Source organism: Syngnathus typhle, linkage group LG22 (assembly GCF_033458585.1).
Source record: "Syngnathus typhle isolate RoL2023-S1 ecotype Sweden linkage group LG22, RoL_Styp_1.0, whole genome shotgun sequence".
NCBI classification, from domain to species: domain Eukaryota; kingdom Metazoa; phylum Chordata; class Actinopteri; order Syngnathiformes; family Syngnathidae; genus Syngnathus; species Syngnathus typhle.
In genome coordinates, this window is record NC_083759.1 from 5,123,385 (window position 1) to 5,179,498 (window position 56,114).

At 37.2% G+C, this 56,114-nt stretch overlaps 1 protein-coding gene across 2 annotated transcripts; it reads left to right on the forward strand.

Annotated features, from left to right (window-relative positions):
* Positions 1 to 8,004: 8,004 nt before the first annotated feature.
* On the forward strand, positions 8,005 to 40,128 carry cnih3 (cornichon family AMPA receptor auxiliary protein 3). 2 transcript variants are annotated; one of them, XM_061271013.1, is made up of 7 exons: positions 8,005 to 8,579; positions 21,682 to 21,750; positions 23,559 to 23,606; positions 32,237 to 32,348; positions 34,155 to 34,302; positions 34,690 to 34,747; positions 38,904 to 40,128. In XM_061271013.1, exons 1-6 carry the CDS (start codon positions 8,502 to 8,504, stop codon positions 34,715 to 34,717), a joined length of 483 nt encoding a protein of 160 aa, XP_061126997.1. In that variant the 5' UTR covers positions 8,005 to 8,501; the 3' UTR covers positions 34,718 to 34,747; positions 38,904 to 40,128. The 2 variants fall into 2 exon arrangements, with proteins under 2 accessions (XP_061126997.1, XP_061126998.1); XM_061271014.1 differs by lacking the exon at positions 34,690 to 34,747.
* The last annotated feature ends 15,986 nt before the right edge of the window (positions 40,129 to 56,114 follow it).

Genomic DNA, 56,114 nt, shown 5'->3' on the forward strand with positions numbered 1-56,114 from the left:
GAAAAGCCGGCACACCGGATAACAATGCATACTGTTGATTTTTGAGGAAATTAAAAGGAATTCAAGTGTTCCTAATAGTCAATACTATATACCGAAAATAGTAGTAGAAGGAAAAAAAAAAACATAATTTCACATTCCTTCAGAGTTTTCCTATTTTAATTACAGAACTCTGCCCTGGAACTGCTTGTATTTCATCTATAACAGGAGTGTCAAATTATTTTTTGTCGCGGGCCACATCATAGTCATAGTTTGTTTCAAAGGGTCCTTAAAATTGTCAACCCAAATAAATGTATGAAAGTCTCATATTGTATATATAGTATAGGCTACACAACAAACTGATGAACTAGTTTTCAAAACAGAGACTAATAAAAAGTGTTCACATATTTCCAAATGAAATATTGAAATCAAATCAAATGTTTAAAAACTATTAAAAAAAAATTAATGGTAATCAAAATTGCTAACAATATCTCTATTTTTTTTAAAACAATTTGAAATGAATTAGATGCACAATTTGTCTTCAGCGGCCACCTAAAATGATGTGGTGGGCCGTATCTAGCCCCCGAGCCTTGACTTTGACACCTGTGATCTAAAAGGTGTCAATGCAAACCGTGATAAATCAACAATTCTTTTTTACAATCATCCAATCTTATACAATTCTCTGTTGTGTGACCAGCGTAATAATACATCACGTTTCTGGACTGAGGAGTTGTCTGGTCTGGCTGCACAGGAATTAAGAGCATGTTTTAAAACAGACAGTTGAGCTGTAGAAACAATACTGCTAATGAGTAGTTTCGCAGAGAAAACTGCCTGTGGCCACCGTGCCTAGAATCGCTAATGAGCTTGCTGTTTACTCTGCAGTGTCTTCAGAGAGGAACAGTTTAACAGCATGCCGTTGATGTACCGGAGGATTTGATTTCGGACGCAGCTTTTTGCCACGCTTGCTTTGTTCCGTACATTATATCATTGTAAATAGCTCGCGTAAGACAATGAAGTTAAAAAATAGTCTGATGCGAATGTAGCAAACAAGCACGGCAGGTTGAAGAGATTGACAAAGCCTTGAAACATGTCAAAGTCACCAAAGGAAATATTGTGACAAGGAGACCGTGATCGTTCGTTTTTTTCTCTCGTTCTATTTCAGGGATTCGAGGCACGTCTTTTGTGATCCATTTTTATCCTTATAACTCTTTTATCTACGCATAGCTATTTTTACTTCACCTCAGCATGCAGACTTGCAAGCTGATGCAAAGATAGTCTTGACAGTAAGATAAGATAATAATGAAAGGATTTTCTTTTTTTTTTTTTTTAAACAGAGCCTCAATCATTTTTACTTCCACTGGTTACTCAACATTTGAGATATGTCTGATTAACAATTACCAAGCAGCAAGGTTGTTAAATATTTGAGTATTACAACCTGACCTCTGATCACTCTGCTGCATAAATTGACCACAAAAAGAGAAGAAAGCCTTTTTACATGAACATTTCACTCGCATTCTGTTGTGCTATTTAAGTACTGTGTTTTCCGCACTATAAGGCGCACTGAATTATCAGGCGCACCTTCAATGAATGGCCCATTTTAAAACTTTGTCCACATATAAGACGCACCGGACTATAAAGCGCACCATTAATGCAATGTCAGATTTTTAATCAAATCATTCTTCATTTTATAGAATAAATAACTCAACGTTGCTCAAACGTTAATGCAATCACAATATAGAAACACTTGAAATAGTGAAAACAATAACAATATATCAATAACTCAACGTTGCTCAAAGGTTAATATCACACAACACACAAAATAAACACGTAAGGCTTACTTTAATAAACTAGTCCTCATCCACGAATCCATATTGGTCCATATATAAGGCGCATCGGATTATAAGACGCACTGTCGGCTTTTGAGAAAATTGGAGGTTTTTAGGTAGCCTTATAATGCGGAAAATACGGTCGGTCAGTACACTGAAGTGTATTGTGGCTAAAATAAATATTGGACGAAAACAAGGTAAAATGGTAAAACAAACACATATGAATGAAAGATAGGCCACAGAATTTTTTAACAAAGTCACGACTATAAGTGCATGCATGGCTTGGCACCAAGTCTTTTATGATTGAGGCCAACCTTGTACCTCGAGGTGCCTTTTACACAAATTACAAATCAATATATACAGTACAGTATATTAAACATACGCCTTACTAAAATTCCCTTGCTGGCTCATCACAATGTCTATTTCAGTAAGGAAAGCAATGAGGGTAATAGAAATCAAAACAATGCACGATCATTAGAATTATGAGATTAGTTGGTCTTCCTGAGAAATTGAATTTCTCATTAATATTCGGTAATAATGGACACCAACTGATGGATGTAGAAAGGATAAAGGTAAACCAAAATCAGTAGTCAAAAAAAGAAGTGGACAATGAAATCAAACTATTAATGTTTGGTTTCTGCTTTTAAAGGGAAGTAGCTTGAGAGTTCAAATAGTTTTATAATGAGGCTTTTGTACCCACACATGTAGGTGCTGTGTTTATGTACACATAAAAAGTATGTGCAGTCAGCAGAGTGGGTGGGACGTCTTGTAAAAACTTCACGTTGAATAATTGATCATGTACAATGTACAATGTGAGAAGAAGGTGGGAGAGCCTGAAACAGCAAAAAAAAAAAGAGATGTGCATTGAGAGAAAACGGAAAAAATATTCTAAACCTAGATTTGGGAAAAAAAAAGTTTGACCTCACTTTTATTTATTTATTTACTTTTATTTAATTAAGTCAATCTAAATCCAAAGTGAATAAATCATAAATAAAATAAACTACACATTTCTCCATTTAAAGAAAAAAAATTAAATATTAAATGTATTTATTTATTTATTTATTTATTTATTTATTTAAGTCAATCTAAATTCAACATTAATAAATCATCAATAAAATAAATAATCTTTAAACTACGCGTTTCTCCACTTAAATAATTTACCAAACATTGAAAAAAAAAAATATGTAAATATTAAATGGCATCCCTGCATGAATGTTTACAATTGACTGAAATTGACAAGACATTCACTTTCATTTCTCTAAAACGCCATGTTGTTTGTGCCCGATAAAAGTCACTTAGGGCTACACTCACCTGTTAGGTGTAACATAAAACAAATCAGACCATAAATACAGTACAGGATGACGCTAAGCAAAGAGCCTCTGCAGCTAACTAATGGCCTTCTGTTAGGGGATTATCCAAGATCTTTCCCTTGAGAGGGAAACAGCAAGGCACCATCTATCATTACTCTGAGGAAGCAGGGCTGCAAATCTAAAGAAAAATAAACATCACTTAAAAGTAGCACATGTGACGCACACATTTTTATTATCCTTATTCTCAGAAGCTGATGTAACGCAGGAGAAGCACACAATTCTTTCTGCAAAAACACTACCACCATAAATGCACTTAGAATTTTTTTATTGTGGTCAAATGATTGCTTTTTTTTTAATGGCAATATGTCTGATAGGTCTCAATATTCTTGTTGGAGAATATTTTAATCAACATTATTAAAAGTGTATTTCTGGGATTGTTTTATTTAATAAGTGAAATGCAATGCAGACAATAACTGTGAACACACGCACACACTAGTCCACTCGTGTGCCATTTTTCAAAATTATCGACCCATGTGCCAGAGCCATTCTTGAGCCATGGGCCTGGACAAACATGCAGACAAGGGAACGTGCATAGCAATTTACTGCTTCATTGTGATGGGTAAATGCATTAGGAAACCAATATGGAAGGCTGAGCAATTTTCATTGAGTGCACTTGAAATTATAGCTTTGACATTGATAAATTTAAATGTATTTAGTAACGCGAGACAAAGATTGATTGGATTCCTTTCGTTAGCCTCACAGAATGTGTACATGCGAGAAGGCAGAACTGCCAACATTTAATGCCCTCACAAGGGCGGGGAAAATGTTAGGTGTTGATATATGATGCTTAATAATTAATTGCATGAAATTCTAGCACAAAATCATCCTTAACATCCTAAATTAAACACTTTTCTAATACGTAGTTTTGCAAATTGTTAACAATGGAAAAAATAGCCACATTTTGTCCTTTACAAAAAGCATTAGTTATTGTCATGTGGGTATTCATTTTTCGCAAGATGCAGCTCGGTTTTACGTGCTTCGATTCTACGTGACTTTGTCTAATGCGGGTTTTTTTTTGTCATAAATACATTTCCAAGTAGTATTTTAAATGAACGTTATAAAGGCCATACAAAGCTAAATGCGCATATTTCAACCATGTTGCTTTTATTTATTTATTTATTTATTTATTGCTCTTATTTATTTATTTATTTATTGCTCTTATTTATTTATTTATTTATTGCTCTTATTTATTGCTCTTATTTATTCATTGTATGTGCCTTCTTGTTTTTACCTTTTTACATATATATAATAATAAAAATAACTGGGATTTATATAGCGCTTTTCTAGGTACCCAAAGTCGCTTAAATATATATATGATATATAAATGTCTTGTCACCGTGGGATAGTAGGAAACGCAATTTCGATCTCTTTGTGTGGCTTGACATGTGAAGAAATTGACAATAAAGCAGACTTTGACTTTGATAAACCTTAGTCCATTTAATTCCTGTGACTAATTTAAGGGTGTTTGATAAGAAGTAGTCGGTATAGGAAAGCTGCAACTCCTTAGCTGCCTAAGAACATGCCTTTCCAAAAAAAAACCAAGACTTTCTATATAACACGCTTCAATCAAGCTTTTGCTGTACCTCGATTGAGGTTTGTATGAATGCAGTCAAGAACGTTTTTCAGTCCCGATAGCTGACTACACCTTTTTTTCGTATTTACAATACACAGGGTGTGAAAGAGGGATCACTCATGCGCCACTTTGCTTTACGCACCAGTGAAGCTGAGGTCCCAGGACGACTGATGTCACACAATTTCTTGTCTATTTCAGTCCCTAAAGGTACCCTTGTCATTCACCTTACATTTACCTTTTTTTTTAATTGCTTGTATGTGTGTTCATGCATACTTCTCTGTGTGTAATTGTGTGTTGTTCCTTGACTAATCTGTCTTCATTAGCGGAATGGACCTTGAGTGTCTAACGTCCTTTCTGCCCTTTAGATCAGTAATGAGAATAAACACCCCTGATACACAAAATAATCCATGTCAAAATAGAAATACACTTGCGGGCCTCATTTTCAATGAGTTAAAAATAGCAGCAAGCTAATGGGACAAGTTAGCGTGCGATGAGGGAGGGTGTGTAATTAACAATGGAAAAGTGAAGACAAAAAAAACAGTTTTTCTGCTTGGTCAAACTTTTTGCTGCAAATTAGCTCCCATAAATGAACCAAATTCCCTGCTGTGCCTTTAGGAAGACAGGATTTATTGTTTCCACTGGATACTGATACACATTTAAGTCAAGGCCATCTCTTGGAGGGACTATTAAATCGCAAGCCCTCCTCAGGCTCAAAATGCCACCGTGACTAGTCTCTAAATGTAAGAATAAAAAAAGCAACAATGCTTCAATTTTATGGTGGAGTGGGATACTGCTACTTTGCAGAAAAGATTTCTCAGCAGTTCACAATTGTCGCTCTTCCAGGAACCTAATTGAGGTCTCTGTTGTCTGTCACTTAGCGTACAACAGTGCTACAGGAAGTACACACAAATTAGGTGCATTTGTACAACCATATATTTTATGGTAATGAAATACAGCAAAAGCTCGGAAGGATATCGTAGCTCTAATTTGGTAAATCATTAATTCAGGTCATTTTGTGCAAATGTGGTCAGCAAACTAACGTAATTTCCTTTAAAGTCAGAATTCTGGGAAAAATAAGTAAAAATCCTGTCACCAACCCCCCCCCCCCCCTTTTGTTTTTCTTCACTGGCCTTATTCCTCTTCCGTAGTGATAAATACTATCAGCGTAATTAATTATTATTATTTTTTTTAATCCTTAATTAGTGATTGAACTCGCTATTGGGAATAACTCATTTGAGAACTGAAGTGTACAACTTATTTAAGCAAGAAATGGCGCTATCTAGTGGCAAAAGAGAAACACACAACACACAGTAGCCACTCATGGAGCTCATAACTCCTCCTACACCAAACTTACCTCAAAGTCTTTATGGCATGTTCCAAAATGTTCCTAGGATATGTGTTTGCAGTAAAAAATAATTAAAAGTTGTGTCAGGCAGGCAGTTGTCATCAGTTGAAACCGTCAAGAATTCTGACACGATGCAGAAAATAGTGTTTATTTTATTGCACATATGGAACAAAAAAAAACTTGACATTGAAGGTAATGATTTGCAAATCTCTTCCAACATACACTACAAAGACAAAATATTGGATGTTAGAACTGTGGCTGTGTTCACACCCACAACGCAGCAAAAAGCCTTTTTTTTAACCGCATCAAAATGCTGCATGTGGGGAAAAAAAATGTGTCCAGCCCATCTCAATTCAGCTTTTGCTTTTATCTTACTGTCCCATATTATTATCCTTGAAGACTCCTGTCAGTATCAATCCACTAATAAATCCACGTCTCTTCTCCAATATGAGAGTATATGCAAAACTGTGTTTAAGAGGATTTTAGCTGCTGTGGAATTAAAAGCAGCATTCTTAATTTAACATCACAGGAAAGCTTGAGTGACAGGCTTAGGACAAAGAGGCTTTGAATTAAGGAAAATGTTTGTCTCTTTTTTTAGTCCAAAGCAAAGAAAGATGTGTTTATATAACATGTTCTGTCCAAGTAATTAAATTCTATATATTAATTGTGGTTAATCAAGTTTATTGTTGTTTGACATTTCAAACATTAATTATGACTGGACTTTGCTCATGTCCTTTATGTGTGTAGATAGAACACTAAGCTATACCTCCAGGTCGCCATGGAGATGATGGCTGAGACAGTCGAGCTGGAGCATACCTGGAAGTTGCTCAGATTTTTTCCACATTTTCATACGTTATTGTTAGCGTAGCCTTTGGTCAACATTTGGTCCTTCTACTTTTATGTTTTGTCTGTCACAACATTATTACCTGATAGCGGTGGTGGGAAGTCACTATTGCAAATACTTTATGGTACTTTTCAGGTATCTGTACTTTTTGCTTTTGCTCTTTACATTTGAAAATGTACTGTAAATCTGTACTTCCTATTCCTTTCTCGTAATATTCTGATTCATTTACTCAACCTTGCTGAATGACAACAGATACAGGAAATAAAACAATGTGCATGAGCATGATTCTCAAACATGGGTTCATAATAACATGTGATTAATAAAATGCATAGTTGGAATACCTAAATAAATATAATCACAGAGAACTACGCTAGTATTAGCACTGGAAACATGACGTTCATCATGGCTATGTTGGTAGAATGAAAATTGTAATGGAGTTATTTGTTTGTTTCCATAGACTGCATGGTAGTGCTGTGTGTATTTAGTAAAAAAGTAAGCAGAATGGATAGATAGCGTTTCAAATTTAAAAAGTGATTTTGTATGTGAATAAACTGAGAAAAAGTTTAACTCGTGTGTCAAAGCATCATCCATGGGAACCACATGGAAAAGCCATGTTATACACAATAATAACCCGTAGAGGACGCCAGTCACCAAGACAAATATTTTGTACCTACGGTAGCTTGATCGTGTTTTCATTTATAGCAGTATTTTAGTTAATGTGCCATTTTTATCATCAAAATGACATAATGTGCACCTGATTAATCCCCTACTTTCTTGCAATGTGTGATTATCTTACCTAAACATTGATCATCATCGACGGCCGTGTCTAATAATAATAATAATAATAGTGATGATAATGATAATATTGCTAATAATGATACATATTATTATTACGATAATATAAGAATGATCATCATCATTATTATGGGAAATTGTCACATGCAAATGTAAAATAGAAATGCATCCAAAAGCTTATTGCAATATACCAAAAATAAAATAAAATTTAAAAATAACATGGTGGAATTCAATGCATTTGCACTGCGCGTGCACAAGACACACGTGCACACGCCCTGGGTGTTGCTCGCATCAATCCACCTGTTCGCGCGTTTGTATATGATGTGCTCCCTTCTCTCCTCTCAAACGAATGGAGCAACCACCAGTTCGCCTCCTCTGGGTGGTTTTGCACGTCGGCATTTTATTTTGATTGCTTTTTCCACAAACAATGTTTTTCTGAAGACACCAGCCTTGCAGTCAAGACGGCGAACGCAGCGGCTTCTCGTTGCGTGGACTGATTTCGAACCAGTTTGGAATTCTGACTCACAACACCACTGCGTGAAAGACGCAGTGGACGCGCCACTGTGAGGCTTTTCTTTTCTTTTTCCATTTTTATTTCTTTTTCTGCCTTTTATTCCTTGACATGGGCGAAGTCGTGGTACCGGTGCCACCTCGCCTTCTCGTGGCAGTGTGACAACTTTATTGTTCATCATTGCCCTCTTTTTTTTTTTTTTCTCCTCTTAATGGGATCGCGCTTTTTCCGGGGAATTACCCGTCGTTTCCTTCCCCAATTATGTTCACTTTTGCTGCCTTCTGCTATATGCTGTCTCTGGTTCTCTGCGTGTCCCTCATCTTCTTCGCAATATGGCATGTAAGTACTTAATTTATTTTTCCAGTCATCTGTGATATAATTTGAGAAACATTTATCCTAATTTTTGTCTGAATGAATGGTGCACACCTGTATCTGATCTCATTGTCGCATAAATATCACAATTGAGCTTCTAATTTTGCTTTCTTAACACGATCGCAATCCGGTTTAACGCAACCTACAACACGGTGTAATATCCCTTATCAATAAATCAGTAATCTTCCCTGATCTTTTTGGGAGTCCTGCAGCTTTCCCAGTACACGGACACGCACGTACACACGTAATCAGATCCATCCTCAGATGTTCTAGTCGACCATGCAGTGCAGAAAAATTTGAAAAATATGACAGGTGGCCTACACCTTTATAGCTAAATATGCATGGATCAGAATTCTAAACAACAAATAGAAATGATGCATTTGGAATGGCTGCATAAAGTATGAATAGACTTCAATGTATGGATATGTTTATTGAAAAATAGTATTTTGATCTCCATATTCTTAATATATGCTAATAGTATAATTGTCATGTCCAACCCTAAGTAGAAAGTGATTCACTTTTATTTGTAATATTTTATTTATTACCTATCTAGACTAGCTAAGATGATTTCGGTTTTGATGGGACTTTTAGGACAATGCAGCTTTGCGGAACATTAAGAATGCAAAATTCATAGAATTTTAATTATGATCTCAATTATCGGTGCCATGATTAAGTTAACCTGGTACGGAGCAAAAGTTTTATTCAAAATGTGGGCTATGCTCTGGGGCGTGGTGGCCACGGGGAACATTGGGAAAATTTGGGGATTTTCACAAATGGCTGGTCTGTATTGAGGCACAATTGATGATTATCTTTCCCAGCGTCATGTCTAACGTCAGCGATTGCATTTTGGCGCCAGATGACCAACTCAGTTGTCCAAAGATCAGGTAACGACCAATTATGGCCTGTTTTCTGGGTTTGGTCATGTGACATTGGTAAACTGAGCCATGACTGGTTGTTACTGGAGCCCCGATCACATGATGTCGTTTTCAATCAACAGCAAATCGCTAAATGCCTTTTTAAAGGTATTAATTGTACATGAAAAATAATCAAGTTCTGAAATTCAGTCAGCGATATTTATATCATTTGTTTGATGTAGTTATATTTATCGGCGTGTATGGCCGACATGCACGTAATCCACTATTGATTTTGCAGTTTTAATCCATTTTTTAATCAAAAGTCATTATTATGGTTTGTTATTTTTTTTAATTAAATGTTATCAGATGATTTCCATTCTAATCGGTAAAATCCTATTTTCTTGCTGTTTTATAAATAAGTGACGGAAAGCAAATGTATATATTATTTTATTGAAACCTACATGTATTTGAAAGATACAAGACATTGTGAAGCTGCTGTGTTGTTTTCTGCTTAAGGCAGCAGAAAGAGTGGTGACGCCTTCTCCACAGATTCCTGACATATAGACACACAGCATAATAAGATCAGGCTGCACACTGAGAGGAAACATAATTAGGTAGAGCTTGTGCATTGGGAATATGATGCTGTGGAAGCATGCTGCAGAGCCAAGCTTTGCACATTTAAACTAGACACCTGCCGAAAGCTGGGAATGTTGGCTCACTTACTCACTCCTCCTACCAACTGTTTTTTTTTTGTGTACTTTTAACTCCTATGCATTCAAAGTACTTTCAGTTGCTGGCGGGGGTAGTCAATAACTAAGACTTTATAGCCTGCAGGTAATTGCTTCCATTGGAAAAACAGTAGGCTTTAGCAAAACTAAGCTATAAATTATAACACAATAGACACAATGCAATGAAAAAACTAACTGCAAAAAATGAGTAATGTGAACTTTGGCGACCTAAAACAAGTCTGTTATTTTTGCACATGTGCTGGACCCTTTTGGCCTAATTTCATACACTTTACAAAGGCAAGAGCATGCATAATTAATCACTCAAAGAAAAGTGAGAAACGTTAAATTGGAGAGTTGTTAGGATTATTTTTTTTTAATTTAGTTTTAAGTGATGAGAGACGTGACACTGTGTAGCACATTCAATTCAGTGGATAAAAATAATCTTAATTACTATACGAGCAAATTAAGTAGGTCCTGACCTATACATTGTTGTGTATTTGCTTTACAAACAAATTCAGACTGTGGAGACACATGAGAGGTGTTAAAAGTAAGTCAAAAATAAATCTATTTGTGTTATTTCTACAAGCAGGAACACTGCCAGGCAATTTAGTCAGTCAGTATATTGCTGCATGGTTAAGTGGTTAGCTGATTAGCATCCCAGTGGAGAAGTTCTGGACTTGAATCCGATCTCGGTGTGCTTTGCATGTTCGGGGAATAATTATGTTACGATCAATGAACATAAAGGAGAAGTCATGTCCTATATTTAGAATATAACTACCGTATTTTCCGGACTACATGGCGCACCTAAAAACCTAAAATTTGAAAATTAAAAGGTGCGCCTTATAGTCCGGTGCGCCTTATAGTCCGGAAAATACAGTATGTTAATCAATAATGTTTGAAAGGAGAGCGATTAGCTGTGTTTGTTTGTTGTTTGTGAGAAGTAGGACTTCAATTCCAGACAAATGCCATATATGACCTTTCATACCTGAACTGGTGTCCACTTCATTGCCTGCTATTGAGTTGGAATCAATCTGACATTAGTTGCATAAATGTCAACAATGTGTTTTTTCTTCAGGTGTCTATGGTGACAAATCCAAACCATAGAGCAGCGAAAACAAAACATCAAACCCGCCTACGTGCATAAACAGTCAAATGACCTCTATGTAAGAGAGCCTTTTTAGTAACGGAAGCAAGGGACTTCCCCTTCAATAGAAAGAAATTGAACCGAACAATTTGCGGCTGTCTCCCGGAGTAGATGGAGAAGCCAGACAATAACAATACCCAGGAAGACCATGATAAGCAAAAGTGATGGATAGCTATTTTCATCACAAATATGGTATTAATATCACTAACAGAGTTACAGCCGAGATAATACGATCAATCATGATTGATCCCCGGAGAGGAATCTCAGCTGTCCTGGTTAAAGCGGCACAACAGATTGTTAAAAAAATATATTAATACAATACAAGACGCAGTAATTGGAAGACTGTCTGTTCATTGCAGAAGAAACAAGAGCAGTTGCCCATAGGGGAGCTCATAGGAATGATTATGAAGCCATTGTAATTAACATACAAGGTGAACTGCAACCTCCCTTGAGCTCTAACGCTCAACGCTTCACTAGGCCAACTTCACTTGAGTAATTTCTTTCCCATGTAACACCAGTCTCTAATGTCCTCCATGTATCATTAAAGCCAGAAGTGTGCCAAATGATCTTCTGGAACACCTCGGAGAGATTGGGGAAGTCCTCTGGTGCAGACATGATGTACAGTCTAGCCAGTGTTGCGCAAGGCACATTGGGAGAATAACTCTTTCTGTCAGCAGAAGGCCACAACCTATTGGGTCCATGTGTGCAGCACATCACATTTCATTCTAAATTTCCATCCCTGTATTATGTAAAAACTGAACATTATTGCTCTGTTACGTAGTGACGGCTTCTTCAATGATGACGGAGGCTCTGATAAACTTTTGTGTTCGTTTTACTCTTCTTTTTATTGTATGGAACGAAAAGGAAGACACACTGTTCTCAGATAACAATAGACAAGTTGGAATGCAAACCATTTCCGCAAAAACACCTTCGAAATAAAACACTTCCGGTGTGTCAAAATAAAATCACATAAATTCCAATCCTGCAAATCAATAAATGTATGATGAGCAACTTGAAGTTACAACATCCTCCCGCCCGATGAACAAATGTTCATAAATTTGGGCTAATCTTTAACACACTTCTAAGGGATACAATAACTGAACAGGTCTTCTTAATAAACTGCCTGTTGAAGTGCGAACATTGCATGAACGTACAAGACCATCTCTGCCTGGAAAAACATCAACAATTCTTCCCATTTTCCAAATCTGTCTGGGTATTTTATCCTCTCCAATCAAAACCACATCTCCTACTTTAAGGGTTGTTGGGGTAGGAGTGTCCACCTTGTGAGCTGATCTTAAGTTCATCAAATAGTCCCTGCGCCAGCTGTTCCAAAAGCTGGTCAAAAGTCTCTGCCGATATTTCCACCTTTTACCGAGCTCCTCTCGATTGGCAGTACTCACATGGGCTGGTACAGAAACAGTCTTTGGTGGCAAGGAAGTCAGGCGATTACCAACCAGGAAGTGTGAAGGAGTAAGTGGCTGGGGTTCGAAAGCATCACTATGTACATAGGACAGAGGCCTAGAATTCAACACTGCTTCAACCTCAGAAAGTACAGTTGTGAGCTCTTCAAAGTTCAGGGATGCTTTCCCTAGTACCCTCTTTAAGCAAGTTTTCGTAGATCTCACTAGCCTTTCCCAAAAGCCCCCCCACCAAGCAGCTCGCTCCGCTATGAACTTCCAAGTGATCCCTTTGTTCGCAAAGAAATCTCTGAGCTCTGACTCCTTTATAGTGTTCCATAACTCTTTCAAATCTTTGTCCGCTCTTTTGAATGTTTTAGCATTATCAGAATAAATGATCCTGCATAGCCCTCGTCTTGCTATGAATCGTTTTAAAGCTAATAGGAAATTTTCTGTGGTCTGATCTGAAACTAACTCCAAATGTACTGCCCTTGTTACTGCACATGTAAATAGTGCAGTGTATGCCTTGGCAGGCTGATGCCCTTTAATTTTTACATACAAAGGTCCTGCAAAATCTACACCAGTGACTTCAAAAGGAGGTGACTCAGTAACTCTGTCTCGCGGCAAAGGAGCAGCGATCTGTTGTGCTGCTGTAACCTTTAGTTTTCGGCAAATGCAACAGCCTGAAATGAGACGTTTAACCAGCTGCCTTCCTCTCAAAATCCAGTAATGTTCTCTTAGTTGAATCAATGTGTCTCGGACACCAGAATGCATCACTCTTTCATGGCATGATAGAACCAACAACTCTGAAAACTTGTGATTTGTTGGGAGTATCCAGGGATGCTGCTCTCTGAAACTAATATCAGAGTTCTGTAGTCTACCTCCAACACTAAGTAGACCGTTTTCATCTAAGAATGGTCTCAAGTCTCTGAGTTTAGATTCTCCCTTCACATTCTGTTTTAACCTTAGCTGGGATATTTCAGAGCTAAAACATCTCTCTTGTGTAACTTTTACCCAGTGGGTTTCAGCTGCGATTAGTTCTTCTGCAGTTAATGCTCCCTGAACCTTCTGACTGGACCTTAGGTTGGTAACAAATCGTTTTACCCATGCAGTGATTCTTAACACAGTCTTGAGCCTGCTGTACTTCTCTAAGTTTAACAAAGTTTCAGTCTGTTCAGCACTGGTGAGTTGGACAACAGCTTGATGCTTAGATTTCAGTTCAGTGTTCACCTCATTTACCACGTGGTCATTGTCAATGTCCTGGGCTGTGTCAGCTGCATGCAGTGAAGTGGGTCCACTCCACCACAGCTGGCTCTCAATGAGGCTCTTCGCATGCTGACCTCGTGTTGGCAAGTCAGCTGGATTCATTTTGCCAGCACAGTGGGACCACGACTCCGGGTTAGTGAGCTCTTGTATTTCAGTCACTCTGTTGGCGACAAACGGCTTCCATCGCTGAGCTGGGCTGCGGATCCAGTGAAGAGCGATCATTGAGTCAGTCTTCATGTTGAGCTGGTTCTTCTCCATGTTCAGCGGATTGAGAAGACTGTGTCCCAGTCTTGCTCCAATAAGTGCACCCATCAGCTCCAAACGAGGCAGTGTCATTTTCTTCAGTGGTGCAACTCGTGACTTAGAAGCCACAAAACTGGTAACAGTTTCTCCTTGCTTGGTTCGTCCATGTAGATATGCCACGGCACTGTAAGCCTTTTCACTTGCATCACAATAAACGTACAGCTTTACAGTGTGTGACTCTTGGTGTTTCTCAATATGGTACCACCTGGGAACAGCCAACAGGTGGAGAAGTGGTAGCTCTGAACACCACTGTTCCCATTTCTCAGTAAGATCATTAGGCAATGGTTCATCCCAACTGAGCCCTCTCTCCCACATTTCTTGAAAAAGGCACTTAACTCTGACAGTAAATGGAGTGAGAAACCCGATGGGGTCAAATATACGGGCTGATGTCTGTAGGACGCTTCTCTTTGTGTCTTGCCTGTTTTTCAAAATGTCCATTAGTCCTCTTTGATCAAAAACAAAATCATCATTCTCAGGTCTCCAAACAAGACCTAGTACTTTGAGCACATTTCCACAGGACTCTGCATCTCCAGTGAACTCTGCTCCAGTCTCCTTCCACATAGCACTCAAATCAGGTGAGTTGGTGACCCATTTGCAAAGATTCATGCCTGCCTGAGAAAGAATGTCCTTTGCTGCAGTTGTCACATATAGAGCTTCCTGTACAGTGGGTGCGCTTGAAATAAAATCATCCACATACAGACAGTCACTGATTGTTTGTACTGCCTTTGGTTGCTCTGCTTCAAACGCTTGGAGATGTTTTCTAATGGTGGCAGCAAGCAGGAATGGGCTGGGAGACACGCCAAAAACAACTCTGTTCATTCTCAGGATGCGAACTTCGTCTTTGCAGTCCTTGGTTGGAGGTCCGTGCATCCACAGGAACCTAACAGCATCCTTATCCTTTTCCGCAAGAGAAATCTGAAGAAAAGCCTTGGTTATGTCTGCAGTGAAGGCTATCTCATATAATCTGAACTTGATGAGCACATCCAGCAGGTTTGGGTTTAGGTTAGGCCCAGTGTGCAAACAGTCATTAAGAGAAGGGCTGTCTTTGTCATGTGAGGAAGCATCAAATACCACTCTAAGTTTTGTCGTGGACTTGTCCTCTCGCAAAACAGCGTGATGTGGCATGTAATATTTTACAGTCTCTTTGTTATCTACCTTCTCCTTGTCAACCTCTTCACAGATCCCTTGCTCTAGATAGTCTTGTATTACATTGTTGTACCTAGAATACAAGGTTGCATCCATTTTCAGTTTTCTCTTAAGACTCTCAAAGCGTCTCGTAGCTACCCTGAAGTTATCTGGAAGTCGGTCTTTGTCAGATCGCCACGGTAACTCAACCTGGTAGCGTCCATTGTCAAATGTTGTTGTCTGTTCAAAGTTTTGTCGGACATCTGTGTCCTCTGGGCTTTCTGCAGGTTTGTCTATAATGCCCAAGGACTCCACTTCCCAGAATGCATGCAACTGCGTTGAGATCTGGGTGTCTTCAGACAAACTAATGTGCATGCAAGTGGCATCTGTAACACTGGAGGTAGTCACTGGTCCCTGTAAAGCCCATCCAAAAATGCTTTCAACCGCCACCAGTTTATTTGTGACTCTTTGGACTTTACCAGTAACTGCTTGCCAGTAGTAGTCTGCTCCTATTAACACTTGCAACTCTTGGTCGTTTGCGCCCTCTAGAAGGAAGTCTGCAAATTGCAATCCTCTTTTCTTTATTTCTTCTTGAATGGGCTCACTCGGAACCTTTATCACCGCAGTACACACCTGAGCAGTCTCTACCGCTTCAATCTCAAGTCTCCGTTCAGTGTTCCACATATTCTCTAGCTCAACCTTTACAACATTACGTTTCTCCGTTACTGGAGTAGTGGAACCGAAGACATGGAGGGTTAGTGTCTCTTGTCTTATAACTGGCAGTCCCAGAGCTCTGACGACACTTCTGTGAATGAAACTACGCTGACTGCCTCCATCTAACAGACAACGAGTTATCTTTCTCTCTTTTGGCCCTACAGTCCATGTTTTAACAGTCTGAAGCAGTACAGTATTTTGAGTATTTGTCTTGACCTTTACAGGACTTGCCACTGAAGACAACACAGCTTCTGTATTTTCATTACCTTTGGTAGTATCAATATCGGTCTTGGATTCAGTCTGCTCACACACTGACAAGTGGTGTTTACGGTTGCATAGGCTACACAAAACTTTCACTCTGCAGTATTTTGCGATGTGTTTTGGGCCTAAACAGACATAACACCGTCCAAGTTTTTTCAGCTTATCCTTACGTGCACTTACAGTATATTCAGGACAGTTCTCTGGCTTGTGTTCGCTACTGTCACAATACATGCAGGTCCGGGGCACGGTGTTGGCTGTATGCAAAGCGGTTGCTGACGGAATGCTCCACTTTCTGGGTTTGTCGGCGTAGGATGACTTGCCAACATGTTTGTGTTGTGGGCTAGAGTCTTTGGAGCTTTGGCCAGGTCTTGTCAGCTGAAGCGCCCGTTCTCTGCTTTGCACCTCATTTTGCAGAAACTGAATCAACTCTTGTACCTTCCAGTCGTTGGTGGAGTTTGGTTGGCGAGTGTAGGCAAGTGCAATGTCCTCTGGTACAAGCTGTAAAAGCACTGGACAAAGCAAGCAGCCGTAGGTGTCACTCTGCACTCCCAGAGACTCCAAGCTGCGTATCTGGATCTCACATTCATCATATAAATGTCTCAGAGCAGCAACATCAGAGGATTTTCTAACAGGTGTCAAGTTCAGTAATTTGGACATGTGGGCACTTATAACAATGTCCTTTCTCCCAAAACGGCTTTGGAGTAGCTCTATTGCAGCATCATAGTTAGCTTCTGTTATTGTGAGCCCTGCAATAGTTCTTGCAGCTGCTCCAGTCAGGTAGGATCTGAGATAGGTAAATTTCTCTGTCTTACATAGTGCATCATTCTTGTGAATAGCTGTTTCATACTGTGACCAAAATTCCTGCCATTGGCTTATTTCACCATCGTACTTGTCTATCATGAGCTTCGGAAGTTTAACAGTCTGTCTGGAGTGTGACGCAAATGAGCCCGTGCTTACATCGCTAACACGCATCCTCGGGACATCTCTGCTGTTCTCCTGCGACCCGATGAAGGAGGTGCCGCGGACTTTCCACGTGAGAACCCGGTCCATGTAATCCATCGTGTTTGCAATCTCAGTGTCCAGATCGTCTGTGGGCGTTTCATTTTCTATGCCCTTGTCCAAGTCCAGTAAACATTCCTCTTTCGATGATAAAACTGCCAGTAGCTCACGCAGCTTGTTAGTATCTGGTATTTCCTTTCCCATCTCCTCTTCGAGACGGGTAAACAGCTTCGTTGTAGCGGCGCGGATAGTCGCTCGCTTCCTCTTCAATCGCTCCATTCCCTCCGTCATCACGGCTACTACTCTACAGAGCCGTTAGCTGTTCACTTCGTTCGACGCACAGGTTAATTCCTTACTTCCCGGGTTTCGGCACCAAAATGTTACGTAGTGACGGCTTCTTCAATGATGACGGAGGCTCTGATAAACTTTTGTGTTCGTTTTACTCTTCTTTTTATTGTATGGAACGAAAAGGAAGACACACTGTTCTCAGATAACAATAGACAAGTTGGAATGCAAACCATTTCCGCAAAAACACCTTCGAAATAAAACACTTCCGGTGTGTCAAAATAAAATCACATAAATTCCAATCCTGCAAATCAATAAATGTATGATGAGCAACTTGAAGTTACAACATGCTCTTTATTTGCCAGATCTTGCTTTGGTCTAACCCATTGGGTCCATCTCAATGTTACTGATATGGGCAAAATTTCTTAACTGTGTTTAACTTCTAATTATAGGGCAAATGCTGTCTACCCTTTTTTTGGAATTGGAATAACAGATAAATATAGTAAAAGGCAACAAAACAATGTTTGTGACGTTGCAAATCACATTTTGCTGTGCACGAAGCAGAGAAGATTGCTCGGCTTGGCTTAAATGTTGAGGAAGAGGTCACACTTTTCAGAAGATATCATGTCTCTTAACCAAATGACCCAAGTCGAGCAACAAAACAGAACTGAGCCAAAGACACAAACATCAAATGCTAGAGTGGAAACAATTTAAAGTTCAAAAGCAATAGAAGAGCAAGACAATACTTAAAGGTACCATATTTTCCGCACTATAAGGCGCACCGGATTATAAGGCGCACCTTCAATGAATGGCCCATTTTAAAACCTTGTCCATATATAAGGCGCACCGGATTATAAGGCGCACCTTCAATGAATAGCCCATTTTAAATGTTTGTCCATATATAAGATATATACATTCGGTCCGCTGGCCGGACTTTGGACACGCCTGCTGTAGTGGCTCAATATTGGTCCATATATAAGGCGCACCTGATTATAAGGCACACTGTCGGCTTTTGAGAAAATTGGAGGTTTTTAGGTGCGCCTTATAGAGCAGAAAATACGGTAGTTTGTCATTGTTGTAGGATCCTCTAATATCCAAAGATTCTTTCTCTGATCATGAATTCTGGTAACATCTAGAATGCAAAAATGGCCGAGTCAAGCTACAGTAGTCTGGTGCTGACAAGAACACAGGAGAATAGATAAAAGAGCTGAAGGATATGAGGCCAACATAACCTTTAGCTATCACCTCTGGAATGATGCTAGGCAAAGGAAGAGAAGCCATTGAGACTACAAAGTTCGCTCACTGGGGCGTATCTGGCTTCATGATAGATAAGAATTCAAAATGATCAAATGTAAACAAAAGACCAAACTGATTGAGAGGGAGAGTTTCAGACAGCTATTGAAGAACCTGTAACGTTGAATCTAATAGTAATGAGCATGACAGTTCTTTTGAGTGTCCTGAATCATTAGAATCAGATGATTTAAAAGAGGAGTCAAAGGAGTCATTCACCGAATCATTAATCCCCCCTTCAGAATATAAAAAAAAAAAATCTCTTGATGGAGATGTCGTCGGCGTCCTTGGTGAATGATGAACCAATTATTCACTTCCTGAACTCGCCATTGAGAACAGAACGAATGTATGAATTTAGAAGATATTTTAATGCGAGAAGCTTTTTGTTTTTTATGCTGGGGAAGCCCTGGCATGGAAAACAGATCGCCTCTTATGAAAGATGAAAAATAATTCAGACGGCAGTACATCAGTGCAGACCGGCAACAGAAAAGAAAGTAGTTGCGGTTAGTGCACTCAGTCTGCACCGTCTTCATCTGGATTATTCATGTCTTTATATCATTAATGAAATAAAGATGAAGTATAATTGATTATTTTCCTCATATTGTCCTACTTACATTTTTTTTTGCCTTTATTTCATTCGCTACAAGTAGCAGGGATAATTTCGTGTCTGTCTACAATGCACCACATTGTACAAGCGGAGGAAACATGTTTATAAATTACGCAAGAAGAAACACAGTGAACTAAAGGCAAGTGTTGATAGATCTTTCCTCACACGCATGGTGGGAGTTTCCGCCATGTGCACTGAGCTGTGGATGAGTGAGACATCAAATGGGAAGAAATTCATTGGTGCTACAATTGATTGTAATCTCCATGAAGCAAACAGTCAACAGAGTTTTTGGCATGAAGAAATGCAGGTTAATGGAGGTTTGACGGAAAACTGGCCTGGCTCAGCATTGATCCACGTGTTCATTAACCCCCACTGGCTCCTCATCCATCATCCTGACTGCACGGTTTCTATTGTTTCATTGCACAATGCACATGCTGGAGGATTATTTGGCAGTTGCTTATCCTGCTTTCATTTTTCACTTCTTTTTTTTTACCAAACACTCAAGCCGGAAATATCGTAGGGCGGTTGCAGGAGACAAACTTAGTCATTCATCAAAAAGTACAAAGAAAAATCTTTTTTTTATTCTTGGTTTTTCATCTCATTGCGGTGGAAAGTTAGACCCTGTGTTGGTAATCCCACAGTTGAGTGAAGTGAGAAGAGGGGCTGCGCCGTTGAGGGAGTGATCACAATCAATTTTAATCATAGACATTTTTTTGAATGTGGCATGCTTGTGGTGCACTCGTGTTTGTCCCTACGTGGTCCCTAAGTGGGCATTTGGAGACCCCCACCCCAAACGGCATGATTTTAAAATTATATTTTTATTTATTGAGGAATGAAATAAATCGTGTTAGACGATCTGTCTACCGTGTTTCAGCCACGTAGTTTTAAATCAACTTTCTCCCATCAAATTGTCACTCGGGCTGGCACATCTCTTAGACACTCCTTCCCTAAATATTCAGAAAAGCAACCCAAGCTATAATATAAAATATTTCAATAATTCATATAGCATATATACTATTTATTAGATCTGTCTGCAGATTAATTTTCACTAAACAGATTACAAAATGAACTAATTTAATAAAATATGTACTTTTATATCTTACATATGCTTCCAATTTTCCCTATATAGCGTATATACTATTTATTAGATCTCTCTGTAGATTAAATTTGACTAAAGAGATTTACAAAATGCACTAATTTAATTGAATAAAATATGTATTTTTATATCTTACATATGCTTCCAATTTTCCCTTCATGCCTCGCAGAAAGCCTAACAGCAGCATACAGAAAGCTCATCGGAGATGTCTGTGAGGAAACGATTAGTTCCATTTGATTTCCTCAGAGTGGAGTAAAGGGTTAACCGTGCCAACGCTGTTTATCAACATCAGGGAAACTGGCTTCTCCAGCTGTCTCCCTCTGCCAAGGTGTTCTGCACAGATACAGGCCCTGTAGGAAACATGAAAGTGATTAAAGCAGAAGCCAACTCACGGTTTATGCATTACCTTTGACCTCTGGGAAGTCCGCGGCGATGATTCTGATATTCCTTCCGAAGTCCGAGGATTAGTTGTCACATGGGAACTAAAAATCTTTTGTTTTCCGAGCACTGAACACTTCCTGTTTAAAAATGTAAATTACTGTATTTTCAGTGGGTCATTTGAAACAAATAAAATAATCTCCCTTAATTTTTTCAATATGGTTGATCCGCATACACGATAACACTGCAATCTCATCAGACATGAGGATAGTCGAGGGGTAGCTAACGCTAACAGAGGGGCAATGAACCAGGATCGTGCTTGGGATCCATTGGGTAATAACATGTATAAAAAGCTGCCTGTCAGTTCTGGAGTCAAGGGAAATAATCAGGATCAGAGCAAACCTCTGCCGTGTCTTTGAAGGTAATACATTGATGTGAAAAAAAATATAAAAGGCGTGGCCCTTCTGTTTCTGCGCATCTTGTGTGATTTTTTTTTTTCCCCCATCAGGTGTGCACATACCAACAATGATGTGTTCTCGGATTCCGAATTGACATAAACCGCATTTTGATCAATATATCATAGTCAGTCATAATATTTTTTTATTTTTTTTTGAATTTTCAGATAACAGCTTTCGATGAGCTCCAGGCGGACTTTAAGGTGCCCATCGATCAAGGCAATCCACTCCATGCGGTAGGTGTGCTCTTTTTTTTTTTTTTTTATATATAAATACATTGTTCTTGTGTAGCCACAATTACCAGAACTACATTATTAGCTTTAGTTTGTGACATTTTTTTAATTATTAATGTTCCTGGTTAGCTAAAACTCAGTGGTGATATTTCAAATGCACAGGCCTGTTTCAAAATAAATGCTTACATGTTAGGAAGCATTAAAAAGACTTTTAAAGCCTATATGAGTATCTTTTTTTTTTAGTGATGTAATTGTTGCCTAAAATAACACATATTTCAATCATTTGCATTTCAACCATTTTGTCTGTCTCTGAAGCTGTAACATTTGACTGCCACCTATTCCATGACTGTCATTAAATAATCTTATAATCTGTTATTGTAAATCTCAAAACATGCATAGAGAACATGTTAAATTCTTCTTAGTTTGCAACAGTTCATAAATCAATATTTAAAGGTTTATTTTTTTCAAGAAGACTGCTAGCAGAGCCCAACTTCTCAGAACTTCCTTCCCTACCAGAAAAAAAAAGACACTTCACTTTCTAAGAGCCACCGGGTTCTATCGCTGGGTATTGGCGGTGAGCTCATGGGAAATGGGTTTCCTGCAATAAACGAGATTGGGTGAATTAATTTCAATGCTGGTTTCCATAGCAACTCACTACTAACCATTTCAGTTTTATCATAATTGTGTTATGTAAAGTGAGTGCTCTGCATAATTTGCCACTGTTGCCTCATTATATTCATGGATACCTTTTACGTTGGTGCTAGTGTAGCGTATTATGTTCAATAACTTCTCATCTTTGGCATTTGTTAGCATGTCATTCATGCACAAGGCGCTCTGAAATAAATTTAAATGACTGTGATCCAATCCAACCTGTTGTTTATTTTCGCGTCTCTTGCTCATGTCACTAAGTACAAGTTACTTTTGCACCAAATTTACCTCCACTGCCTTCAGTCTAATTGCCTGCTAATTAGTAGGTAGTCTAGCTTGTTGCTAGTTTGATTGTTTGTTATTAGTACTTCCGAATTTTACAATAGACTTTGATTACTGTTGGGATAATAATATTCAAAATACCGTGTTTCCGCACTATAAGGCGCACCTAAAAACTTCCAATTTTCTGAAAAGCCGACTTGAGAATTGAAGACACGATTGTCCTGTAGACACACACACACACAGATACAATGTTGGGAGATGAAAAATATTTATAATTCATAATAACAGCAGCCAATCATTTCCAATCAAATGAATTAAAAAACACTAAATACACACAGATGGGGAATGAATCAGGGGCATCTTTGAAAAATTTAACTCAAAGGCAGAATCTGTACATATATTGATAAACATAAATAAAGTAATATTATTTATATAGAACTTCATTACAGGTAACTTGCTTTTCTGACAGCAGTCAGCTAACAAGTGATTGTTATAATTATTCTGACACTGATAGAAATACTTAATAAATAGAAGCCAAAGTTATACACAACACATTTTTTAGAACTTGCAACACTGCGGGGAAAACCCAGAATGTGATGCTCTGGGAGTTTATTTAATATTTGTTGATGACGTTAAAAGCTTAAGTGAAATAGTGACTGCTCCGGTCAGCACTTTAGCGAGTGCTGATTTGTGCTTCAGAGGCTTTTTCCACATTATTACACAAGCTGAAAACATATTGTTAATACATTCACAGAATGTTTTTCTTAAATCTGTCTGCCTACGACTCAATCAAATCCAGTAAAATGTGAGAATCTGAAATTGTGTCTACTTTTGTCACCCAAAAATTCAATTTTTTTTTAAAATACTTTATTATCTCACAGAGAGAGAGACTGCGAAACATCGAAAGGATCTGCAACCTGCTGAGGAAGGTGAGCAGCTTACAGCCTACCTATTTGTTGTCATTATTAATAATATTTGTTGTTTTTATAATTTGGAAATTTGGAGTCAGTCGTGGAGCGGTTTATAATAACACACTGATGCCTCGTGTGTCTTCTTGCTTCATGTTGGATTGGCAATAAGGCAATACAAATTGAAAGGTGATATGCCCTGCAGAGCTATTGAGTGTGTGTGTTTGTGTGTGTGTCTGTTGACATTTTGCCTTGAGGATGCAGTTTGATGAAGAAATGAGGCCTCCTCCTTCCTCACAGTTTTAACGTGACATTATTCCCTCTGATTATCTGAAATGGTCTCTGGATCCATCCATCCATCCATCCATCCATCAAGTTATGTTCAATTACAGTGTTTACCCCAAGTATGATCAGAAGAAAAAAAAGCATGCATATATTCACAGCAGAAATTAATGAGCCGGTGTAAATTGCGAGCACTGAACAGAAGAAAATCTGAAAATCTGAAATACAGTAAAGTGTGCATAATTACGTGCAGAATTAGGTTAGCAGCAGATTGGAAGCAGTGGGAGGAAACATGAGAACGAAGGCTTATGGACTTTGTGGGCACTGGGGAGTGATAAGACATCATCTTTCTTAATATTGTTATTTTTCTTTCTGTTGGTTGGGGTGATGTTGATGTAGAATTATCATTAACCGCATAATGTTAAAAATTAATGATAAATAATGTAACAATATCCTTCAAGCAATATTTTAGCAAATATTTACAAATAGTATTATGAATAACTAAGTTTGAAACTGGAAACTAGTAAAAACTCTTCAATGGTAACAAAAATTGCTGTATTTTTTTAAAAGTGAAGACAATTTATAACTTTAGTATTAAGAGATGAAGTTGATGCACAATTTGTCTTCAGGGGCCACATAAAATGATTTGCCGGGCCATTTCTGGCCCCCGGGCCTTGACTTTGACACATATGATTGACAGTATAATAATGAAAATAAGGATAAGCATTCTACAGGCTTCCAAAAGACCCAAGGCGCCAGTCTTACGGTTCAACTGGCACCTAATGAACCGTTTTTCCGATTCCTTGACAAAACAACAAAAAAGACATTTCCATCGCAGGGGAGACTTCAATGTCTCACATATGCAAAGTTTCCCCCAATGCATGAGGTGACTGAAGTGCCCTCAAGTGACTATTTTCCTATTCCCGCATTAAACAGAGAGTTCACAGAGTACGTTTTTCTTCTGTTTTGCGGATGCCTGCAGCTGCGAAACAGGAGGTTGCCGCCTGTTTCTCCCCTCCTCTTTTATCCAGAGCTCATCTTCCCACTTGTGAACTATTCAGCTCACTCCAACTGGCACAATCACAGCATGGTGGTCCTGATTGGTTTGGGTAAAAGCTTTGGCTAATGTTTTTTCTTTCCTGCTGGCAAACTCACAGTTCCATTTAAAAACGAGCAGAAATTAGAACATGTGCCATTTTTTGGCTTCCCTGATAGTGAGTGGAGTTGGATTTTTTTTTCTTGTAAAGCAGCAGGGGTTTGGATGACAACATTTAGATGTTGAGCTCTTTTGGTACAAATGTTATTCAGCAATGAGCCGGCACGTTGTCACAGCAACTGGACTCATTAAAACTCGTATTTTTAAGTTTTCTTGTTTTTTTTTTTCCCCCACTTCTCTAGTTTAATGCACTCTCTGGTTCTTAGATGATCAAACCAGTGACTTTCATAAGATGGATGATGGGTTGTCCTGGTTAGACACCCAATCACCAATCAATGTTCCCCGCAAGTAGATGGTTGTTAGAATCAGCTCCAACATGTATCGATTCACCAAGATCAAAAAGTCAGACAAGTCCGACCAGGGGGAAAGACATGACCGCTTCAGAAAAGGCTTCAATGCTGATGTTACGAAAATCCCGCTGGTGGTTGAGATACTGCTGATCCTCAGAATCAATCAATCCACACAGTCATACTTTTGACTGCACTGTGCTGGAAGGTCGAAGTCTGCAGGGATGCTTTTTGTCTGAACAAAGCCCCCTTGGGTGCTTTGTTGCAGGGATGAAATAACTAATTAAAGAAAGTGGCTTATTTAAAGGATAATTACAATGATTGAATCTGACCTTGAACAAGAGTAAAATGTTAATAAAACACTGAGTAAAAACCAAATAAAATATTTTTTTATTTCACAATTGATCCACAAAAATCTCTCTAACCTGTTTTCAGGTATTTCTATTCATATTTAAAATTTGGGATTTGATTGCAATCGGTGTAACCCAAAGTTACTTATAAAGCCAAGTAGTAAATAACTTGGAAAAGTAAAATGAAAGATCAAATAAAACACCACATAATCACTCTTAGGAAATTCCATATTTCTATTGAGACAACAAAAGTGATTCCCAGTGTAGCTTATAAAAGCACGATGTGTGAGTGAATGAGATCCCTCACGTGGGAACGGTGTAAATCGGTCATTCCGAATAATGAGCTTATGCGCAAACCACAGCGCTACGTTGCTCCCACGCAGTGTTAAGCAGGCAGGAAGTCCTCAGATGTGGAGAACACTGTGGAGGAATAGTGTCAAGATCGGAGAAAGGGAAGAGAAAGCACCAGGCAGCAAAGAGGATAATAATAATCGGAGAGGCGAAATGGGGGAAGGGAACCCCGTCTTTGATAAGAAAATAGCTGCCACTAGGAGATGTGTAAGAAATTAATATTAATAATGCCATGACTCATGCTAGAGACGGCATACATTTACAGGATTACCACTGTTTCTCTGAAATATAATTATAATGAATTAATAATTAATTTGATACATATATATATATATATTTATTGCGGATAATTGGTTCCAAAAACCACCTAGTGATGACTAATGGTGGTGGGTTGAAGTTCAACACGAGATATCCATGAAGCTCTGTGATGTTTCACTAGAAAGGTTCTTGATGCCGCCGCCTCACTCTCATTCATTTTTGCTGTGTCCGTCATGCATCACATCCATCTCATAGTCTGTTCCTCATGTCTTCTCTCTTCCAACTATGTCCACCCACCCCATACACACACACACTCGCACACCATTTATCGACATTGGCCATAGAATGAACGACAGCTTGGCTAGCTGTTGCTTTAATCAGTGAGATTGTCTGAGATGGTGCCACTGAGGACCTGTCCTGCATACTTTGATAAAGTTTGCCAAGACACATTGAAGGAAAGATATACAGATGGTGTCTTTATCTGTTTGTGAGAGAGTGAGAAAGACATTTCAAATTAAGTTTAACTGGGCTAGAAATATACTACAAAGGATTACCCAAGTTTGGATTCTTAACTGATCTTAAAACTCTGAGATGATTAAAGAACCCAATTGATTTGGATATGTTTATAGAATATGATTATCGTAAAAAAAATGTCCTTTGTTTGACCATAGAAGACAACATTTGCAGGATACACATCAAATTCCTCAGTCCTCTCACATTTATTTTCGAACAAATTTTCTTCAAAAATTCAAGAAACCCACTTAACTACATTTAGTAAAATAACGACTTACATCTAGCATAAAACCCTTTCAAGGGGAAAACTCCAGATACATATATTTACAAATAGATACGATTTAAACATACAGTTTTTTTTTATTCCCTTCTACATTTCCCAGTTGACGGTGATGTTGCATCTGCTCCTCGTCTCACATCTCCACCCAAGTGTACGAAGGCGTTTAGAATGTAGCAAAGCCCAAAGCAGCTGTCCTGACAACTCATGCACAGAGGGAATATCATCAACTCAATTGCAAAAAAAGAAACTTCAATTTCATGCCTATCAACGCTGCCCTAGGGTTCAAAGGGCATCAAGTACTGCTGACAACTGCAGTTAGATGTTTCAGCAGATTTTTTGTATATATATAAACTGTTATACATGCAGCTCATACAATATTTAGGAAAAATTGTTTGTGGAGTTTCTTTTAACATTTAGTGAAGCTCTGTAAAGTTGAGGGTAGCAGTAGAATTGAAATTTTCTAGGTCATCACACAACACACATTCAAAGTTGTCATTAAAAGTCTGAGCTTCACAAAATCTTTGGTAAGAACTCGAGCTGTGCTTCAACATATTCAACAAAAAAGATTTGTGTGAACATTTCTTTCCCATACTGTCAATACTACCATAACATTGGTTATAATGCATCAATTTATCAATGGACATCTTTATGGCCAGTGAAGTGGTCCATAATAGACCCATGATAACCACATCAGGCATAGTGACTAAATCACAATGACACTATCATGCTAATTCTCCTTGAGGGCTGACTATGAAGTAACGCTTGTGTTACAGTAATGAAGTATAGCAGTGTGGCCCTGCCAAGCTATTAAAAGCAGAGTAACAAACGTGTGTGTGAAGGTCGTCTTAACGCAGCACATTAGCGTGTGCTAGTGAATAAACAAGTCAAAGTTATTTATTTATTCTATTTACAAGATATACATACATACATATATACATACGTACATAAGTCATTGTGTTTGAAAAATCAGTCATCTTTACGGGATCACATCATCTAACTTTTATGTTTAATACCTCTCTGAGTGTAACCTAAACCCAAATTTTATTCTTCATGAGATAAAATGTAAGACAGCGCTCTTATATTTCTCCAAATTGAATAGCACGGGGGTCCATATAATTATTATTGTCTGTGTGAGAGCAGTCACATTTGAAAAGCTCTCTAGTCCTTTTTTTGTCAGCTGTGAGTGTTGCACTCGCCCAAGCGGGTGGCGGCCTGGTTAATTGGAGTTGGAGAGGCTGAGGGTAAGATGAGGCAACCCCGTGAGGAAGTGGATGAAACGTGGGCAGGCGTTCTCATTTAGCATGTTGCAGTAGGAGGCCTCGGAGGTAATGAGAGGAAACACTTATGCTCTGATTTACTGAGATCCCAAATGACAAATTGTGATTTTTGCATCAAATCTACCATTGGCAAGCATCTGTTGTTGTTTTTTTTGTATACAAGCTGATACTGACCCTATAAATAACATGCCAGAGCGATCACCGACACAGCTCATTAGTACCGCAGGCAAGAACTAGATCTGGTATAGCCGTGAAGGGAATCATGATGCAATGTCATTCATATTCAGTGGATGTACTGTACCTGCTTTGGAGCTGCGCATCACAAGAGATGCTGAGGGTGAAAGAGAGGTTGGATGTGTCACTCATCATCTGCCATAGATATCGAAATTGAAGCAGATGATGATGCGCGTTAAATATGGGCATGGGGGATTGTACAATTTTTTTTGATTAGATGTTATACACTTAAAAAAACAATAACAATTGCACGTGATTAAAATCTGTTAAAATAATATATATTATTTGAATATTTTTGAGGAAAACAAAGTTATTGACATCATTTCTCTAAAAGTAAATAACTTCTTTTTTTTTTATCCTTGTATAAGAATAGACTTTGATGAAATAAAAAGCATTTAGACTACCGTATTTTCCGGACTATAATGCACGCCTAAAAACAGTAAAAACAGTGCGCCATATAGTCCGGTGCGCCTTTCTATGGACCAAATTCCTAAATTGAAACTGGCCTGAAGCATTGTGTCATAAAAACAATCATAAGTGGCCCGCTGAAGACTATGAATCATGACCAAAAAGACTATGGATCATTATTTTGTGATTATAAAGTAATTTGTTGCCTCTGAAGTTGAAATAAAAAAAGTATGTGAAAAAATGGAGAATATGATTTGGATTAAAAATCTGACATGATGCATTAATGATGCGCCTTATAGTCCGGTGCGCCTTAGATAAGACAAAGTTTTAAAATGGGCCCTTCATTGAAGATGTGCCTTATAGTCTCCGGTGCGCCTTATAGTCCGGAAAATACGGTACTAGAAATGCTCACTTTCAGATTTAAATTTTAAATTTTCAAGATTTACTAGACAGGCAGGAACACTGTATATTTACTGTGAATATTTGGCCATGAAGCAAGTTCCTCACAAAACTGGCTAATGTGATTTTCCACTGATAATATTTCATTTACAGTGATGCTAAAAACGACAGCTGATTTCCCAGGGTGCATATTTTTTCTGCCATCAAACATCAGGGTTATAGCTTTGCGAATTACCGTATGTCCAAGTATAGTAATGCTGTCTATCATGAGACACCTCCCAGGAGTAAAATTACATTTCGGATTACTGCATGACTGAAACTTCGCCAGTGATACGGCTCAGTAGTGGATCAGATGGATTCTAGGACAGCCTCCGGGCACTCTAACACTGCAGCGAGGGACACAGAGCTACAGTCCCAGATGGACACGGTCCCAGATGGGCACCTCTGTCAACACACTCACTCACTCATTTCAAATAGTCGCCAAGCAATTAAATTTAATGTGTATGCTTCTGTACACTTTCACACTCACGATATTCAGTATCATTTCTCCACTCCTCATAGTTTGCAAAACTAAACTAGTACAGAAGGGCGTCAAGTTTATTATATTATATTATATTATATTATATTATATTATATTATATTATATTATATTATATTATATTATATTATATTATATTATATTATATTATATTATATTATATTATATTATATTATATTATATTATATTATATTATATTATATTATATTATATTATATTATATATTTTGATGTCAGTGCCGATAAAAAGCTTTTTCAGGGGATGTTTGAGAATAATTGTCTTTTTTTGTCTTGTTTGGGATTTTATATAAATAAACGTGACTATTATTATATTATATTATATTATATTATATTATATATATTCTATTCTATTCTATTCTATTCTATTCTATTCTATTCTATTCTATTCTATTCTATTCTATTCTATTCTATTCTATTATATTATATTATATTATATTATATTATATTATATTATATTATATTATATTATATTATATTATATTATATTATATTATATTATATTATAATGTCAGTGCAGATAAAAAACTTTTGAAAAAGCATTGTGCTCTTGCTGGGAGTTTAAGATCAGGAGATGTTTAAGAATAATTGGCATTTTTTTGTATATGGGAAGCCCTTTGTGTCTTGTTTGTGATTTATTGCTATATAAATAAACTTGACTTGACGACTTGACTTGACTTCAAGAACAGGTAAACCCTCGGCAAACGTTTGTGGTACTTTATATTGGATGATGATAATCAAACAGCTGTTCATGCAGATAAACAACACACACGCTCAAACATGAATGGATTTTCATGACACATACGGGGACTTCTCATTTGGATTCTGTTTGTTGTATGTCCTTCCAAAGTATTTATAAAGTTGGTTTTTACACCTGGCCAAAACCAGATTTGAGGAATATAGGTCAAAAGTACTTTATCAGACTTTGCACTTTAGTTTGACTGTTGCTACTCAACGTGTTGGGGACAGAGGAGGAAAATGTGAAGCATATTGTGCTTGTTTTTTAATGAGCTTTTTGTTCATACGAGGAGTGGGCAAGTGTTTTTGCACTCATCCATGCATACTGTATTCCAAGGGAGGAGGGGGGTAATGGATAAATTTAGCTTTGGTTTTAACAGCTTTTTTTTTTTCCATGTCTGCTGCTGATGGGGAGCTTTTCTCAGGAAATGTGCCCTTGTGCTTTTATAAAGGTGTGCAGCCATTTGAATAATGCATCCAGAACACACTTTACAACAAGGGACATGTTGAAAGTCTAACTATATTATTGCAAGCACTTGCATAAATAAGTGAAGAAATATTTGTGTATTTGCCATAAAGCAAGAGGACAATGCTTTTTCAAAAGCTTTTTATCTGCACTGACAGAATAGAATAGGAATAGAATAGAATAGAATAGAATAGAATAGAATAGAATAGAATAGAATAGAATAGAATAGAATAGAATAGAGTGCACATTGCATTCAGTAAAACTAATATGAAAGAAAGTAAGCAGCTTTCACGCGTGGATCTGGTGAGGTAGTGCATATAAATAAAATTTATTTGGGGCCACAGCCTTCATGGACAACAATAATATTTGGATGACTGAATAATTTTTGTCATTACATTTGACATTTGGTAAATCTTCAGCCATGATTCGAATGTTCAATGCCGGGTGAATGATAAATTGGAAAACTGTGAATGTCATCTTTGAATCTTACTTTGTGAATTCCTGGCTAAGACTTATATAATTATGCAAGGAACGGCATGTTTCTTTTATAGCACTCACATGTGTTTATGTGCTTTTACAACCAGAACAAATAAAAAAATGTCGTTAAGCTTGGAAGGACTTTTCATATGACTGAACTGAAGCGGGTCACTAACGGTGAAAACGACCTTAAGCATCACGTGGAGGACTACTAGTTTGACCTGAATAATTATAATTATTTGGATTAAAAAAAAAAAGTATTAACATGTTAACACATTCTCCCAGGGCTTGCATTGTTGTTTTTTGTTTTTCCTCGTACTCCGTTGCCCTCCAAAATTGCTCATAGTGAAGTAAGCATGAGTCATTTGCTTATCTATATGGATCCCATGATTAGTTGGTGACCAAAAGCTTTAAGTGGAAGATTACGAAGCTCGACAACCTGGCTGAAGCGTTAGCCATTAGGTCTCTCAAATTGTGGACAGAAAAAAAGAAATCTTGACCTCTGTGACTTATTGTCCTTTTTTTTCTCTCTCTCTATCTCTGGCCGTCTTATCTTTTAGTTGGTGCTTCCAGAGTACTCAATCCATGTACTCTTCTGTATCATGTTCCTGTGTGCTCAAGAATGGCTGACTGTGGGCCTCAACATCCCTTTGCTCTTCTACAACACATGGAGGTGAATATTGTAGTCGTAAATATTGTCCTTTTGAATTTGGATTCGCTGATTTGAATTATTGACTAAATTTAAAAATACTGACTACAATTATTTAATATAAGGGTCAGTTTCTCAAAATGGGGACATGTCTTTTAGCTAGTTAAAAAAAAGTCATCATCTATCATTTTTGAATGATATAAATTATATAAATTCATGCAAAAACTGGTTTAAACACCAAAACAAAGGGTGCCTTATTAATTTAGGCTTTAACCCCCAAGGGTGTATATATTCTACGTTGAAAGAAAAAAACAGCAATCTTGCTCCTATAAATGCGCAGAAACTAAAGTATTCAGTTTCAGATAGATATTACATTTCCAGAGCCACCCCCGAGGCATCAAGTGGAAATTGGGTCACCATTAATTCTTCTTTCGCTGTCATCATGACTGTTCTTCCCGTCAGTGTTATATCAATGCAGGGCGCCAGCAACCTGATGGCTCTGAGCTCAGCTGGTTGTTGTTGCAAAGGAGAGGAGAGTCTCGGAGAGAAAACACGTCTTGCTGTTTCATTAATTGGAGACTGTGCCAGATGCCTTCTGGCTACAGATGTTGCTTCCCATGCAGCTAAGAGATGAGAAGACAGGGGGAGGGAGAGCAAGGCAAGGATGGAGAGGAGAAGGAGGAGCAGCTGGAGGCTTGGATGATGAGGCAGAAGAGAAAACATGGGAGTGATAGCACATCTAGACAAGGTGATTTGGTGGAGAGTGCCATTGATGGAGAGCCAAATACACACATCTCCTCTACATGGGAGTGTACTGCATTGGCATGTGAGTGATACTCAAGTGATACTCAAATGCCTCCCGGGTGGACGGAGAATGCCAACGTTGAATTGTAGTTATTAAAGGGACCAGGAGCCAATCAAAGTTTTTAGCTCCTGAAATGTAATAGTATGATATCACTTTTTTTTTTTTTTTGGTATTCTTTGGTTCCCTGCTTTATCAATGCTGTGTTTACTACGTTCGGACCATTATGGCCAGATTTCAGCATGTCGAGTTAGAACTGCATAGTCAATTGCATAACAGTATGTGATCAATCATACACTTTTAAAACTAACATATAATATTCACATGAGTGCCAATGTGGGTTGTTTTTTTTTTTTTCGGAAATTACAAATTTACTCGTTATGCCAGTAAAACTCATTGTTACAAATCCTGTTTTGTTAATAGAATAAAATAAAATAAAATAAAATAAAATAAAATAAAATAAAATAAAATAAAATAAAATGAGATGAGATGAGATGAGATGAGATGAGATGAGATGAGATGAAATGAAATAAAAAAAAGAATGCCCTTTATTGTCATTTTACAACTTAGTTGTACAACACAATTTGGAGAGCTACTATTTTTCTACATTACAAAAATTTAAAAAAGTATAAAAGAAGTCTAAGAATAAAAGTGGAAGATCTAATCAACTCGGGTCTATGTGTTGATACACACATGTTCTGTATCTCATCACTTGGGGTCCATTAAAAAATACATTTGCGCTCTGTGTAATGAAACAGGAAGAAAACATCTCTTTATACAGTTCTTGGAATTTCTAGGTCTTAATTACATCTCGCTGGAATGGAGAATCTCCAGGATACCTCCCGAGATGCCCCCAAAATAATTCAGCTATTAATATTACATTTGTTAGAGTCCAAAATTTCATTCCTTATGGACGTGAGCAAGCTTATCTTTATTTTTTACTATTTCCTTGGCAGCATATTGCATTTTATCACATCTGAAGTGTGGAACAGGTCAACTACCCGTGTCGTGTTCTTTCCCCTCTGCGGTAGGTACTTCCATTCCCCAACGGATACCAAGGAGTTGATCTACGATCCGGCTTCAGTAATGAACGGCGACACCCTCAAGTTCTGCCTGAAGGAGGCCTGGTGCAAGCTGTCCTTCTTTGTCCTGTCCTTCTTCTACTATCTCTATTGGTGAGCATCCAGAAAAACGTGCGGGAGCTGTATCAAAGAGTCGATAAAGAGCGGCTGCAGGTAATGCAAGGATTCAAAACAGAACTAGACCGAGGGTACTGAATTTTACTCGAACATTACAAGGTCTGGCTAAGTGCAACTCACTGAATAAAGTAACCATTTCTCTAGCAGTCACATGCAAGTTCAGGTGTGCTAAGATAGTTAGGGTGTACTTTTCGGTTTATGCTCGCTAATGCATGTGATGTTGAGAGAATTTGATTCTTTACTTCATTGACAAGCACTTGAAGAACTGTCACGTTTATTGAAATGTCATTTTCTTGCTCTTGTCTGATGCTGCTGATAATAATCACTACGGATTTTGTTCCATGTGTCATGTGGGGGCTGCAGTGTGTGGAACCTGGAAATATCCCTCTAATAGCTCTTACAAATGGGAACACTTAAAAAGGTACCATCCTTACATTTTTAACCTTATATTCATTTCTTTATTTGTTTTCTTTTTATAATAATGCAGTTGCGTTATTCGCCATACTTGTAAATGTCTCATTTACGTGCCAATAAATACTTCTGGTGTAATCAACAGTATTTTTATTAGCCACAGTATTAGGTACACCATCTATTTAATGAGAACTACCCAAATATATGTATAAAAAAATATTTAGTGTCAGCTGCCGACACATCAGACTATACATATTCATAGCCAAATTGTGTATAAGTATTTCTTTTATTGGTTCACATTTTATTACCTAAGTGTACCTAATTTTGTGACCAGTAAGTGAATATGTGTGGCTTCTAGCTGGAGTGTTCATGTGATTTGTGTTTTGTGACAGCGCCATGTCCAAGTGTAGTTTGCTTTACTTAGTAGAATTTACTACTTACAGCTCTCTGCTAAATAGATTATTTATTTTTATTTTTTTATTATTTTACGCATTGATTTGCTCTTGTAAGTGTGTGATAATAATATCGCTACTTTAAAATAATATTTTGGTTAAGAGAAAAAATTATGCAGCGATTGTGCTTGAAGCCCCCAATGAACGATGATGTCACAATTTTGATCTTTGAATCTTGACCAAAACTGTGAATGAGGACGATTATAAATTGAGTTACCGCGTCAAATATCATCAACGTCCAAATTAATGGGATTTCTTTTTGAATGAAGATTTCAAAAGTTGTTTCCCCCCCCCCCCTCTATAAACCAAAAGAAAATTGGCCACATGACATCTAACTTAACTTTATTGCTTTCAGAATTTCTAATATTGTTCAGATTTATTTCAGCACATTAAATCCAGTCATAAAAATTGATTGATCTAGATATGAAAGCTGCACTTTGTGGCCCATTTTCTTGTTACACTAACACACTCTGTAATTTCTGCATTTGTGTTCTATTCACGATCTGGCTGTGATATTTGCACGGGATGATGAATTCAGAGGATTCACTTACTTTCACAATTCACTTTTTTTTTTTTTTCACCATCTACACGACGCCTTTTGCTTTTTAGCCGACTGAGAAAGAGGCACAATCCACCCTGGGCTGGTCACTAGCCAGGAAGATTGTCATGTTGGTGTCACAATGGCTGCACAATAACTGCATTCACAAGTATCTTGTTTAGTTTGATGAAAAATGAATTGGAGTGGGCCCGCTCTGCTAGTCTTGAATGTTATCATCCCAACCGTGGTGCAGACAAAAGATGCTTTTTCAAGTAGCACCTATCGTTTTTAGTTTTTGCTTAGACTTTTGAACGCAGATTTGAGATACGCAGACTTTATGGTGGTAATGAATCTAATCACCTCACAACAAGAAGTAGTTTAGCAGATACCATTTGTACTAGCTTCAAGCGGTTTAGTGCTAGTCCCAGTTGCATTTCAAACTATAAATAGAATAAAGAGAGTTGTTGTGTAGTCAAAGCTACTACTTTAAGCAGTAGATTGAACACAGACAATATAAGAGTAGTCACGGTCAGATGTTCTTTATCCTCTGCAAAGAATGGCCAATATTAGTGCTGTACTGATGAGACATTATCTGACTGTCTGCACACCAGAAAGAGCAGCAAAATCATGCAATATAACAAAAACTGTTTTTTTCTTGTCATTACTGTAACTTTTTAAAATGTACAATATTATAAGGGCTTATTTCTCCTCTTTAAAATATATATATATAGCTTGACAATGTCATTTGTTTTATTGGGGGAAGGCTAAAATTGATTAACGACAAGATGATTTGAGATATGAGCGTTTTGAGTTGTGATTACGCATGAAATCAAACTCGTATATTGGGCGTAATGTTATTTAACATTAAAAATCACGTCTGACTGACGTTTCTGCATAGTGAAAGGCGCACACGTTTAAAAAGCATTGTGTGACATTGCAACTGGGAAAGATAGTCAAGTCAACAATCTGGCCGGCATTTTTTTTTTTAGGGGAAAATAGAATGGTCGCACAATACACAACAAAATGGTGCAACCAGGTAGTCTACTGATAAAAATGTGTTCTTTCTGTCACAGGAATGTGTCACTCTCCTCTCACTAATTTACTTCCCTTCAACATCATTTCTCTGTCTGATTTAAATATTATGTTGGATGCTGTTCCAATGGGTTTTGTAAATATAGGTTGTTTATTTTTAATACACTTGCTTTTTTCTGTGCTGTTAAAATCTGTTTTATAGATTCACCAGACTCACACGAATCTTTGGCTCATTTACTTGACAGATGTGTAAAGCTAATGAGACACGAAATGAACGACATCTGTCACTTTATCGTGGAGCAGCCAAGAAATTAGCTCACAAAACGGAATTGTATTTTAGTCTAGTTATTAGTCGTTTTGTATGAATTTATTATTTTCCCTGAGAAGGGATTGGTTTGGACTACTAAATCAAACAAGCCAGAATCCATTTACGCTCTTCTAATCATGCTAGTCTTGACTTAATCAATAATTACGATTTTCAAAACAGATGCTTATTCATCTCAAAATTCACACAACTCAAAGCAGAACTGAGCCGTCTCAGTTTTCAGGTTCCAGTCTCCTTCACTTCTGATGAATGTTCTTTTTTATAAACCATTTTCAAGCTGCAAAATCTTATTTACGTCCTTCTGCATTTTCAATCTTATATTCATGAGTGGACATTTAACAAAAATGTCGCAGGCGGGAGCACTGAGGATGAGTACAGAGTCATTAGTCAACTCTGCTGATCTGTTCTTGTCAATTCACAGCTCAAGTGTTAAATCCGCAATCTGTCATTTTATTGTACATCGTATTGCGGGAGGAACGCACATCACTTTGCAGCTTATTGTTTTGTACCTTCTCGATGGTATTATTTTGCTTTTTAATTGGAACTTTGTGACTTGCTTTCTTTAAAACCCTCCCCCTAATTGAAATGCTACTGTTCTCGAAGATTTGTTAGGTAGGCCTCCAGATAAAATTGATAAATGTGAGGACCTAGTTCGGCCATTCCAGCAACATAACGATAACAATGCTAAAGGATCATTCATCAATAACTGTGGCAAGAAAAACATACCACCTAAAGTCCCGAAGACCTCTCAGCTCAAGTCAAGTCAAGTTTATTTATATATCCCTAAATCACAAGCAGTCTTGAATTCTTAGCTTTTGTAGCAAAGTATTACATGATGGAGATAAACTTTCCCAATTCCTGAAGATCTGAACCAGCGTGATAACCACAAAGGCATTAGCCTCAGCTCAATTGGGCCAGCAATGTTAACAGAATAAGATCGAAGCTTGATAACATTGAAAGGAATGTCCAAATGGATTTAGGGCTGAATGAACTCAGTCTTGTTCTTAGAAAGATAGAACAAATAAAGACCTGCAATCTCACTGTAATGATCACTTTTATTGATCTAAAATAAAATAAAAAATCCATCCCATACGAAAGATGGAAAATGCTATAAAAATCTTGAGAGCAATGCTGAGAAACACTATGGGCCCTATTTTTGTTTTGTACAGCACTTTTCTGTGTTGATTTGTGATTGATTTGATCAATATACTACCATATTTATAACACTATATGGATATGTAGTGTTGTAAATATGGTAGTATATTGGTTATTGAATATGGATATGTGGTGTTATAAATATGGTAATATTGCTGAGTACAGCTGATTTATGGCAAATTGAATATTGGAAATGTATATACAATATGATTATATATATATATATATATATATATATATATATATATATATATATATATATATATATATATATATATATATATATATATATATATATATATATATATATATAATATTTGTATTATGAATGGATAAAAGAGATAGGGGGGTAGGATTGGAAAAGTTCCTTTACTTCTTCCCACTCCTTTTCGAGCTGTCCTAATCGTCCTAAACGACTTGCTTGGGACATTTTGTTATTGTCCTGTTTTCTTTTTTTCCTTTTATATTTTACTGATATCTTTTCCAGCTTATAAACTCGAAATAAAATTGATAATAATAATAAAAAAATCATTTCAAATAATGTCAGAAAACAACATTTCTTCTGCACTTTTAGTACAGTATAAATATCGTATCTTAATCATACTTGAACAATCAACAACAAAAATATCCACTCAATTTCTTTTCCCTTGTTCTTGTGTTTCAGTATGGTCTACTCCCTGGTTACCTCATAACTGACCGAAGAGACAAAAAAAAAGCCTCTGGATACACAAACTGCCATTTTTACAAGAGTGTTTTTTTTTTTTCTTTTTTGCCAGAGACATAAACGCTTCCCTTTCAACACGGGATTCATGCTCTATACATACAAAACTACCATTCACAGTTTGATTGGTCAGAACGAGTTGATGTGAACTCTTGCATATAAACATTCACGTGAACAGCATCCTCTAGATTGGTGCAATTAATTTACTGTTTGGTAGCAGTGATGGTAGCGCACAGGATGAAAAGCACAGTAGCATTTGCACAGTTTGTCTCAGGCACAGCAGATCCAGCACGCTCATCCCGCTTCGGAACCTCAACAACCGTAGCAAGAGTGAGTCAGAAACGGAGGATGCGTGGATGAACTGGATCACACTACGAAAGAAAAAATAGTTTCGGGGAGGCACATAAATACATTATGACGGCGTGGTGGGCATTTTGATGTACTCTTTGTCCAAAGGCATTTCCAGTGGAAACATATAGAGCAAATGCCTTCATGTTGTTTTCGTGTTGTTCTATGAGAAACATTTCTAAAACTCCCAAATAAATGATCGGAAGTCTACACACACATTTGCACAAATCGTGTATTTAATCTTGCACAATGTTTGCGATATTGGGCTGTGTGTTCATGATCATGTATGATGAAGTCAGACACACCGATGAAGGTCTTCCATTATGTAAAATTTCAAACAGGGAAGCTACTGTATGTTACAATTTTCTAGTTCTATTTCAACAAGGGACCAAAATTCTCTTTGGATACTAATTTATTACGTCAAATGTGAGATTTTATTGCATTCACGTTTAGCTGAATGATTATTTCTTCCAGTGTTAAGAATGATGAATGTGGTAGAAATTGACATTTTGGAATGGAATCAGTCACACATTTTGAATCTAATAAAAGCAACTGTAGCAGCTGATGTAGGCCACACCTCCACTGACACAAATCACACCACCTATGCTTGCTATAACACACGATTCCCTTAAAGTAAGATTAATAGGTTACATAACAAATATGTAATTTTGTCAATGCAGAGCGGATGTTTCCCCAAATATAGTTTGCATCCTCTGTCCTACTACTATTTTGTCCTATTCCAATTCTGGCATTTTCTATCCTGACTGTGTATGTGACTTTAGATATTGTTTATGAAATAAACATATTTTAAAATCAAAAATTTATGTTGTTTTGTGCATTATATTGTAGATGTAAAAATGTATTCATTAATTGTATATATATATATATATATATATAATTGTAGATATAAAAAAATATATATTATATATATATATTTAGTAATAAAAAATTATTCAGTAATTGTTTTTTTTTCTTTAAAAAAAAAACATATATATATATATATATATATATGTTGATGCTGATATTGATATTAATAACTGATTGAAGATTGGTTCAAGCAGGTGTGACTGAAACCAAGAGATGAACTGATGTACGCCTGTGTGTGTGTGTGTGTGTGTGTGTGTGTGTGTGTGTGTGTGTGTGCGCTTGTGTGTGTGCGCGTGCAGGTGTGTACATACATGTGTGTCCAACCCGAGGCAGACTCAAGGTGACAGATTGGTGACAACCTGTCTTCTGACTATGCACTCCATAGCAATTTTTATATATATCATCATAATTGAAGCAGACAGCCGCTGCTTACCTTCCGACCCATCATCATGTGCACGTGTTTGTTCCTGTGTGTTGGCATGAATTTCGATTTAGAATCCCCACCTCCTGCATTAGCCCCCCCGTCCCCCCGTCTCTTTTTCCAGAAGTCTTTGCCAGCATCAAGCTTTCATCTTAAAGCTGCGGAATGACACTGAGCTCTTGTCCCGCGGCACTGGCACACAGTGCTCAGCTTTCTGGAACCTCAGGTCTTTCTGTAGAACTTGTCTGTTTCCTCAGCTTTCACAGCACGGAAGCCCATTTTAATCCCCTTCTTCATAGAACTGAATCCCACACATACATATTGATACTTTTTTTTTCTGTGGAGAGAAAAAAAAAGACTTTGAATGCTATTCTCAAGTATAAATTATAAATGATAAATCAAGTTGCTTACAGTGCACTTGTTTCCTACGGTACTTAAATGTGCCATAAGCGTGTCAGAGCATTGCAAGAACATCAAATTAACTGCCCGACAGCTCTGAACTGATTTGTGTCTGCCAGACCCATTCAACCACCTGGGAACATTTACAATCATTGTCGCAAATCTAAAAATATTACGAGCAGATTTGACGGTTGAAATATGGGAAGACTCTGTTGTTGAAATAGTCTGAGATTGTAGAACCCAACAAAAACACCTGGCAGCATTACGTTAAAACACATCCTGTTTTCAGTATTTTTTTTCTCAAATTCAATGACAATTAAAATACTTGCCAGTTGTTACAAAACAAAATGTGCCATATTCTCTCCTCACTGCCTCATTAAAAAAAAATGATACAATTTTCCATTTGTTACATAACACAAACAATATCAATGTTAAAAAGTCGAAATGATTATAAAGTAGTCTTTAGAGACATAAAGATAACCGGAGAACAATACTTTTAAATACCCTGAAATGTTACATCATCATTTTGAACAGGGGTGTCAAACTCATTTTTGTCACTGGCCACATCGTAGTCATCGGAGGGCCATTATGATTGCCAATGTCTTCTATATACAGTATAGGCTACAAAACAAACTGATGAAAAACTAGTTTTGAAATCAGAGACTCGTAAAAACTGTTCAAATTTCTTAAAAGGATTAATGGTAATAAAAATTGCAAGCAATATTTCTATTTTCTTTTTTAAGTAAAGACAATTTGTAATTTTAGTAATGACACAAAGTCGATACAAAATTTGTCTTCGTGGGCCGTATAAAACGATATGGCAGGCCGTATCTGGCCCCCCTGCCTTGAGTTTAACACCAATGTCATAGAGTGTTAAACGGATCTCAACAACTTTTTATTTTTATTTTATTTAAAGCCTTCCCAACACTTTCTGTCACCACTGTCCCTGGTGATTTCTATTCCCTCACCCACAAAAAGACAGAGAAGTGTCGGTGAGCCAATAGAAACTGTCTCGGCACAGAATGATGACCCTGTCATTTCCTGTCCTCAGGTGCCCACCCTGTCAAACTCCATCCATCAAATCTCTGTACCTCTTCTCCTCACTCCGGTCACGGATATAATTGAGCATATACATTGGAACCTCAATTTAACTGACTGATTTAGTATCAAGGTTGTACATTAGAGACATTTTTTGTCATTATGACGACACGCGACTTCTAAAGAAATGTAAACGAACATCTGGAGCAAAGAAACATTGTCCTAAAGATTAGAGACATGCTTCCTCAATTTAGAAGTTTTATTTTGACAGTTAATTAGCTCTCTCCTATGAATATAGACAGATTAGAAAGACTAAATTCGTGTAACTTTACATGTAGAATTTTGACATTTATTTTCTCTTTATATTGTACAGGTTTGTGTTAAAACTTTACGGTCCATGTAACCATTGTTTATTAAACTGCTGCCTCAGAACAGTTTCCTGGCTTTTCAAAAGACTAATTAGCATATAAAATATGCACTGGTGTAAATAAGCAATAATTAACTCGCTAAGGGAAACCAAAAATGACCTTTTGTTGTGTACTGCAATGCTGTCTATTGTACTAAATCCCTTCACTATAAAACACTCACTAGGGTTCCCCATGAGCTCTCCAGAATCATGTCCAAATTATGTTTTCTGGGTTGGCGAGATAAGCTATCTTTATCGTTGTGCAGCTGGTTTGATGTGGCATTTTGCCTTGTTTGATTGTGTGTCTGTGTGTGTTTAATTGTGTGGGTTTGCTGTATGCATGTGCAGTAGGATGTATGCATGCTTTGTGGGAAGAGTAGATAAACTTTACTGGCTTTAAAAATGTTATGGCATACATGAAGAAAAATCTTTTCATACTGTAAAACATATTTGATCAGCCCTAATTAATATGAAGAAGCTTTTCAGTCTGTTTCATTTCTAGCAAGTCAACATTTTTTTTAGCTCATTATTTGGATTTCATCCACATAGTACTCGACTACCTGTCCAACCACAAAGGAATTGTGCTTGCTTTATTTTTCTTCGTTATTTTTATTTTTTTTAAAGATCATCTCATCTCATTTCAACGCGCTGCGCCGCCGGCAGTCATTCCACTGAGAGTGCAGAATCAACCTTTAACCTTGCTTTATTGCGACAGTACTGACTGTTCTTGGGCATCTCCAATGGAATTATGCCATCCAAAGATGATACTATATCATTAAAAAGCAAAATTTACACTGTTAAATTACTTGTTACTGTCTGTCTGTGATTAACGCTGCATTAAAATGACATTCACCATATTTTCCGGACTATAACGCCCACCTAAAAATCAAAAGTTTTCTCAAAAGCTGACAGTGCGCCTTATAGTCCGGTGCGCCTTATATATGGACCAAATTCCTAAATTTAAACTGGCCCGAAGCATTGTGTCATGAAATCAATCATAAGCCCGCTGAAGACTATGAATCATGAATCAAAAAGACGATGGATCATTAATTTATGATTAAAAAGTAATTTGTTGCGCCTGAAGTTGAAATAAAAAAAGATAAAATGGAGAATGATTTGATTTGGATTAAAAATCTGACATGATGCATTAATGGTGCGCCTTATAGTCCGGTGCGCCTTATATAAGGACAAAGTTTTAAAATTGGCCATTCATTGAAGGTGCGCCTTATAGACCGGTGCGCCTTATAGTCCGGAAAATACGGTATGTAATATACAAATACTTATAAGTATGCCTACTCCCCAATGATGTCTTATCCTAAGTCACAAATATAGAAAGATAAAGCCATATACAAATGTAACATGTAAAATAATACATTACAGTAGAGCACATTTGTACATTCCTGCAGGCGTAAAAAGGTGGCATAGAAAGCAAAGAACTATAAGAGCAGAACATTTGCTGTGACATAGTCAGGTCAGAGGGGATGAGAACATTCCTTCAAGCAACGTTTGCACTGTGGACCTGCCAACAGCAATGTTTTGCGCAGAGAGGATTTACATTAACATGTCTGAATGTGACAGGTAAAAGCTATCTAGTATTTTAATTATGAATATTCCAATATTGATTCTTGGTGTGTATTTTCATGAGGAAAGTTTTTTAATGATTTTTGTTGCTTACAAATTTATGATCACCACTGAAAGCCATTGAGCATCTGTCAATAATTTCCATATGAAGGTTTGCTTTATTTTGTAGTTCAGCCAAAATTAAACTCTAGATCAATTTTAATAACATTGAATATATGACTGGGGGATCGGGACTTCATTAAAATTGAATCAAGTGAAGGAAATAAAAAAATTGTGACATTTCTTCTCAGGGAATTCCTATTTAAATAAATCTCAATTAAAGGTCTGCTGGCCGAATATTATGAGAAAACACGTTGGAAGCCAACTTTGTTACATAAAATATTTGAATGTGATCAAAATATATAATATCCAAATGTAATGCTTATTTAATTTTCTCTCATGTTATATCTTGTTTGCTTGTAGTTTACGTTGTGTCCATCTTGATTTCATTGTTTCAACCTTTCCCAGCCAATCATGTCTTGCCTCTTTGTCTCGTCAATTTGTATTCATTTCCCTGGGGTTTTTTTTTGTCATTCAGTCCATTATTTGTGTTGCCAATCTGTCTCAATTGTTTGTCTATGTGAAGACCTTTGAGACTGCTTGTGATTTAGGGCTATACAAATAAGCTTGACTTGACTTGACTTGACTTGACTTGACTTGACTTGACTTGACTTGACTTGACTTGACTTGACTTGACTTGTCTTAAAACCTAGCCTTGTCCATTTCCTTTTATTTGGGAAAATTTTCCTTTAGTTTAATATTTTTATAATCCCATAGACCCTGTGTGCTTTTTTTTCTCTAATTTTTGGAAAGCAATGATTCACACATACAAGCAATGACCATGTGCAGCTTGGACAGACACAGATAGGGCGCTCTCTGTGGGAGTGCTAATTAGCCAAGATATGTTCCTAACGCCAAGCTGACCTTCAACAATGTTTTAATAAACAAGCGCCCACAAGCACCCTGCACACACATGCTGTAAAATATTCCCGTTACTTACCTGTTATATTAACAGGAACAGCCTTTGGTGAAGTCTCTTTTCTCCATCTGCTTCAGGCTGAAAGCTGAGAACTGCGGTGCAATGTTGCAATATTTTTTATGGGTTACACAATCAGGGTGTTAATTAAACCATATTCTACTTTAATATAATATGAGCGATTGATTGACCCTAGGTAGATTTGTGGTCTTGTACACCCCCCTAGAGGCAATCCAAGTACCCCCACGGGCAAGAAAACACGCATAACAGCTTATAACTGGTTTTACATTCATTATTTATTAGAGGCCAGAGAACTGCCAGATCAAGTCTCCATGGACTCACGAAAGTCATTTTATATGTGGTACAGTACATACAATGGGGACTAGTTACTGGGAAGGTGCCAGTAGTAAAGTGGCTAATGAGTAGACCAGCTACATGGTCACTGGTGTGAAGTGTGGAGCACTGTATGGATTACACGACCATCATACTAATTCTACTTTTATCTGGACGAGTGGTGACATGTCTGTCTATTATGAAACGGTATTATCTGACGATGCTCGTGCAGCACTGTGGATTTTATTTTTGCAGTAAACACGAGACATTGTACCATCAAACAGTCGCAGGGCTGATTCAGACGGTAGAACTCCCGAAATAGAGTGTCCAACCCACACGAGTACATTTTTACCTCAACATGAGAATTTTGTGGCGCTTTTTTTTTTTTTTTTAGACTTCCAGTGGGAAACAATCAGGAAACAATCAATTCTGATTCTCATCCCAATCATTTCGCAAATGTCTGCAAGTCTCCAAAGCACATGAAGGGTTCTTGAGCAAATTCTCTTACCAAACTCATTTTTGTCGCAGGCCGCATCGTAGTCATAGTTTCCCTCGTTAGGGCCATTATGATTGTCAACGTCTTCTATTACAGCAGGGGTCCCCAAACTTTTTCCTGTGAGGGCCACGTAACTTTTCCCTTCTCTGATGGGGGGGCCGGTGTCAGTTTGTAACAGAAAAAGTGTGACGATCGTAGGGGAGCTTAAAATTTTTTATTGTTTTCCAGAAAGCCACACATAACCAAATAACGGTTATTTAATAACCCTTTCCAGGTTCTTTACAGAAAAAAAGTCAGGAAACAAATAATGAAATAAATAATAACTAAATAACCCTCTCTGAGTTCTTCACAGAAAAAACAGGAAATAAATAATAACTAAATACCGTAAATTCCGGACTATAAACCGCGACTTCTTTCCAAAATTTTGAACCCTGCGGCTTATAGTCAGGTGTGGCTTATATAAGGATATTTTTTTCGTGATTTTCTTGATGACTTGATCACTTTTATACACTGCGGTATCTTGAAGAAAAAAACAACAACAAAAATACTATTTCGAAACACTACTATGGCTGCTGCTTATTCTGGCTGTGTTGCTTGTGACTATTATGAGCTTTAGTAGGAATGCACGGTAGGTGACCTGCGTCAAAGGGCTCTAAACCCTTCGTCACAGGCAATGTTTAGAAAGACATGTTAAAGTATGTTATTAAAACTTTAAAAAGGCTTTCTGTGAACGGTCTTTCTTTGTAAAAAAAATGCGTGTGCACGTGCGGTTTATAGTCCGGTGCGGCTTATATAAGAAAAAAACTAAAATATCCCCCAATTTTAGCTGATGCGGCTTATAGTCCGGTGCGGCTTATAGTCCGGAATTTACGGTAACTCTCTCTGGGTGCTTCATAGAAAAAAAGCCATGGAACATTAACTTTCTGTTGTGCCATGCACAATCTTAACAGATAAAAGTTCAGCTCAGTTGTCAGAGCAGAATCTCTCTGACACATATGAGCAGTCTCTTAAAGTTCTTGTGTTCCTTCCTTATAATCCTTTTGTAGGTTCCAGTCGGCTAGTAGACACTGCTGTCTTTTTTGTTAAAGTTTGCTAGTGCGTCATAGTCTGGAGTAAAATTTGTTGTGGCAATTCTTAGGCGAAATCCGAGGTGTTGGTCAGTTTACCTCGATCTGTGACGGGTTGATGTTGACGTTCATGTGGCTGAACGTCACGTCGTGTACGTTGAGCCAAATTGGCCACTCTCTTTTAAACGCTCGGCACTGTGTCCACCTTGCTTTTCCTTGGGCGACTCATTTTAATGGACCGATTCCAGGGGAAGGTTTGTGGGTGGCTTTAGCGCAAAACTGCATCTGAAAGCTCAGCGCGCAAATTACAAGTCGTCACAGCCCACGCTCTAAATTCGGGACTGATACAAATAGAGCGCGAGTGCGCCATGTCCGTACACGCACTTGTGAGTGTGCACCGAGCTTTCTGACACGGCTTCCGGTAGTAAATGCGCAGGCGAGCGCTTCCCCATCTACTGGGGAAACGCAGTCATTGCAGGCAAAATGACCAAAAAAAAAAAAGTTTAATAATACAATTTGTTCAGGGTTGGCGGGCCGGATTAAACGGTCCCGTGGGCCGTATCCGGCCCGCGGGCCGTAGTTTGGTGACCACTGTATTACAGTATAGACTACAAAACAAACTGATGTATAAACTAGTTTTGAAATCAGAGACTAGTAAAAAAAATGCTCAAATATTTTAAAAAGACGAATGGTAATACAAATTGCAAGCAATATCTAAAAAAAAAAACTTTAAGTGAAGGCAATTTGTGATTTAAGTAATGACACAAAGTTGATGCAAAATTTGTCTTCGCGGGCCACATAAAATAATGTGGCGGGCCATATCTGGCCCCCGGGCCTTGACTTTGACACATATGTCTTACACTTTTCGGAACCCTGCCAAAAGTGTTCAGTTGGTGCACTGTGTCGGGGCTAGTACAAAAACCAAACAGATTCTTAATTGTAACCCATTTTTATTTTTGGAGCAATGTGAATTTATTCAGAAATTTCTAAAATGAATACTTTTTTCACATTGATTACTTCGTATCATTTGAACTACTTCAGACCTAAACTATTGATAAAGATTTGATTATTTTTGATGAATTACAGCCTGGAATAGGTCATCAATTGTGAGAGGATCGCTCTTATCTAAGACCCCTTCAATTGGTTCTTGGCAGCCGACTTGAAAAATGAGCAACGACTCGCCCCCACATTTATTTATTTTTATTGCTAGCCCCCTTTAGTTCCAGAGCTGGGCATTCTGTCATGACTGAAATCTCGGTTCCCATTCCTTAAGCCAATTTTTTTTTTCCATTCGATCATATTGATGAAATGTAGAGCGAAACAGTTTTTCCAATTAGCCTAACGATTATTCCCTCGATTAATGAGGGAATCAATTCCGCGTACCCCCAAAAGTATTAAAAAATAATAGCGCAATAAATAGTGTCTAGCCTTTATTTTCCAGCCCTAAAAAGAACATTGACGCTGTTGAAATGATGATTGAGTGACAGACTGACCATGACTGGGTCAGCTTGAAATAATTTTGGACTGACACTGACAGACGGCTGGCCCAACCCGCAGGCGAATGATGAACGACGGAATGTTCCCGACATGCCCATCTCTGTTAGTTTCTGTCTCCCATTCCTATCACCAACTCATCTCTTCTTGGGTCCGGCCATATTGTGATGACAGTAACATCGACTCCTCAGAGAGTGTTGCAGATCAATTTCCCTGCCGTCTCTCGTATTGAATAGTGTCTTTGTGTCGGAGTAATGTATTACATTCAGCGACCTCCATTTTGCTGCTCGACCCGAAGCTTTACTGGAAGCTATCAACATTGGCCAGCTTTGTACAATCCTTCACTTCCTCCTCCATCCACTGACAGCTTTGAAACATTCAATTAAACAAGGCATTGTTGCTTGGGAATTACTATTTCATAATGAGATAGTTGCTCGAGCTCTAAAGAGGTAAGATATCTCAAGAGGTCCATATTGTATTTAATGTGGGCGGGCAGCTTGTGAAAATAACACCGGGCCCTTCATCAATTGCCAGGGAGACTTTTAACCTGCAGTAAAGCTGCTCAGTAGCCAGCGGCCATGACGAACGACTATGTAATCGAGTCAGCATATTCTGGGGTATGGATTGCTTTTCAGTGATGCTGTGGTGTGGGAAAGGGCTAAATAACAAAAAACAAATTATAATTATCTAGAATATATTGGCAGTTGATTAGTTAGGAAAGAAAGCTGACAGTGGCTGACAACCTTTTCTGACACTAAGGTTTGACCAAAAAAAAACAGTAGAGACTTAATATGGCAGTGACTATACATTTTCTACATTATGGGTTGTTTTACGCAAATAAATATAAATTTTCACAAATGCGGCTACGTTTGTTTTGACGCAATTTTATATTTTACCTTGTGAGAAGAAATTAATGTTATGCTATCAAAACTCAGACATGTACTCAATTGACTTTCAACATGTTTAGCACCATTGGTTAGCAATAAGATGAATATTGACCAAGTTCCAAATAAAAAATAATTAATTAATTGATTAAATAAATTTTCTGAAAAAAATATTTATAAAACCCTCTGCTGTCAGAAGTGTTTCTGTTTCAGACACATATGAATTGATAAATATCAATGAAAGGTTACTGTTACACTTAACACCCCATGACGGCCCTTTAGTTGCTTTCACCTTTCACTTACAGAGCGATTAAGGATGTGGGCGCCTTTGCATGTTTGTTGGAGTGTGCTCTTTTTGTTCCATCTCAGCGTGATCTCCATTTTGCTCCCAGCGTGTATGTCCGGGTTTGGAGGAAGACCTTCAGATTTGTTTTAAACCAGCGCCACATGGATCCAGTGCATAAATATTAACAACCTCAGCATGACAAGAACATATGAATGCACTCAGAGACTCAAAGACAATATAAAATGTATTTAGGATTATAAGATGTTGATTTTATAACAGATAAGAGTGTTTCATAAATTGAATTATGATCAATTATTTATTTTCTATATATCGTTTCTCCTTATTAGGGTCACCTGATCGAGCAAGAAGTGGAGTGCAACATTGAAAGGTCACCAGCACATCACAAGGTACTAGTCAACTCACATGTTCACTGAACCTAACATACCGTATTTTCCGGACTATAAGGCGCACCAAAAAACCTAAAATGATCTCAAAAGCCGACAGTGGGCCTTATAGTCCGGTGCGCCTTAGATATGGACCAAATTCCTAAATTTAAACTGGCCCAAAGCATTGTGTCATGAAATCAATCATAAGTGGCCCGCTGAAGACTATGAATCATGAATCAAAAAAGACTATGGATCATTATTTTGTGATTATAAAGTCATTTGTTGCATCTGAAGTTGAAATAAAAAAGATGAAATGAAGAATGATTTGATTAGGATTAAAAATCTGACATGATGCATTAATGGTGCGCTTTATAGTCCGGTGCGCCTTATATAAGGACAAAGTTTTAAAATGGGCCATTCATCGAAGGTGCGCCTTATAGTCCGGAAAATACGGTATATTAAAATGTACTCCTTGCACTTCTTTTAACAACATCCAATGTATTTATAAAGAAACAGATATTTTTGTACGTATTAGAGGTTCAAAGTCGCCACAACACCGAGTGTGATCCTTGCAATTACTGCTCAGATGCTTTTAAGTCACCTTTTTTTCTTGATCAAAGTGGAATTTTATAATGAATACAAAAACAGTCTACTGGTGCCAAAACAATTATGTTTCTTTTACTCCCATCATGACGATAGTGCCTTCAGCATTTGCATCTTTTGATGTTGCTTATGTTAATGAACTGTCATTTCCAAAGTAGCAACACATAATTTTACATAATAAAAAAAAAGAAAACAATCCCTTATGTTCCTTTGAAGAGAAATTCAATTTACACTGCTAATTGTTTTCATATAGCTAAATAAATATAGCCCAGTGGAATTTTTATGATTACAACAACCCTGGGATTGAAAAACTGTAGTACTCTCTCTTTCTGTCTAATATGCCCCCATTTATTTCTTACGACAATGTTATAAATCACCCAGGAAACTCAAATCACGCATTATTAATTTTATAACATCACAACAACGGGTGTAGATACAAAACCTTCGTTGAAGTGATATGCAAAAGCAGAATCTGAAATCGTAAAATTAATCACATTCCCTCTAAAAAAAAATTGCTAATATTCTAATTGTATTGGTCGAGTTCATCAGAAAAAGTGAGATTTATTGATTTTTTTAAAAATCATTGACACAAATATGTAAATTTAATATTATTGGCTTTTCCTTCCTCCAGCACATGAATACAAATGCAGATGGCTTGGAACATGAATCCCAGCTGGTATCAGGAACACAGAGGGACAGGAAATAAGATGCAAATTATTTTCATCAAGCGTGACACATCCATTCGACATCTTGTGGAGAGGAGAGAGAAAAAAGTGTGGAAAGCATTAGCATCGTTTTACATGGAGCTCTTTCTGCTGTTGTTACAAACACAGAGAAAAAGTTCATGTTAGCTTGAGTATGGAAATTGTTAGGGTGGATGAAGAGCTAAGTGGTGAAAATTGAATAATAGTTTTCGAACGATAAATCGCTGGTGACAAGAAAAACTGTTTGCGACAATTGTTCTTGAATGTCCGGCGAACGTCTTTGCAACCTTTAATGAACCCTGCTAAACAAAAAAAAAAAACATGCTAGCCACATCTGCCAACGTGGCATTTCATGCTTGATGTGACTAAATAATTTTTATTTGAATTAGCATAACTAGGGCATCTAAAAAGAAAATAAGGCATTCTCAATGCCAACCTAATTTTCCTCAGCCTCGTTTAATTCTATTCTGCCTTCCATTCGGTCTTCATCCACCACTATTGCTCAAGGTTTTCGGAGTTGTACAGAGCTGCAACTGTGATTCAGATGTGAGATAAGCAGCCTTTCTCTTTCTGTGTTCTTAAATAACAATGCTGCAACCTAACCAAGCAGAAGGTTTCTAATACGGAATTCTCGTGGGTTATCACCCACCTCACTGGTCGGGATAACACAGCGTGTGTGTGTTCGTGTGTGAGTGTGTGATTGCAATCTTCGACATGCTCATTTTAAGGTCAAATGGTGCTCATGAAAGGGTGATTTAGTCAAAACGTGATTGTACATTGTGTTCAGTGCACAATTAATTTATAATCAGAAGCAGAATTAATGCAATCAATACTCGTGAGGTGGAAGAAAAAAAAAACATCTGGCGCTATAAGGCGCATCGGACTATAAGGTGCACCTTCAATGAATGGCCCATTTTAAAACTTTGTCCTGATATAAGGCGCACCGGACTATAGGGTGCACCATTAATGCATCATGTCAGATTTTTAATCCAAATCAAATCATTCTCCATTTTATCTTTTTTATTTCAACTCCCGACGCAACAAATGACTTTATAATCACAAAATAATGATCCATAGTCTTTTTGATTCATGATTCATAGTCTTCAACGGACCACTTATGATTGATTTCATGACACAATGCGTTGGGCCAGTTTAAATTTATGAATTTGGTTTATATATAAGGCGCACTGGACTATAAGGCACACTGTCGGCTTTTGAGAAAATTTGAGGTTTTTAGGTGCGCCTTATAGTCCGGAAAATACGATAATTGAAAAATTTGCCACTGAGGACCCCATGAGGCAGGAAACACTAAAAAGAAAATAACAAAGACTGGAATAATTAAAAGCAGCAATAACAGAATTAAAAGTATAAAAGTCAAATTTAAACCTTACAACTTTATGTTGCTGTGATAACAAAAGTTAACTTTGATAATGAACTATTGGATGGTGACAAAAGCGACATTAAAATGACACTTCAGAGAATGTTAAAGTAACACTGCCAATGCCCACCACTGATAAGACCCAAGAGGAAAATGTTCTTTCACCAGACAACAGTTTTTCTTGTCACAAAGAAAATTTGGGTTAAGCATAAACGAAGTTGAATATGATAATTGTGCACAAAAACCGAGGTAAACATTCAATATATTGTCATCTCGATTTTTTGCCGTAATCCCCCAGGATTACTAATGCAGTAACACTACTGTTTGTTTTCTTTGTCTTTTTTGTACAACAAAAAATGACTTCAAAACAAATAATTGCAAATGTGGTCATTATTTAGCTTTATCAGTCTCAATTTTACTTTTTTTGACTGATCAAATTATTTCTTTCAAACAGACTATAATAATACAATTTTCTAGAGAATGTTTGTTTTTCTTATTAAAATAACCCAAAATTATACTTAATTAGCCTGTTGGTATTTGTTTTGTAACATATCAACCAAAAACAAAATGGAAAACTTCACAGTGGCATATAACCAAATAATAAATGATGGGGCTGTCTGGATTAATCATTTCTCTGCTAAATTACACTCCATACATATATATATAATATTTAATATGTCGTGTCACCGTGGGATAGTAGGAAACACAAATTCGATCTCTTTGACATCTGAAGAAATCGACAATAAAGCAGACTTTGACTTTGATATCATACCAATAAAGTACAATATAAATCAATAATGTAGTTTATATGGTGAAATACAAGACTTTTATCAAGGCAACCATTTTATTAGCACAGGTAGCCTAGAAAAGGTCATGATGTGTTCTGCATTGGCACGTGGTGCTTTTGCAAGATAAATTGTCCAATATGTGAGCAAGGTAGCTGGTTTTCCCGTGATGCACGGATTTAAAAAGCTCCAAGAAATGAGAAAGAAATCGATGATGAATGCATGCGGAGGAGGGAGTGTTTTGTCACTCATGAATCATGCCTCGAATATCTTATTTTTCTTTCTGTCCTCTGTGACTGTTTATTGCATCACACAGAAACCAACGACTTTCAATCCCCGTTTTAAAGATTTTGGGTCGACAGATTTTAAATAGGTAAAAGTAAATGTTGCAATGTAGAAGATGGAGTTAAACTTGTGTGGGTATAAATTTAGAAATTTGTATTTGAAATTTGTGTGCTGATACTTAGAGACTGCCCTCTAGAGGTCAGTATCAGCAGTCAGCACCTCTGTATGTAAATAAACAAGGTAGAAAGTCCACCAAACTGCTTCAATCATGGTTACATGACATTTAAACTACACCCGTAAGCAAAAAATGGCTCCATAAAATATCACTGGTTATATAAAGGTTTTTCCTGATGGGACTAATTATACCAGAAGGTCAAGTTTGTGTTTTCTTTGTTGTCCAGAACATAAATATTCAATATTGTTTTTCTTTTTAAACCTGACACAAGACATTTTTTTTCTTCTTCTTCACAATAGACGGAAACAGGCAACATGTATTTTTATGTGCCAAATTCATTATGGTGGAAATCGGGTCACTGGGGATTTTGTATCTAATTATTACAGCAATCGTGATGGTCAAAAATTAACAATGGATTTTCCATTAATCGTCATCTCTGGGTGTGTGAAGCCCTTTGTAACATTTCTGTGATTAAGGACATGTATACATATATATATATATATATATATATATATATATATATATATATATATATATATATATATATATATATATATATATATATAAATTTTACGTCATTTTGAGCAAATGTGCATCATCTATATCTATCCGATTGGTAAAATATTCATCTAATTGCTTAATAAATCTCACTTCTGCACATTTTATAAAACTCCAGTCAAGCCTTTCTATTTGTCTTGCTAATGAGTTCTTGGCATTTGTGCTTTTTTTTGCCCCCTCATGTTAATGGCCTTCACTCCTAATTGTTGCTGATGTCACTCACAGTTGTTTAAAGGTCTTTTAGTTTGGCTCTGTAAATATTAATTGGTTGTTTATTCAACTATATTCATATTTTTTTTTAAAGTGGCATTCTCATTTTCATATGAGATGATGCAATAATTGCTCCTGGCATCTGATGCTGGCGTCATTCTTTTTTATTTCAATTTACTCCAGGATGAGGTCCAGGAAAAAAGTTCAAGTAACTACTGGAGCCACATGAACTATTTCGATAATGTGTTTGATTGGGGCGGGGGGATCAGGGGGGGGCACCATTCAAAGCTAATTGAGTAGTCTTTTGGAAAGGAAAAGAGAAAAAGTCAAATCACAAGTCTGAAGCCATCTGGTTGCATTAAAAAAAAAAAGTTTGTCAGAATTTACATGAGTGTGTTGTCAGTTGGCTTTTTTAAAAAACATTGAAGCACATATACTAGAAGGTGCTTTGGGCATTACAGTGTTTTGTATGCCTTGCATTGCAGCTATAAAAATTTTGCACCAAAAAAATAAATTGCTGTGCTGTTGACAGCACATGATGGTATAATGCATTTTTCATGCGTTTGAAATGAAAAGGAACTCTGACATGGTGTCAATCACACATACAGCCATGCACTCACTATAACGGTTACAGCTAGCTTGCCATTACCTCTTTTATATTGGCTAATTTCTACTAATATGTTATTCAATTTGTCATGAGTAGGCTGCTTGCTATTTGAATCAGGCCTAACTTGATTTATGAATGATTTATTTACTTCCACAAAAATAGCTTCAGGCTTGGATTAATTTTAAACTTCTTTGCCATAAATCATGTGTTATAAAATATTCTTTAAGTGTTTGAATGTCACCCTGTCACATAAATGAAGAGGAAAAACACAAGAAATATTTACGAAATTGTTTGTACTCTGGGCTATGTCGATGGGAGGTGGAGTTGTCCTTCATGAAGGTTTGTCGTTAATTTAAATGTGCATCTAATATATTGCCCATTGCTATCAACTATCTCTGATCGCCACTATCAGATTACTGAGAGTCTTCCTATCGGATCGGATCCGATCTGATGATACGGTGCCTCTTCCTGTTATTGGATTCTAAGGGTTATTTTAAGTATATAGGGAAGGTAAATATAAACCTACGACATAATTGACACTAATTAAAGTAATCAATATTATTTCTTAGAATTCAATCTGTTTTATTGTCATTTCCATAGCAACTCTTGAAGGCGGACTATTTCAAGATGTGATGATGAAGGGGAGGCTGACAATAACATTATTGGAGCTCTGTGAAGTTTTGGTAAGTATGTACTTGAGATGTCAAAAACTATTAAGCAATGAAAAATAAACGACAGGTTCATAAATCAATTTAAAACTATTTAATCTTGTCTTAGTAAAATATTAAATGTAAACTGTTTAAAATTAATTATTTCCCAGGGGCATAC

Excerpts from the sequence above, each read along its gene's own strand:
- cnih3 (XM_061271013.1), top strand. The coding sequence starts at position 8,502 with ATGTTCACTTTTGCTGCCTTCTGCTATATGCTGTCTCTGGTTCTCTGC. Across the intron at positions 21,751-23,558 it reads AAGGCAATCCACTCCATGCG|AGAGAGAGACTGCGAAACAT; the intron begins GTAGGTGTGCTC and ends ATTATCTCACAG. Across the intron at positions 23,607-32,236 it reads TCTGCAACCTGCTGAGGAAG|TTGGTGCTTCCAGAGTACTC; the intron begins GTGAGCAGCTTA and ends CTTATCTTTTAG.